The sequence below is a fragment of the Rhinatrema bivittatum genome, chromosome 8, assembly GCF_901001135.1.
Source record: "Rhinatrema bivittatum chromosome 8, aRhiBiv1.1, whole genome shotgun sequence".
In the NCBI taxonomy this organism is placed as follows: domain Eukaryota; kingdom Metazoa; phylum Chordata; class Amphibia; order Gymnophiona; family Rhinatrematidae; genus Rhinatrema; species Rhinatrema bivittatum.
Genome location: NC_042622.1, coordinates 179,385,565 through 179,455,639, shown reverse-complemented (window position 1 = coordinate 179,455,639; position 70,075 = coordinate 179,385,565). Strand labels below are relative to the sequence as shown.

Below are 70,075 nucleotides of genomic sequence, written 5' to 3'. Positions count from 1 at the left end.
CTGTCCCCAGAGGGTTCACAATCTAAGTTTGTACCTGAGGCAATGGAGGGTAAAGTGACTTGCCCAAGGTCACAAGGAGTGACAGCGGGACTCGAACCCTGGTCTCCTGGTTCATAGCCCACTGGTCGCTCCGGCCACGTGAACTTCAGAGGTCCAGATTCTATCCCAGTGCTTGCCCATTTGTTCGCTACATTACAAGAAAAGAAGAAAAGTGAATGGTGGAACCCGTGCACCTTCTGGCCTTTAAGTCATTCTCCAGCCTCCCCTCGTTTTATGTGGCACGTGCTCTAAAGTGGTCCCTTCTGCCTGACGGCGCTGTGCGTTTATGAAAGATATAGGGAGGGGAGGAGGCTGGAGTAAATGCAGTCTTGGAGCCAACCTCTAAGAGAAGGAGATTTGTAAAAGTAATTACAGTATGTCTACGCATAGAGAGAGAGAGAGAAACACACACACACATATACAGGCAGGGGAGAAAGTTCGTGTGGTCTCAGAAATGTGTATATGGTGTTTAATGGGGAAATGCATGGCTACCACGGTGCCTGCTCCATCACACGGTGTCTACCTTACCCTTCGACACCATTCTTGCTGCACGAGAAACAAACACACTCACTTTTTTTTGCATCCTCTTCAAATAATAGTGGATGCTATGTCAGGAAGGAAGTCTTGCTCCCATTTTAAGTAACGACTCTCTTTACAAGGCATAGAAGCGTGTGCTGTATTTTCCGAGACGGTTCTTTCCTTTTTTTTTTTTTTTTCCAAATTTCCCCTCTATGTTTGTATCCTACTTTCTTTAATTTTCATATCAAAAGTTGATGTGGATAAAAGCCTTGGGTGAGCGGCGCATGGGCTGATCTGGGACCACACTGCCACAGGTGCACCAACAAGCAGAAGCCCTGATATTCAAAATGGTAGGTCAGCACCATGCCCTGGCAGCACTTTAAAAGAGGAAACAAGTATTTATCTATTTAATTGAGCTTTTAAACTGCCCTTTCGGTAAATAAAATATCGCCCAAGGCAGTTTACGGGCAAATTTCAACAGGCAGAGATCAGAATGGTGCAGTCATGGCTTTATGGAAATCAGCGCAGTGTTCCTTGGAAGGGACTGGGGACGAGTTGTGTGGAGGTGGTGTGTGTGCATGGAGAGAGAGAGAGAGAGAGAGAGAGATGGCAGCCGCCTAACAGATTTCTCCGTGCATATTATTGCCTCATACAACGCCAATGGTGGCTGTTGACCTTGTGCAGTATTTTGAAGAAAAAGGCATGTCACAAAGGCTTCCCTGTTATCTTTTCTTATTATTATTATTATTTTTTTACAAAGGCAGAAGAAAATATGTGCATATTAGATCCCATTATTAAAAGGGGGTTTTTTTTCTGTTCTGTGCCTATGGTATGACCTTTTTAAGTGAATCATAACCTGCTGGATTCAAACATCTACATGCGGGACCTACAACTAAACTAGCAGTTGGGTCTATTTGGCAGGCTACAAGTACAGAAATAATTAGAAGTCCTAGCAGAAATGCAGGAGCTCACATAGCCTGATCTGTCTGGCAGGCCACAGCAGGAGACATAGAAGACTGGACATTTGGGCAAAAGCTTTCCAGTTAGATGTAGGAAAGGAGCTGGGTGCAAATTTAAAAGGAGATTGTTTATGCTCATGTAGCCATGATGGTAAAGTACTAAGGAGCAAGACAACAAAAAAAGTCCTATCGATCTATCTATATACAGTGTATGCTAGGGGCTGCATCCCTGCTTGCTTCGCTCTCCAACCCTGTGTAAGGATAGAGGACCCTTGCGCTGCTGCGTGGTTGATGCGGCCTAGTAGACAAAGCTACTAGGCCCAAGCTGACAGCTGGTGAACACTCCCTGGACAGGGACAAGACTGGAGCTTCATCTATACCAGCCCCGTTCCCTGCAGGTTGGGTCTTTGGGTTCCAGGGGCCGGCAGATCAGAGTTCCACAGGGCATATATAGAGAAGGAGTCCGGGTCAAGGCCTAGGTCTGGCCAGGCTGCAGTGAGACAATTACCAGGATCTAGCCAGGGGGGGTATAGGCAGGCAGCCAACGGGGCGAAGACAGAGTTTGTAGCTGAGATCAGGGCAGGCGGCAAACAAGAGAGAGATCCGAGTCCAAGGCTGAGGTCAGTGGCAAATAGACCAAAGAAGGACTAGGATGAAGGGAAGCCAGGGACAGAGCAGACTGGGACTGAGCAAGGCAGGCTGGGCAAGGCAGACAGGAACCGAAGCAGGATCGGGAAGCAAGGCAGGAGGAACATGCACCGCATGCGAGCAGGGAGGCCTGCTGCTGAGGCGATCCTGTGGTGCGCGGCTGGGGCCTCGTGTGGCGTCATCGCTGAGCGCCGGTGGCTGGGGTTCCTGCTGCGGGGACTTCACACAGCGCTGTGCCCTGCGCACCTAGGGGAGCCCAGGCAGCAGTGTGGCAGAGAGCGGGAGAATCCTGCGAGCGCCCTGCCTGTGGGCTCTCTGCTCTAACTTCCAGGCTCCTGCCTAGGTGGAAATGCAAGCTGGGGATGGCCAGCGCCTCTAAGGAAAGGCGGAAAGGGAGCTATAGCATTCTCCACCCCACCTCTCCTTTTATTTTTTTTTTTTGCTCCCTTGGCTGAGAGTGCGTGGAAATTAAGGGAACCCCCATAAAAGAGAAAGTCATAATTGTGTGGCAGTTTCAAAAAGCTGGATGCGTACATTACTGGGGTCATGTACTTGCTCTGTTGGGGATGGAGGAATGGGGGTAAGTTTCTGAGTGTGTGTGTGTGTGGGGGGGGGGTCAGAAGGCTTGCAGAGGGCGTGTGAAGGGGAGGGGTTGCAGGTGGGGGTGGGGTGCAGATGGTATGTTTTGCTGGGTTGGTGTGAGAGTGTGAGGCACATGGGCATTTCTCTCCCTTATTTATTTATTTATTTATTTTGCATTTTTATATACCGACATTCTTGTATCAGATACAAATCATACCGGTTTACATTAAAAACAGAGTATGCAGGAAAATAGGTTTCCTAAGTCAAATATATTGAACATATTTAATAAACAAAGGATTACTAAACACTATGAAAAAGGTTAATTAACAAAGGAAAACTTAAGGAAATTAACATAAGCGTAGCACAAAGGATTGCATGAAGGGGTGCACAAAGGGGAGTGCCCCTTTGGCGCACCCCTTTGGCACGCGACGCACGGCGAGTGACGCCTGGTGGAACGTGGCCGTTTACCGGCTCGCCGCTGAGCGTGATGACATCAGGGGGGCGGGTCTCTTCATCCCTGAGTTCACAGCATTCTCAGTTTCAGCGCAAAGTGTTTTTACAATTTTTTTGGTCTTTTTGGTCTCTTTTTCTCTCAGCGATTGCCCCTTGCACCTCTCCATGTTCCTCCTCTAGTCCTCTCTTCCCCACTTGCCTGAGAATGGTATGGTTGTGTGTGGTGGATGTGTAAGTGGTATGGGGAGGTGAGCGGAGAGTCTGCGTTTGGGAGTTGGGGGGGGTGGAATCCACCTGCTCACCCTCCCTCTCCTCCCCTGTGCGAGCGTGTGGGTGAATGTGCACTTTCTTCCTCTCCCCCCAGTGTGTGTGTGTGTGTGTGTGATGTGGGAAGGTGAGAATGAGGGTGTGTGTGTGTTGGTGGATGGACCTGTTCTCCCTTGCAATTTCCACAGACTCCCCCGCCACCATATGTGAGTGTGTGGGAGGGGTAAGAGCATGTGTATGTGTGTTTGTTATGAATTGGGGGGGGTGTGCATGTCTGTGAGTGAGTGAGCTGGTTGGGTGTGTGCACAATCTCCCTCTCACAACTTTACCCCCCAGCCCCTCTCCTCCGTGCGGGGATGTAGGGGGTGGGTTATATATGTGTTATGGGGTTAATGTGAGTGACTGGTGTGTGTTTGGGAATAACTGAAGCTTTGTATGCATGTTGGGGAGTGGCTGGGCATGTGGGATGTGCATGTCAAGGAGCGATTGGGTATGAGGGGTGTGTATGGATGGAGAAGTTGGGGGTGATTGGGAGGGAGGTAGGGGTGGAGATGAGAGTGCGTATGTGAGCAGAAGTTGAGTTGTGAGGGAAGTTGGGTGTGTGTGTGTTGGGGTGGAAGCGCAGGTGTGTACATGTGTGGGTATGAGGGTGCATGCATTTGTATATGGGGTGTAGGGGTATGTGTGAGGCGGGGATATACATGTGTTTGTGGGGTGGTGAGGTGAGGTGTGTATGTGTGTGATGGGGAGGGATATGCATGTGGGTGGCGTGGGGTGAATGTGTGGGCTGGGGGTACATGTGTGCAGTATGTAGGTGCACATCTGTGGGAGTGGGATGGAGCACATAGATGTGGAGTAGGGTGAATGTGTGTGGATGTGTTGGGGGTATGGGTGTTTGTGTGGGGTGAACATAAGAACATGGCATACTGGGTCAGACTAAGGGTCCATCAAACCCAGCATCCTGTTTCCAACAGTGGCCAATCCAGGCCATAAGAACTTGGCAAGTACCCAAACACTAAGAAGATCCCATGCTACTATTGCTTATTAATTACTGTCAATAGCCGTTTATGGATTTAACCTCTAGGAACTTATCCAAACCTTTTTTAAACTCAGTGACACTAACTGCTGTAACCACATCCTCTGGCAACAAATTCCAGAGTTTAACTATGCACTGAGTGAAAAAGAATTTTGTTCGATTTGTTTTACATGAGCTACTTGCTAACTTCATGGAGTGTCCTCTGGTCCTTATATTATCTGAGAGAGTAAATAACTGATTTACATTAACTTGTTCAAATCCTTTCATGATTTTGTAGACTTCTATCATATCTCATCTCAGTCGTCTCTTCTCCAAACTGAACAGCCCTAACCTCTTCAGCCTTTCCTCATAGGGCAGCCATTCTATGCCACTTATCATTTTGGTCGCCCTTCTCTGCACTTCTCCAGTGCAGCTATATCCTTTTTGAGAAGAGGTGACCAGAACTGAACACAGTATTCAAGGTGCGGTCTCACCATGGAGCGGTACAGAGGCATTATGACATCCATCATTTTATTTTCCATTCCCTTCCTAATAATTCCTAACATTCAGTTTGCTTTTTTGATTGCCACAGCACACTGGGCCGATGATTTCAATGTATTATCCACTATGACGCCCAGATCTCTTTTCTGGGTGGTAATTCCTAAGATAGTACCTAACATCGTGTAACTACAGCAAGGGTTATTTTTCCCTATATGCATCGCTTTTTACTTGTCCACGTTAAATTTCATCTGCCATTTGGATGCCCAATCTTCCAGTCTCGCAAGATCCTCCTGCAATTAATCACAATCCGCTTGAGATTTAACTACTCTGCATAATTTTGTGTCATTCTGCAACTTTGGTCACCTCATTCACTGTACCCCTTTCCAGATCATTTATAAATATATTAAAAAGCACCGGTCCAAGTGCAGATGTATGGGGCTTGTGTGTGGGAGTGTGTGTGTAGGGTGGGGGTACATGCGTGTGTGGATTGGTGACAGAATGGAGAGTGTATGCATGTGGGATAGTGGAGGTGTTGTGGGGAGGATGTGCACTCTTCTCCTTCCTCCCATGTGCCCCTCCTCTTCCTCCCCAAATCCCACTGCCCCTGTCCCTCTCTCTGCTCCCCAGCTCGCTCCCCTTTTCCTCTCCTCTCTCCGCAGTCCCCTCCCCTTTAACTCTCCCCTCTCCTCTCCCTCTGCTCCCATCCCTTTCCCATTGCCTCTCCCCCTCCATCCCCCTTCATCAACTCTGGTCCTCCCCTTTCCTAGAACCTTCCCACCCGGGCCCCAACATCATCAGTAGTTGCTGGGCCTGGGAACACCCAGCAGCCCTTCTGATGCCTGCAGTGTTTCTCTTTATGTGCTGCACTGTTATAGGTTGGGAAACCTCACCGGCTCTTCTTCTGCGGGTATCTTTTTCTTTTTTTCCTGTTGTTTCATTTTGCTGGTGGGGCCAGGAAATCCCCACCAGCTGTTCTGCTGCCTGTGTGGCTGCCACCCTTTCACTGGTGGATGCCAGGAGACTCCCACCAGCCTCTCCCTTGCCTGCGCTACCATTACTCTCACTGGCCCCATGTTTTGGATGTCGGCACTCCTCCCTCACTACCTGCAGCCCCTCCCTCTGCTCTGGGTGAGATCATTGTATCTCACGTGCCAGACACATTCAGGCCGTCGGAGTACCATGCGCTGGCCGCAGCGCACGGCTCAACACGCGATTAGACGCGCGTTTCGGATGTGCGTCCATATCCCCCCGACGCAAAATGAGGGTCAGCACATCCAAAACACGCATCGAACAGGGCGCGTAGCTAACTGCGGATCAGGCGTTAATTCTTGAGGAGCCCAAAAAGTTTACAGAAAAGCAGAAAATACTGCTTTTCTGTAGTTCCTCCGACTTAATATTGTGGCGGTATTAAATCGGAGGAACCTAAAAACGGACAACAGAAAAAAAAAAAAGTGTGCCGGCGGTCAGGTTAGTAAAAGGGACGTTCAATTTTACAAGCATCTATTTCCCTAACCCGTCGACAGCCACCTCTCTCCTGGGCGCTCAATGCCGAGGAGGCGCTAGGGACGCAACATTCTCCCTAGCTGCCTCCTTTTTTCCTGCAGCAGCCGATTTAAATATTCAATCAGGTGCTCAGGAGAGGTGGAGCGGCACGCGTTAAGAGAGCAGACACTCAATCATGAGCGTCCGTTTAACATGTGCCGATATTGCATCGGCCTGAATGCAATGATTACCCGCAGCCTTAGTAATCGTAGTAGCCACTGCCACTCCAAGCAGGCTCCTCCCCCCCCCCCCCCAAGCCTTCTGTTTAGGGTAATATCTTACATACAGTCACACTGTATGGCTGGCAGCTGGGATCCATCCTTGGCAATGTGGACATCATAATCTAATCTGTTAACTAACCCCCACCCACATGAATCCAGGCATGTTTTCCTTGTAGCAGTAATCATTCAGAATCCAGAATAAAATGAAAAACTGTAAAGCTAAAGCAATGCCACTGTATCTACTAATAATTCCTTTCCACCTATATCCCATGATTTTTTCATCGTTCCCTGATCTTCAAAGTGTTGTGGGTTATCGAACCATAATGCAAGGAACTCAATCTGTAATTTGGTTGTCTATGTGACCATGCAAAGTGTGGCCCAAGGAAAGTTTGTAGTCTGTTTGTAGTCTTACCTCTTCCCATCACAATGATCTCACATGCCAGGAGAAACAGCGGGAGTCCCCTGTAGCAGCTTGCCTTGAGGAAGCCTGAATGCCGCTGTCCATGGTGATGAAATATATGCCTCACACTGTAGTGTATAAAGTAGCGTGCTTGCCGTGTTAGTCCACTTGAATGCACTAGTAGTATAGAGGGCATTTATCTGCACAAAATGGTACATGGTTTCTATAAAGATTAGAATTAAAGTCCCAAATCCAAGTACAACGAGCCTAATTTGAAATTTCACACACCAAAGCCTTTATTTTGCCCTTTAAAATAAGAATGGTAAAGTAATAAGTAATTTATAGGTACATTTTAGGAAAAAGTCATCGTGCTTGAATGTCAACAAGGCAGAACCCATTTAGACCTGACCACAAGGACAGTTATAGTCTTCTTATGCTTATTATTATTATTAGTATGGTATAAAGGCAGGATATAACTATATCTACCTATATACTATTCCAGAGCACATACTGCTGTATTGTTTTACTGCTACTGTAAAATAAATGTACTATGAAAAGTATTCTTAAACAATTATATTTATATGAATTGCATCAAAGCTAGATTTTTCATAACTTAAGGCTCTTGAGAATAACTAGTCTGTTAAACACTAAATACCCAGGAATCTAATCCAGACAGTGTCAGGTCATGAAAGGTTCCTTCCAAGCATGCAAGCTGCAAAGCGTCCGGTGGGCCAATTTAGGACCTCCACACCCTGTCCCATGTCATATTTCTGCACGACTTATCCACACTTGAGCTTCAAGATTTGTGCATTTGAACTAGACAGGGAATCCAGCAGGGAACTTGGTAAAATCTTGATCGGCATCCAGAACCGCTTTGGGGGCGTCCTCCCTGTAACATAATGGTTGTCTCCAGATAAGGTGAGGCATAAATAGTTTCATAATGTCCATATAGTTCAATTAACAAAAAGTTTTATCATATTTAGGAAAGAAAAATATTTAGTAGGTCAGCATCAAGCCAGAATGTTCGTATCAAGAAATCAACGGTCGTCGTCGTCCACCCCCCCACCCGGACACGGGCCGTGTATCTTGAAAACTATGTTGGGAGGGAGCCCAGAGGTTGTGAGAAACTCTAATTAACTTAAAGAGTTACAATGAAACAGCATTAAATCCCCAAATTGCACGGTTCATCCAGGATTGTTAACAATCTCATAGAAACCAAGATTCAAAATGTGGCACATGGGATGACGTGCGATGCTAATACACTAGCAGGTGGATTTAAAAAACCCGGCGTGGGTAAATCCCGGGGTTTATGCACGTGGCTGGGCCTTAAGTGCGCCGGGCGAATTTTCAAATGGACCCAGCCACGCGCGTAAACCCCGATACACAAATAAGTGCCGGGCCATGAGAAAGGGGTGGTCCGGGGAAGCGGGGAGGGGCGGGGCTGCCGGTACAGCTGCCATACAGTGGCCGTAGCAAAGGTAAAACAAAACATCAGGGGTTAGATAGTATAGGGATAGGGGGCGGGGAGGGAGGTTAGGTAGGGGGGGGGAGGGATCTGAGGAAGGCTGGGATGCGTCGCCGCACAAAAATTGCATAAGTCCCCCGCGCATGCGCACGCGGATTATAAAATCCTGCGCGCATGTACGCGTGGGCCCCTGGATTTTATGGCATGTGCATGCCGGCGCGCGCATGTTATAAAATCGGTGCGTCCACGTATGCGCGCCGGGGAGTGCGCGCACAGGGACGCACGCACATAAATCTGAAACCTGCATGTGGGCGTCCATGCGCACGCGGTTGCCGGCGCGCACACAAGGATACGGAGATTTTATGAAACGCGCATGTCAATGTGCACGTTATAAAACCTGCTACCCGCTTGCACGATTTTATATCGGCACGCACATGTGCACGCGATTGCCGAATCACGCATGCAAGTGGGGGGTATTTTACAACCTGTGTGCGCCGACGCAATCGGCCCTATTCCCTGATCCCTCCCAGTCCGCTCCAGTAAAGTAGCACACTGGGAAGGAGCTTCCTAAACCCCCTACCTAACCTGCCTCCCCTTTTACCCAACTATCTCCAACCCCTAAAACCCCACTAACTATCCTAAATTTCTTTTCTTTTAACACTTACTTGATCTCCGAGGCAGCAGCAGGATGAGGGGGCCGGTCGGCTTCAGCGGGACAGTGCCTAATGGTGCCGTCCCAGCCCACCCATGCCCCCCCCAGACCCCGCCCCAATCCTTTTCCCCAAACCCATTCTTCTGCGCGTCCTGGCAGGTGCACGCGTGGCTGCGGGCGTTTGAAAATCCGCACGGTGCGCGAGCATCCTGGCCGACGCGTATCTCCCGGTATAGGGCATGCGTAGGCCTTTGAAATTTTGGCCTTAAATATGTTGCTTACTCGAATATAATAAAACTTTGTTAATTGAACTAGATGGACATTATGAAACTTTTTATGCCCTTCCTCCTTTTACTGGTAATTATTCGTCTTTGATGGCTGGGCTTTCACCTGTTATTGTTGTTTGTCACCAGATAAGGAGAAGGTATACAGTTTGCTGTCCACAATTTTATGCTTTTCACAAGAAGCGTTATTAACTAGTAGCAATAAGAAACGGGTTTGAATGCAGCAAAAGATCCCTCGACAAGGGCGCTGCGTTTTGAGAACTGCATCAGGAGGGACCAAGTCACATCTAAAATTTAGAAAAATACAGAATTATAAAGGTGGACAAATAAAGGCAAAACAGCAGATAACCAGCTAAAACAATAAAGGGCGGAAAACATAAACGTCACCACAATTTAAGAGGGAAAACTTCATAGTGCAGTTATCTGAAAAAAAACAATAAACACAAACAAAGCAAAGTTATATATAAAGGGTCACAAAATGTAACAATAATTAAAAAGTAATCACTTTGAGTATGGGGGAACAAAAGGGTTAGGAAGGAAGAAGAGAGGTAATGCAAAAGGCTCACCACAGTTCAAAGTAGGAAAACCACGGAGCACGTGTCTGAAAAAAAGGGGAAGTAAACAAAGATATAAGTAACAGAGAAAAAATTACAGGAATGACAAAACTGCCGACACAATAATATCGCATCAAAGGTATAAAGAAGTAATAATGATGAACGGCAAGCAAGAAAGAAGTGGAACGGGAAGGATTTAAATGCTAAAAAAAAAAGGCACCAAAAGGAGACTACGTCTGTCAAAAAAGGTTTTTATGTCATAGAGACATAGAGGGGGCGTGAATCAAAAATGTAAACGATGGGAATAGATTGCTCTAGATTCCAGGCATTAAACGTGTTTTTTGTTTTCCGGAGCAAGGCTTGGGTGCATCTTGCAGCATAGATCAATTGCTCCGTCAGCTTCCATCAAGAAGGCCGCCCGATGACCTGCAATAGGAGGGATCTCCAGCTCGAACAACTCCCAGAAGAGATAAGCAAATTCAACAAACCACCCGCTATGTACGTGGAAGACAATTACTCCAAGGGAGAGGACCACGCATAGGGCTGAATTTGGGAAAAAAAAAATAATCAAGGGTATCTGTAAAATCTATGTAGCAAATGAATAACCAGCCCCATCCTTTTTTATACCATTATTTCACATTAACCACCAGTCCTGAGTACTGAAAGAGAAAGCACATTTTGCATTAAGCCTTTCTATGGAGGGCTGGCATTACTATTTTGGTAGCCCGCCTCTGCACTGCCTTCCAAAGCTGTGGCCTCTAGACCCCCACAGGACACTCCGGATGTCTCCTGTCAGAACAGACTTAGACCTTGCGTACCAGGGATACTTCAGGCTTCGGGGGCGGCCTTCACTTCAATGACAGGAGACTTTTGTAGCATATAAGAATTGTTTCATAGATGAAATCCTAAAAGGAGAAAAAACTATGTTTAATGTTAACTATTTTTTTATTTATTTATTTATTTTTTTTATGATTCACCCTGCTCTGGGCCTCCAGCTGGCAGATGTTAAGGTGGTGCTCAGGAGCCAATCAGATGGAAGAACAATTGCATGTATTACGATCATGTGACTCTGCTTTAGTACAGTGATGTCTGCTCAGAGATCATGATCCCAAGTAGTTCCAAACCATGCCTTTTCACAGCTTTGCTATATTACTCATTTACTTCACCCTTTATACGCTACCTGCTCAGCCTCTATAAGGTTTTCTGAAGCGATGTACAAAACATTAAAACAAAGAAAGACAACACTATCATAAAAATGCAATAGACAAGCTAGCAAGAAACAGGAATAAACTGTCTTAGCACAACCAGATAAAAAAAAATGTTCAGGGTGCAAAATAATGCATACATTTCTTTATGGCTCACAATAAGAGGAGAAGAGATGCTGGTAAATGATATAAGAGCTCTTAATAATAATAATTATGAGATTGATATTCAAAGGATTTGACAAGATAACTTTTTGAGTTACCCAGACAAAACCTAGGATTTACATATTTCCACTTGCTGTCTGACAAATTTTTGTCCAGATAGCATTATCTGCACTAAATTTAGCCAGATAAAAAGAGGGGGTGATGGACGTGTTTAAATTTTAGCCAGTGAATGCCGTTATTCTGCAGTCCCCAACTGAAGATTGCTGCAAATCCCATGGGTTAAAATTACTCAGTGGGTTTGCAGCAAGCCGCAGAAGCTGATTTGTCATTGTTGTCCTCAAAGTGACTTGCTCAAGGTCATCATGAATGTCAAAGGGAGAGGAGGGATTTGAACCTTGCTGTCCTTGTTCTTAGTCTGTCGATCCAACTACTAGGCCACTCCATTAAACACTCATAATTTAGTTTTGAAAAAGCAATGCCAGAAAAAATATGGAGAGAAAATAATTCATCTCTTTTATGGTTTTTAATTTAATTCTATTTTAAGCTGTTAATGTTTACAGCTTTTTAAAAGCTCCTCCTACATAATTGACTCCACTATTATGAATCTCTGAGAAATGAAGCCCCATGTGGGTATCACAATGATACAGGTACAGCAGATATACGCAGGGATAGATGTATATTGGATCTTTACCAGAACCCGGTGCAGGGGTCACACTCATTCACACAAGCATGAGTACAGCACAGAAAGCTGAAGAGTAGATTGCCCTCAGAGTCCTATCCAGGCATCACAATGATATATGTAAAGCAATACAGACAGATGAAGAGTGGATTGTCATCAGAGCCCCATGCAAGCATCACAATGATATATGCAAAGCATATATGCAGCACGTACAGATGAAGATTAGATTTTTACTAGAACCTAGTGCAGAGGTCACACTCATACACCTAAGCATGAATACAGCACAGACAGCTGAAGAACACCATGCAGGCATCAGGCTGATGTATATAAAGTATAAATACACCATGAGCAACTTGAAGCTTGAATTCAATGAACACAATTTTTCAACTTGGGGTGTGTAAATATATATATATATATATAAAATTTATTTTTTTTTTTTAACAAAATTTGTATTAACACAAAAGAGAAAAGTGACCTAGGAATAAGACCAAAAGTAGAACTAACAGAGTCAAGAAATAGATAAGCTCATGCTTTGGGGAATGTGCCTAGAACCGTTGCCACAAATCAGATCCACCCCATAATACAATCTTCCCAGTGCTACCATGCTATGGGATGGGACTTAATCCCTATCGCCTTGCAATTAACCAGTGACCCGTTTTATACGAAAAGTGTGTGTATATATATATATATAAACCTCTTCCATGTTTGGTCTGCCCAAGTTCCAGGGTAAATTACAGAAAGACCCTGACTAATTTAAAAAATATTTAAGGAGCTTGGAGATCGCTGCCTCTCTCTGTTATCCTCTGCTCCATAATTACACTGCCGTTGTGTGATGTTTTCACGGAACATTAACTGGAGTCAGGTGACTGCCCTTTCCAGCCTACACCTATCCGTTACCCGAAAGACCCCCATGGACCTTGACATTATTAATAGCCCTGTTCATTAAGTATTACTCTTGTAGAATGAGTAGCATAATATTGGCCTGGAGATAGGAACAGGCAGAAGGAATAAGTCAAATTAATTTTCCGGAGCAAACGCCCCGATTCTGTAAATGACATTCCATACTGTTAGCATTTTAAATGTGACACAAATGGCAGGAGATACAATTTGAAAGCAAAATAGTAGGCGACAAGGCTCAGGGTATAATGTGCTGTATAAAAATCCAATAACAGCAGCTACATGAATAGCAGGAGGAGTGAATGGATATGATTTTTTTTTTTATTTGAATTTTTTGTTCTTTTTTTTTTTTAAAGATTGGTACAAGGCTATAATTTTTTAAGGTGCAATGTTATTATCTGTTTTATTTTTATTTAAGAAGCACCAGAGTTTGAATTTAAAAAATATATATATCAATTTTTTTCAGATGAACAACGTAATCCTGTCCATAATTTTTTGTTTGCTGTAATTTCAGTTTATTCTGATGTGATTTCAAAGAGCAAGTCCAGACATCAAAAACTGCTTTTTTTTTTAAACAAATAATACCCCGATATATACTATTCATGGAGCGCTATCTATCAGTGTACATCGTGCCATGGAAGGCAAACCATGCTGGGCTCAAATCTACAAAATTCAGAATGCAAACCGGTGAACGAATATCTGGAGGTATTCTCAGTCTGGGAATACTTTGTCATGTAGCCAGAAATTATAGTTCTGCTTGATGTTTACAAAACCTGTCTAGCTCCAAGCAAACATATCTGGGCCATGTAAGCTAGCGTGGTTACCATAAGCAGTTCACATGTGCACCCCCCATCTCCTTCCCTGATCAGGATTTAAACAGTTATTCTGCCAGATTCCCAGGAGCCTCCTGCACACCGGGCATGAGCTCACTCCATCCACTGAATAAATTCACCCCGTCTCATTTACAAGCCTAGTTCTAATCTCCTTGCTCTGCCTGAAATACCTTCAAACTAATAAACATGCGTTACTTCTAGGCAAATCATGCATCCTGTGCCCCCTTACACTTAAATACACAGGGGTGAATTTTCAAAGGCGTTATGTGCATAAAAATAGCAATTTTCAAAACTCCATTTACCTGTGTGAAGTCCATCTATATGCGAAAACCCTTTTGAAAACTACCTCCATAGAGAAGAATATGTGCAATTACACTTAAAGGTGAATTTTCAAAATATTACGCATGTAAAATATGGCATATGTTTGCATAAGTAGCCTCTATTCATGTATTCCATAGTTTATAAAAGTGAAAAATAGTTCATAGGTTCACTTTTATTTATTTTATTTAACGAGTTTTACATACCGTCATTCAGAATCGTCAAAATAACGCCTTCATAACGGTTTACAAAATATAAGGTTATAGGGATAAGGGGGGTTAAACAAGGGTTTCAAGGTACAAACTGTTATTAAGCAAAGGGGATAACGTATAAGGTTATAGTTCAGTTTTATGTATCACTTCTTATTTATAAAAACCTAGTTGTGATGAATTTCATTTATTCTTGCGGTTGGATTGGAGGGCGATGTTGTTGTGTTGTTCATTGGGTGAGTTGGTATGCTTTTTTGAACCACCATGTTTTTAGATCCTTTTTGAAGGTTTTTAGGTTTTCTTGAGTTCTGAGCTCAGTCGATAGGGAGTTCCAAAGTTTTGGGCTACCAAGGGAGATTGCTCTTTTTTGGGTTGAGGTGAGTTGATTTGAGTGCGTTGGTGGTGTTTTTAGGAGTTCCTTATTTGCTGATCTAAGGTTTCTGCTTGGGGTATGTAGTTGTATGTAGGGGCTTAGCCAATTTTCTTGTTCTTCATACATAATTTTATGTAAGATGGATAGGACTTTGTATTCAATCCTGTATCTTATTGGTAGCCAGTGAAGTGAAATAAGTGTTGGCGTGATGTGGTCATGCTTTTTTGTTCCTGCGAGGATTCTTGCAGCTGCGTTCTGCAGGATCTGGAGTGGGCGAATGGTGTTTAGAGGTAAGTTGAGAAGAAGAGAGTTGCAGTAGTCTATGTTGGAGAAAATTAGTAATTGAGGATTGATCTGAAGTCATTGTTGGAAAGAAAAGGTTTTAGATGACGGAGTGTAAGTAGTTATGATAACTGTCTTTGATTTTTGTTGATATATGGTTTTTGAAAGAAAGTTCTCTGTCAATAATTACTGAGAGGTTGCGGGCATGGTTGATTGGGGATATGATCGTATTTTTGTTCATGAGGTTGAGCGGTGGTATTTGAGGAGAGTTGTTCTTTCTGTCTAATAATATTAATTCAGTCTTGTCGAAGTTGAGGATGAGTTTTAGGTTGGCTAGTATTTCCTTTATATTGTTTAGGTAATTGGTTGTTAATTTATATGTTTCTTCTAGTGATTTTTTAATTGGGATTAATATTTGAATATCATCAGCATAGATGAAGTGGGTCATTTTCAAACATATGTATTTTTACACCTAATTATCTGGTATAAGTGATATTAAACGTGTTTATTGTGCAGTACTGACAGGGTGGGAGGTCTGGGTAGACCTATGGGAGTTGAGATTAGGGTCTTGATGACCTGGTAAAGGACTGGATGAGCTGGTGAACTAATTGGTAAACTGGTTAATTTCCTCGATGAACGCATGTTTTAAAATTGGCTGACTTGTGCATGTAAATCGGGACTTATGCAAGCATGTCCTAGTTTATTTTCATGTATAAAATATAATAAGGTGGGTCAAGTACATGCATTCGATCCACTGATTTATGTGGTTTCAATGTGTTGCATATATTCATGCGTAAGCCTACATATGCACATTTGCTGCATGATAGAAGTACGCATATTTTCTAAAATGTGCAAATATCACATGCGTGTATTATAAAATACAATAGCAAATATGTGCGCAACCACATACATGTGTATATTCCCCACACGCAGTTTGCTTGAAAGTTATGGTCCATGAGGACAATTCTCAAACAAATGCACGCAGCAGCACACACGTGCGTATATGATCACAAGCAGATCTACACTAGCATTTTATAATCCACTCATATGATATCTGCGTGAATTATAAAATATGACTATCTCTACCCTGCAACATATGTGCGAATACTTGCAATGCATTGAATGCACCTACTTTTCCTATTTTAGAAATAAGCCCTGCAAGAATCAAGTGTATTTTAAAATGTGCACATCAAGGAAATTACCAGTTTTACCAATTAGTCCACCAATTCAACTAAGGTCATCGAGATCCTCCTGGTTCTTCATCCTGAAGAACCCCCAGTTTACCCAGATCTCCACTGAGTCAGTACTACACAATGCACATGTTTAGTTTCACTTAAGCCAGATAATTAGCAGTAAACTGGCAAACCTCTGCATTGGAGTGTCTTTTAAAATAGCAACTTACCGTATTTTTTGCTCCATAAGACGCAGTTTTTTTCCCCCAAAAGTGGGGGGAAAATGTATGTGCGTCTTATGGAGCGAATATAAAAAAAACAAACAAAAATCTAACAACCCCCCCCCCGCCCGACTCCCCCAAGACCTGCCGACTTAGTTTACCGCAACCCCCCACCCTTCTGACCCCCCCAAGACCTGCCAAACGTCCCTGGTGGTCCAGCGGGGGTCCAGGAGCGGTTCGCTCCTGGACCCCCGCTGGACCACCAGGGACGTTTGGCAGGTCTTGGGGGGGTCAGGAGGGTGGGGGGTTGTGGTAAATTAAGTCGGCAGGTCTTGGGGGGGGTCAGGAGGGTGGGGGGTTGCGGTAAATTAAGTCGGCAGGTCTTGGGGGGGTCAGGAGGGTGGGGGGGTGCAGGAAATTAAGTCGGCAGGTCTTGGGGGGGTCAGGAGGGTGGGGGGTTGTGGTAAATTAAGTCGGCAGGTCTTGGGGGAGTCAGGAGGGTGGGGGTTGTTAATTTAAAGGGTTGGGATGGGGGTTTTTTTTGGGGGGGAGGGGTTCCCAGAGAAAAAGGTTTTCTGATCTGGGGAGTGGACCGAAATGGCCCTCCCCAGACCCGAAAACAAAATGGGGAGAAAAAAAAAAGCTATGCACTCCCCTAATTTGCTCCATAAGACGCCCAGACGCAGAGCCGGTTTAGCACAATTTTTTTTTTTTTTTTTAATTTTCCCCCTCTGAATCCTAGGTGCGTCTTATGGTCAGGTGCGTCTTATGGAGCGAAAAATACGGTATGCGCAAAAATGTTGGCCTCACCTGGAATGGCCCCAGACCACCCTTTTTTTTTTTTTTTTTACACACGTTCATGTACATGCAAAAGTGAACATAAGTGCACATTTGAGACTTTTATAAAATACGGATTACATGAGAAGAAGCTTCTGACATGCATATATGCTCATTTTTACACTCGTAACGATTTGAAAATTCACCCCTTAGACATGTTCTGCTTGTGTACCAAAGATACAGACCAAAGGACACAGGCCCCTTGTTAGGAAAGACCATCATTTTGTTGTGAGAGTCTCCAGACGTGTGCTCGTAGTCATGCTGAACAAAAGCCCGCACAGAACTAGCCAAGCTTGGAACTTTATATAGGAAGAGAATGGGGAACGGGGCCGAATTTGGGGGTTGGTTTGTTTTCAGCATCTCTCCCCCCAAGTCAGCTTCCTCCCTTTAAAAATTAAAAGTGTGCTTGCCCCTCCAAGCTCCCCTTCCCCCTCCTCCATGCCATCATTTCTTCCCGCAGCTCTCCCTTCCCTATTGATATTCACATTTCCATGTGCAAACCTCAAAATCCCAGAACCACCATTGCCCAAAGCAAGCAGCAGGCAAATGAAGAAAAGGGTTATTTTTATTTTTGCGTTTTCAAATGATTATGACAAATGCATCAATGGACGGTAGGTAGGGCGGAGGTCCTGAAGATTGGTTTCAGCCTTGTGCTAATTCACCCTTTCCTTGGCTGTATTAAAAACACATATTAAAAGGTGCACATAGACTGCCTTTTTTTTCTTTAAATTGTGCTGGAAAATTGCCTTTTCTTGGTTTATGAACATGATCTGCATGAACGTAGTTATCATCTCCCCTCTCAGAAGTTTCGCCATTTTTGTTTGTAATATTTGTATCTCCACCTTCTGCTGAGAGCAGAAGATCAGAGCATGCTTTTCATTTAAAAAAGGGGCAAAGAAAAAAAATTTCCATTCAAACCCCATTGGCAAAACTATAAATAAATGTGAAGAACTGAAAGATTGCCACACAAAACAATGCTTTACCTTGGTCTCGCTCGTCCTCTGGCTCATAACATTTTGGCCCCTATCCACAGGTCTAAAGGGCAGGAATGACTCCCAGTCACTCTTGCCCTAATGGGCCTCTGTCTCAGGCCGGCGCCATTTTGTCACCTGGGGATTGGGAGGTATAGAAACATCGCGAGCCTCAGGGACAAGCGGTGTCGTTTGGAGATTGCGGCCTAGTGGCGCAGGAGCGACTCGAGATTGCTTTGACTCCTTAATGCATGGATGGGGTTAAGTGGTTGGGGGGGGATCCAGGAGAGTCCAGGGGGTGCACTGGGATGCTCTGGTGGTAGCGGCAGTGGCAGAGGAGAAGGGGCAAGACAGACCCCCTCCAAAGTTTTATTTTTTTGTTTTCGTTTTTTTTCGAGGGCAGGATGCGGCTGTTTCATTTTGAACAGACGAAATAAATGAAACTAAAAGAAATTAATGAATAACAAAATATAAAAATGTTCAGTGCACACCCCCACTCTCTGAAAGTTATTTGGTGATCCTTGTGAAATATGTTGGCTGTCTCAGTCCCCTTCCCAGAGTACACGTGTCCATATCCCATCCACTACTCACCCCTTCCCCCCCCCACTAAAAAAAAAAAAAATCACAGTTGACACTAATTGGAACTCTTCATCATATCCTTAATAAGTTCATCAGATTTATCCTAATTCATTTCCCATTATCTTTGTATCACTGTAATTTATATGCAGCTCCCTGGCTTGGGTTGCCATTTACAGATAAAATAAATATTGTGCACGAAGAGAAGGGAGCTTCCTGGACTCCAACCTTCACAAGCACAAATCTTCACTCAAAAATGCTTATTTTTCTGCAGTTTTATTGCCTGCATGGTTTCATAGGCTGTCACCCCGAAGCCAGCTCAAGGACTAACCTCCCATAAACAGGATAATTTAAGGCATCTCACATGGGTGTATTGCTGACCTTTAAAAGTCCACAAACCATGAAAGTCAGAAACAGTCAGAAGTGGCATCTTTAGCACCAGGGAACGAGCAATAAAAAAAAAAAAAAAAAAAGAAATTCTGATTCGATATCATTATGGAAATGTATTGTGATAGCTGATTTTTTTTTTCAGGTGATTCAAAAACGAGATTCAAAGCATCTTGAAATCTGAAGAACATGCTTTATTTTCCTTTAGGCAAGGTGGACCATGAATAACTGAAGGGATTTGTTAAATATCTTGCTTGCTAGGAAGAAGGGGGGAGGCCTCGGAAGTGATGAGGGCTGGCGAGGCCCAGGCAGAGAGAAAAGAGGAGGGCAGGAGAGAGGTGGGAGGATCAGCTGCGGACAATGCAGGCAGACTTGGCATGCCTGACAGAAGGGCCGAAGGGTTTGACTTCCCACAGAGAGAAGGAATGAGATGATGGCAATAAGGGATAAAGATGTCGCTCCTGTAGCAACAATAAAAAACCATTCTGGTTATTTGCTTTGCGTTTTCATTTGTTCCTTATCCCTACAGCCTCTTCCCCTTGTCTTACTCAACTGGATCCTAATTGAGTCTCTATAAATCTCCTCCGTCTCCACAGAAATAATTCTCTTTGGCTTGCCCACCTGCTGCCTTAATAATTGTTTACTAGTCAACATGTAATACTGTCCGTGGCCGACCCAACGCAGCACGACATCTGAAAGAGATCTTGTCCCTGTTTTCTGATTTGAAATGCTCCCTTGAACCACATTCATGCATTTCACATTCAGAGCTAGGGATTTAAAGGCGCACTACACTACACTACGCTAATCTTAAAACTGTGATTCATCACAATGGCTTCACAAGTGATGCCCCTGCACCAAGAACGCACGCCCCAGGTTCTCCTTGGCTTATTTTCCATCATATGAGCGAAATGCTCAGTGATGGCGTTGTCGCAGTCTCTAGCTATAGGCCTTTTTTTTTTTTTTTTTACCTTTGTTGGTAAAACGGATAGCGGTGATTCCTTCTAGGGGCCGAACCATGCACTGAAGAAATGGATCAAGCACAGGCTTTGTGCTATTTGGACCCCCATAGAGCGTCAAACACTCCAGAGCAAGTGAGATGAATATACAGTATCTCTTGGTATCTCTGCTTCCATACACACACTGAGACAGCAAAACAATGCATCACAGAGCCTTCAAGGGGACGAGACCTAGCTGTAATGGTAGCAAACAGCACACAAAGCCAAAATAAAAAAAAAAGGCAGCATACCACTTTAGAAAAATATCAACCCTACAGAAATCTATATAGTGCGCTGAAAACGGCATAAGAAGCCCTGTTTCTTTCCGAGTCGCCCTACATTTCTGTGTGCTGCATTTTAGCTTCACTGTGAATCTAAATTTCAGGTTTGAATTCACGCCTGACAAGACATCGCTTGCCTCAACGACAGGGCGAGCCTTAGGGGGTAGGCAAATGGGGGCAATCGCCCTGAGTCCCTGGCTGTGCCATTAGCCCTGCCCCCACTTGCCCACGTGGAAGCGAAGCCATTGCACATCTGCATTGCATGCCTCCAGCCCTTGCCGCTGATTCATCCTGGGCCGCACTCCCCCTGCTCAACAAAGGCGCTTTATTCTTGAGAACAATTAAGAGAGGAGGTTTACGATCATGCACAGGACATGTATGTAAAAAACGTGACTGCCTCTTCTTTTTTTTTAGACAGTTTTCAATGATACCTAAAGCACATAGGAATGAATTTTCAAAGGAGTTGCATGTGTAAAAGTAGCACACATCGAAGGAATTCTCAAAAGCCCATTTACGTGCCTAAATCCTTTTGAAAATTACCTGCACAGTCTACAAAGCATAAAGATATAGAAGCAATTTGAAACGTGTACCTTGTACTCCTTGCTTAGAAAATGGCAAAGCATTGCAGAATAAGGTAACACAAATTAAAAATTTCAAAGATGAAGAAAAAGAAAAAAAAACAATCAGAAATTTATTGGGAAAAAAAAATCAGATTTCCTTCTCCTTCCCTTCCTCCTTCCCCCCCCCCCCCCCAACTTTCATATGAGATTAAATCTGTGTCCACCGCAAAATATATTGCAAGTCCTACATTAGAAAGTTAATTTCTTCTGTTCCATTAATTTGGACTCCCTGTCTGGTGCTCATCTACTCTAGCTGCTTCTGTACTATAAAGCAGAAAATTGTTCTTGAAAGCAGACAGTGCTGAAAGAGCAAATTGGTCAAGGAAAACTCATTGACTGTGAGTTTTAAGCAAAGGGGCTAAAAGACAGAGACGAGGGGATAACCACCTGAAGCAGCACAGCTGACAGAAGTCATTAAACCTGGAAAAGACCTGGCTTCTGCGGATACACCATTATTTAGTGTAAAGTTCTCGTGGCCAAGTTCATCCTGCAGAAAACTGCACTCTTCATGGGTTGTGACTGGGCCAATGTAAAAAAAAAATAAAATGTCCCAAGAGGCTATGAACATGAATTTCTGATACTGCATCGGTCCCTTTTTCAGATGACCTGACATCTCAAGAACAGCCCTCTGGGATCTTGTAAACTCGTTTGCTACAATACATGGTTCTGGATCATTCTTACTTGGTATGGTACAAGGTACCAGAACCTGCAAAGAGTCAATTATGTTCCACAGGTATCAAAGACACAGTGAGCTCTGTTCTTTGGCAAAAGGGGTGCTAAGTTTTACCTTATCTCTCATCCTAGCCTACTCTTTGCTTGTTGCAAGATCCAGAGGGCAACAAAGACATCCATTTATAAGACAAGAAAAATGCCTGCCTTCTCAAGGTCAAAACTAAAATGATCGCAACCGGGTGGAATAAAGAGAAATAAAATGAGAAGACTAGGAAACAAGATTACTTGACTGTATGCTATTACAGATACAAAAAAAATCTATCGTCATTTTTCACACAGGAATGTCATAAAAAAGTTATCCTCCAAAAGCAAATAAATTGAACATAAGTTGACCCTCACAAAATTTGGCTTAAAAAATAAAACGAAAGTCACCAGCTCTCCTCATTGCATAAAACAACAAATTTGCACAAGAGTAGATAAGTTAATCCATCTTTCTAATCAGCATTGCTGCAAGTGAGTTACTATAATTGGGTTCCGTAGCTAGTTAAGCTGGTTGTGTCATCATGGGTTCCGTGGAAGCTACAAATCTTTCCATTGGTCCGACATAAGGATTATCTCATGCATGTTCTGGATCCTACAAGGCAGAGAACGTTGTATGGAAAGCAATACAATAATGCAAAGGAAAGAGCAATTAGTAAGGGGAAAACATTATGGTGGACACGGCAGGGCCTAAAGCTTAGCTAAGGTAGAAAGGCACATAAAAGAAAGAATTGTTTTCAAGCATGATATTTCATTATATACATTCATTTTTTTTTCTCTATTTTTGTATCGATTTTTAAGGGGACTTGTGTCCTCCAGTACATCACAGCCTGGCTACCCCTCATAACCAATCAAGCACAAAATTACTCAATGGCACCAGCCCCTCCACCCAGATCAATCTTTAAATTATAATTCTGCCACATCTGATCCATCATCAGTGTTTGCATTTCACCATATCATCCCACAACATGAGGCAAGCCTGGAATGGGGGGGGGGGATGATGAGAGAGGAAATTATAATACTATCGGGAATGAAACTGAACGAGTAACAACATTTTCCAAGAACAGAATAAATACAGTTAGTGGCCCCTTTTCTTTTTCCAATTTAGCATTGTTTAATATGCATTTAATCAACCCATTCTGTATTATAGAGTCTATGTACCGTGACACCCTCCTATGTCACAGAGGGAGCAGTCATAGGCTATTAGGCTAAAGTAATATGTATGAGGAACCACTTTTCCCCAGGGCGTCGTAACTATTGTTGCTCCCCAGTCGTCCCCATTAAATCATTAAACCTCATGACTATGCGTTCTGAACTCTACCCTGATCTTTAAAAAGCAGACCATTAAAGGGCACCCGCCACACTCGGTCGCACAGGCCTTGTGCTTTATATATTCAAAGTATTAAGCCTTTTTGTCAGTCTATACATCATCAGCATTGGAAGACTGTATATGCAGAAACAAGAAATGCTTGCACTAATGTCCTTTTTTTGGGGGGATGGGCGAATCGGTTGGGTTGGAAATGGAGCGATGGAACTAACATGAACTTCCCATCTGCTTACGGCCCTAAGCCCTCTTCCTTGCTGACTTTGGTCTGGAAGGAAAAAGTGAGGGAGGAGGAGATATCGTGGGGGGGGGGGGGGGGGCGTTCTCTGGCACTGTCACTGCTTCTTTCTATAAGAGAGAGTTCTTTTTGAGGTTTCCACTTAAATCAGAATTGCATTGGAAACAACACCCTCTCTTCCAGGAATTTTTTTGTATTTCTTCCCATAGCACTCGCTGAAGCAAACTTTTCAAAGTTTCTCCGAGTCCCTAACATGCGGTTATTTTGTTGCACATCTCTGGGGGGCATCACCTTTTCAGCATCCAGATGTTCTTTGCCTGCCTTGCTTCGCATGGAGTATGGGTTTAACTGGAACAGCAGTGCAGCCAAAGCGGAACTGAACACATTTCCTTGCAATGGGACACACTGGTAACAGAGAAAGAATAAAGCAGCCCCAATCAAAGACTGCCATGCCTTTATTAGCTCAGTACTTCGGTGGCTAACGAACAGGCCTCCTGCAAAACGGCCATTCTCTTGCAGTTAGAAAACTGGTTTCCAAATTTTGGATCAGTGAAGCTGTAATCAGGGATAAGGACTTTTGAAGGGGTGATCTGTTGGCTGTTTAGTTTTGATTTATTCATATTTTGTTTATTGGGGTTACGTCGTGGAGGATAGGACTTACAGATATTGGGGGTAGTTGGGGTGCGGTGGGGCGGAGGGGTGGTTATGGGTGAGGGGATTCAGGTTCATTTTCTATTTGAATTTTTATTGTAACCACATTGAGTGCTTCTCAAAGTGGATAATGAAATTGAAATAGATATATATGGCCTGAGCTTTAAAGCCATTTACATGAATAACGCTCAGTTTTATGCATATATATGGCTGCTGAAAAGTGACCTGGGCTCAGTGCGTGTAACATTTCATGCAGAACTCAGTTATCTGCACTAATTTCGGAAAACTGGAACAGCACATTCTGGGGGATGAGAGGAGTGGAGCTATAGGCTCTGTGCATACTTTTTTATTTTATAAAAGTATGCATGAAAGTTCACCTGCACAAGGTACGCCCTTGATAGAGCAAATCTTACTTTGTGCCAGGAGTCTGGGCGTGTACCTAAACACCTATGCTCAAATTTTCAACCTGAACTCTGGGGCGCATAAGTTTGCTTTACAAATCTGGAGTTCACTGTGCACATGAAAGGTACACCCAGACTTTATCCTATTGCACGCAGTTATAAAATTAGCTTCCCTATGTCTTGAAGACTCATTAATTAATGCATCTTGAAAAAGAATGGATAAATGGCATTGCTCATTAGAAACCCATAGACCTTGAGAATCCTGTCCAAGAGCGGCTTTAGGGCAGGGCGAGCAAGGCGTTTGCCCAAGCTGCCAAGCAATGAGGGGCACCACCAGCCAGGTTCAGGTTTCCGGTGGTGCATGCAGCTGCAGCCGAGGAGGGTTCCTTAAGCAGCTGCACTTCAAGTCACGCAGAACCAGAAAGGTCCAGACTAGACGATTAGGAGGAGCTCATGCTGCTGCTACCCAACTCCTTCCCATCACTACTAGTCCTATGAGCATGCTCAGAACTCAGGGACTAGCACCTTTTGTAGGCTGATCTCACGATGCACAAGCTGAGCGTGCAAGAAGGGCTGGCAGTGATGGAGAACATGGCTGGCACTAACTCTGCCACTAAACAGGTATTTTGCCTGAGAAGAAGGCAAGGGGAACATGGGGGGATGAGCAATGCTGGGGGGAAGGGCAGGGGAAGACCGGCGGTAGATGCTGGGGATGGGCAGGGCCGGTGCTTAAGCTTTTTTGCTGCCCTGTGTGAAAAATTACTGTGCGCTTCCCTCCCCCCCCCCCAATTCATTCAGTGTCTGTCCCAGGCCCATCAAATAAAGCCCAGCTCCGTCCTGCAAACTATGGCCTAGATTTATCAAAATGCGGTAAGTATCACATGCGATAGCAAAAGGGGTGTGGTTCATGCAAATAGTCAGTTTATTGCAATAATTACCTATGTGAAGAACTGTGAGTGAGTGAGAGTGTGAGTGTGAGTGTGTGAGAGAGAGAGAGACTTGCCATAATGTCATCTCCCTAGATAGGTATTTGTATTCCTATGGTAGGCCCACCTAATAACTCGAGGTGAGGTTTAGGTATTAGTGTAAGGGGTTAGGGGCCACTTTGACATTCAACGTGAGACGTACGAACAGAACAGTGGTCTCTTGTAATGATTTGATGTCCTTCGGAGTGAGGAAACTCACCCAAAAATGAGATTTGTACAATGTTCTCTCCACCTAGCTTGATGTTACCCAGGTAGAGAGTCCATCAAGCTAGGTGGAGAGAACATTGCCCAAATCTCATCTTGGAGTGAGTTTCCTCATTCCGAAGGTCATCAAATCTTCACAAGAGACCACTGTTCTGTTTGTACGTCTCACGTTGAATGTCAAAGTGGCCCCTAACCCCCTACACTAATACCTAAACCTCACCTCGAGTTACTAGGTGGGCCTACCATAGGAATACAAATACCTATCTAGGGAGATGACATTATGGCCAGTCTCTCTCTCTCTCTCTCTCTCTCCCTCTCCCTCCCTCCCTCTCTCTCTCCCTCCCTCCCTCCCCCCCCCCCCCCCCCCAGGCTGATGCTGTGGGAGTGTCAATTCACCCAAAATAGGTCTTGCAGGAGACATCATGAAAGGCAATAAAACCCATCACACAGCTTAACACTATTCAAAATGTAGTTAAGTCTGTGCAATAGCTCTTCACAGACAGGCAAACCCTGCCCCTAACTCCAAATTTGCATCACACCATATGATATGGTGCTATCACATACATTACACACATTTTCACATGTGGTAAGGGCCTAACGCATGTGAAAATATCTTAGCACATTTTGATAAATGACCCCCTACATTTTTAAAAAGTGACATATTCCCCCCACCCCAGAACCCATGGATAAGGAAGGGTATTAGGTACCCTAGGCAAATCTTACAGCCTTGCACACTCACACCCACACCCTTTACAGACACACACAATTAAATTATGCATTTATAATAAATTTTACATGAAAAAGAACATTCAAAAGAACAGTCTACTGAAGCAAAAATAACACTTACAACATGCATATTATATTTACATGCACTCCTGTGGTGCCTACCAGAATACTGCAAAAAAGACACTTCCAACTCCTATAGAATTAAACTTTTTGTAATGCGTGTTGAGTGTGGACTTGGCCCTCAGAAAGCCATGAACAAACAAAATTACCAATACAATATAGTAAACCTCCCATACCAAAACAACCCTAACAATCTTATCTATGAAAAGACAACACTGCACACATTACACCAGGACTAGAACACCAATAAAATCTCTTATTAGGAGAGGTGGAGGAGAGGACCATTGCCTGCTGATTTTTCTTGCTTGAACTTTCATTATTGTGAACACCGGGGGTAAGGTTATTTCCTCGCCCCGAATGCACAGAGACTTGCTTCCGCCCCCTGATGTCATCAGGGAGGGTCCCAAGCGAGGGCCTTTAAAAATGGAGCTGCAGCGGTGCGCAGCCGACGCCGGAACGCCACCCAAGCCACGCACGCCTAAGGGGCATGCAGCTTTGTTTGAATTCTTGAAAATTTGAAATTTGGTCCCGAGCACTCCTCCACCGGAAAAGTGAGTAATATTGGTTTTATAAGTATAATAAGGTGGTTTCCCTCTCTATCCCTCCATCGTATATAGGATTCCTTAATTTGATTTCAAAGAAAGCAGTGCAAGAAACTCTATTAACTGTTGCTTAAACACATGCCTCATACGAAACGAAAAGGTAGGGTGAGGTTAGCCACTTCTGCAACTACCATGCCCAAACCTTCTCAATCAACTATCGATGGGTTTTTTGCACCAACCAATGTATCTATCCCAGGTGCATCTGCTGGGAGGATGGAGGAGGAGCACATCCAAACTCCCCTAGACACTCAAATATCTCTTAGCCCTGGGGCTCCTGGACTCCCTCACCACCTATGAGCTCCTATATCCAGGCACAGAGCTGGAGGGTGGACCCAATTAATTTGGAGTCCACACCAGTTGCAGAAGCTGTTACTGAGTCTTCAACAGAGGGAGCTAAAGTTGGGGAAAAAGAAGGAAGGATGTTAGCCCCAACTAATAACATAAAGAGTGGTGAGGATCTGGCAAATGAATCTGCAAAGGTTACTATCATTTGCCAGGATGGAGGAATGAGAGAGCTTCCAACCCTGAGAATGATAAGACCACAGGAAGTTACCTTGGGAACTGTATGGGAAGCCTTAATGACTATACAGAACTCTATAGCCTCCCTTACGCAGACTATAAATAAATCTCAGAATAAAATACAAGAGATTGAGCCAAAGTTGGATATCTATGAGGTTAAAATCAAAGAATTAGAAGCTAAATCTTCTTCTATTCAAGAAATACAAATAAAGATGATACATGAAGAAAATGTTATTACGAAGAAGATAGAGAATTTAGAAAATTCTGCCAGATATCATAACCTATGGGTTTTAAACTTTCCTAAAGTTAAATTGATCTCTCCTCGAGAGCAATTTAAGAAATATCTGGTTGAAAATCTGCAATTCTCTAAAGAATCATTGCCATCTATTTCTAATATTTACTTTGTAACAACTACGAAGAAAGAACAGAGGATTATGGCTGAACCGTCATTGGGAACAGATATTAACTTAACCTCCTTTTTAGAAAAAGCAGAAGAAGACCAGATTGAATACCGAGGAACCCTTTTGGTGACCTTTGTGTTATCAATGGATAAAGACTCTGTATTAAATCTGTTCTTTCATAATAGGAATAAATTATACTTGAGTCATAAAATCTGGGTTTTCCCAGACTTAACTAGATCTACTCAAGTCCGAAGGAGGAAATTTCTTGACATGGGTCAAGAAGTTAAGTGTTTGGGGGCTACAATGTCTGTTAGATATCCTTGTAAATGTCTGATTTATTTGAATAACTCACGTTATCTTTTTTTTGAGCCATCTCAATTAAGGTTTTTCTTAGATAATCAGGGATCTGGCAGCACTCCAATTCAACCAACTCAGGATTAGTTGAAATAAGGTTACTTTCTTTTTTCTTTTTCCATAATTTGATGTAATGTTCCAATTTTGAACATATACCTACCTGTTTAAAGATTAATAATAAGAATTGGGTATAGACAAGGATTGTAATAAATATTGAGAATGCAATTATTACTTCTATTATGTTAAACTTGGAATACCTTTTCTGTATTATTTTGTGGAAAATGCATAAATATAAAATAAAAAAAAAAACCAAAAACCTCTTATTAGGAAACCAGGCTGCTATTAGATCCTTACACAGAAATTACATGCTGGCAAAATACCTCATCTTGGTCACATATGCAAAACACAGGGAGACCATGCCCAAATACAGAATAAAGAGATCAGAAAGTATAAACAGAAATGTGCTGAGAACTACTGAACTGGAACCCACAACAAGCCAGCCTCTACATGCAGAGCAACAATGGAAAAACAGAAACATTACCATTCTTCATAAAACATTAAATACGATCAAGATATATAAAACATTAATCACAATAGTAGAATCATATTCGTAACCAGAATAGTTCAAACAGTTAATGAACAGAATATACAAAATTTCCCAAACACCAAGAAAATATTTCAAAATATTCGATGAATAAAAAATCCAATAATTAAAAATGTTCGGAGGTGGAGGAGAGAGGAAGTGCTGGATTTCAATTACCTGCTAAAGCTGAAAGCGTGCAGGGGTGAAAAGGGTTCTCCTGGCCCCCGACGAAGCTACAGCGACTGATTGCCTGATGCCGACGTATCAGGGTGGGACCAACAGGACCATCAAAAGCCAGCCCCCTGCTGCACTTTGACGCCGCCGGCTCATCGCTTAAGCCGCGCGCGCCAAAGAGTTGCGCAGCTTTGTCTGGATTTTGCCAATACCTAGGAATTTGGAAAAGGACTTTATTCCTTCTGAAATGTGAGTAACAATTTCTTTGTTTTTATTGCTGTTTCTCTCAACCGAGACCTCCATCCAAGAAGGCAGTAGTTTGTTGTGAGAGAAGGAGGTGAGAAGAGTGATCTAAAGCTGTTAAATAAATTTAGTGAATACGATGCCTCATACAAAAAGGAAGGCGAAAATAAGGGAGATGGGTAGATCATCTCCCTTATCAGAGCCTTCCCAGCCTTGGATCCATGCTTTTTTCACACCTACATCTGGCATAAAACCGAAGGAGATGGCCATTGAAGGATCTGGTAAGAACATAAGAAAACATAAGAAAATGCCATACTGGGTCAGACCAAGGGTCCATCAAGCCCAGCATCCTGTTTCCAACAGTGGCCAATCCAGGCCATAAGAACCTGGCAAGTAACCAAAAACTAAGTCTATTCCATGTAACCATTGCTAATGGCAGTGGCTATTCTCTAAGTGAACTTAATAGCAGGTAATGGACTTCTCCTCCAAGAACTTATCCAATCCTTTTTTAAACACAGCTGTACTAACTGCACGAACCACATTCTCTGGCAACAAATTCCAGAGTTTAATTGTGCGTTGAGTACAGAGCGGGTATCGTCCTACAGGCCAAAATATCATTAAGCCCCGGTGCCCCGAGTACTCCTTCCCCACCTCAATTAATTCCTATAGACTTTCTGAATTTACAAGTTGACATAGAGGAGAAGAGAGGAAGAGCTCAGGCTACAGTGGGAGAATTGGAATTGGGATCTGTACGCAGCAGTGTTTTGCATCTTGACAAGCCAGCAGAGATTACACTAGATTCTCTGTGGTCAGCTGTTAAATCTTTAGAGACGGCGATTAACTTAACAAAAGTTACAATGGATTCAAATCAATGCTTCATTAACAATGAGGCTTCCCTTTTAAAATCTGATAAAGAAATGGAGCAGTTGAAAAAGAGAATGATTAATATGGAAAGTTGCCAACAAAGATTCACAAGAGCTGAGATATTATATGATAAAAAGCTTGAAGCTATAGAGAATTTGTTAAAGTATTTGAATCTTAGAATATTAAACTTTCCTAAACATGATTTAATAACGCCGCATGACATGTTTAAGGAATATTTAAGTCAAATTTTAAAAATGCTACAAGCAGCAATGCCAGCCATCTCAAAGATTTATTATGTACCTGCAAGAGGTACTATTCCATCAGGCAGCAAACCAGGGGAAAACTCACTAAATATGACAGGAATAATTGAAGCCACCCTGGATTCTATCATATCAATTAGATCTACATTACATGTTTCCTTCGCTTTTGCCTTGGATCATGATGCAGTGTTTCGTCTTTACATGCGGAATCGAGTGGCTTTATTTCATGGTGATAAAATATAGATTTACCCCGATTTTTCAAGAATGACACAAGAAAGGAGAAGGAAATTCCTTGAATTAAGATCGGAAGTGGAAACAAAGGGGGGTAAAATGGTATTAAAATTTCCTTGCAAATGTGAAATATTTTGTCAAAATCAGAAATATGTATTTTTCGAGTTATCACAGCTGTGAACTTTTCTGGATTCTTTTACCCGAGAAACTCTGGGGTAGATCTTAAAAAAATACACGATCACGTACTTTTGATTGCGCACCAGGCGCGAACAAAAGTACACTGGATTTTATAAGATACACACGTAGCCACGCGTATCTTATAAAATCCGGGGTCGGCGCGCGCAAGGGGATGCACATTTGTGCAACCTGCGTGCGCCGAGCCCAGCGCGCGCAAGGGGATGCACATTTGTGCAACCTGCGCGCGCCGAGCCCAGCGCGCACTGCCTGTTCCCTCCGAGGCCGCTCCGATTTCGGAGCGGCCTCGGAGGGAACTTTCCTTCGCCCTCCCTTCCCCTACCTAACCCACCCTCCCGGCCCTATTTAAACCCCCCCTAACTTTGCGCTCGCCGGCCGGCAGCCCCGCTCCGTGTTCCAGTCCCGGGGGCTGGTCCAGAGGCCTCAACCACGCCCCCGGGCCCGCCCCGAAACGCCGCGGTACGCCCCCGAAACGCCGCATCGTTTCGGGAACGCCCCCGACACACCCCCTCCCCGCCCCTTTTCCAAAGCCCCGGGACTTACGTGCGTCCTGGGGCTTTACGCGCGCCAGCGGCCTATGCAAGATAGGCCGCTGGCGCGCGCAGGCCTTTTAAAATCCACCCCTTTAGTTTTAGGATCTGAGGCAATGTAGTTATAAACCAGGTGTAAAATCTCTTTTTCAATTGTTTGTATGGGGGGGAGGAATTTGTCCTCCTTATTTGCCTTTGAAACCGCTTTGTTGCATCTCTCTTCCTGGGATATTATTACTTGGAATATTGGATAAAAATAATTTCTTGTTTGATTTATACCTTAGGTTCAGAATTACAAATATCTGTATTCATTAAAAATTACTCTTTGTATTTGAAAATGCATAAAAAAAAATTTTTTTTTTAAAGTTCTATTCTCCCCCAAAAAATGAAATACTCAGAAAGAGCAGAATTGTCAAATTATACCCAATAATTAGAACCATTAAGAATTAAAAAATCTTCTGCTCTCCCTACCCGTGAGTTTCTGATTTCCAGTCACCCCGAGATTGTCATGGATTAGGGGGGGTAGGGTCGCACAAATTTTATCTTCTCTCTCACACACACACCAATAACACATTCATTCACTCACACACTCCCTCTCTCTAACATACACAGGCTCCCTCTCCCTCACAGATACATTATGTGTGAGTGTGTATGTGTGCGCGTGCCTGTGAGAGCCTATGGGGTACATTTAAAAAAACAGCGCATACGCGTACTTTTGTTCGCGCACCAGGCGTGAACAAAAGTATGCCAGATTTTATAAGATACACGCATAGCCGCGTGTATCTTATAAAATCCAGGGTCAGCGTACGCAAGGGGGTGCACATTTGTGCAACTTGCGCATGCCGAGCCCTGCGCGCGCTGCCCGTTCCCTCCGAGGCTGCTCCAATTTCGGAGCGGCCTCGGAGGGAACTTTCCTTCCACCCCCCTGCACCTTCCCCTCCCTAACCCACCCCCCCGGCCCTATCTAAATCCCCCCTACCTTTATCGCACAAGTTACGCCTGCTTGAAGCAGGCGTAACTTGCACGCGCCGATGGCCCGCTGTCGTGCCATCACCCGACCCGGGGGCTGGTCTGGAGGCCTCGGTCATGCCCCCCGGAACGCCCCCGGGCCGGCACTACCACCCCCAGAACGCCCCTCGGAACGCCCCGAACGTCGCACCACCCCCCCTAGCAAAGCCCCGGGACTTACACGCATCCCGGGGCTTGCACGCGCCACCGAGCCTATGCAAAATAGGCTTGGCGCGCACAGGGGTTTTAAGGGTTACGCGCCTAACTTAAGCGCGTAACCCTTTTAAAATCCGGCCCTATATGTGACACATGGGCTCTCACAGGCACACAAACATACACAGACACAAAAGCACATAGGCTCTCATACAGACACACACACACACACACACATGCACACAAACACAGGCTCTCAGATACACACTAGCCCTGATTCGCTCACACACGCATACAAGCTCATGCACGTACACACATGGCCTCCTGCTGTCTTTGGACCTTGGCGGGATGAGCTCCACCACAGCCCCGCGGACCTTCTGTTGTCTTTGGGCCATGATGGGATGAGCTCCACCACAGCCCCGCGGGCCTCTTGTTGCTTCGAGCCATGGTGAGATGAGCTCTACCACAACCCCCCGGACCTTCTGTTGTCTTTGGACCTTGGCGGGATGAGCTCCACCACAGCCCCCCCCCCCCCCCCCCCCGACCTTCTGTTGTCTTTGGACCTTGGCGGGATGAGCTCCACCACAGCCCCCCCCCCCCCCCCCGGACCTTCTGTTGTCTTTGGACCTTGGCGGGATGAGCTCCACCACAGCCCCCCCCCCCCCCCCCCGGACCTTCTGTTGTCTTTGGACCTTGGCGGGATGAGCTCCACCACAGCCCCCCCCCCCGGACCTTCTGTTGTCTTTGGACCTTGGCGGGATGAGCTCCACCACAGCCCCCCCCCCCGGACCTTCTGTTGTCTTTGGACCTTGGTGGGATAAGCTCTACCACGCCCTACTGATCTTCCTACTTCGGGGGGGAAGGGGGAAGCAGGCAGCCCCCACAGCCTCTCTTGCTGCTGTCAGCCTGCTGACCTTCCCCCCCCCCCCCCCCCCGGGTATGCCGCCCTGTGCAACTGCATGACGTGCACACCCAGTCGCCCTAGGCCTGGGGATGGGCAGGAGAAAGAATGCTGGAGGAGGGCTTAAGAGGCAGGGGAGAAGATGCTGGAGAAGGGGTGGATCTCTGTCTCTATCACTTATTTGAAGAGAGAACTTTCATTCACCTCTTCCCCCTAATCTAGAAACTTCATGGCAGAAAAAGACCATATGGCCCATCCAGTCTGCCCATCCATCCAGTTAATTTAGCTTTATAATTCTCATCACTTCCTTAGAGATCCCCTTATTTATCCCCTGCTTTCTTGAATTCAGAGACTGTTTTTGTCTCCATCACGTCCACTGGGAGGCCGTTCCACACATGCATCACCCTTTCTGTAAAGAAATATTTCCTAACATTACTCCTTCAACCTCCTCATGATCCCTCGTTCTAGAGTCTCCTCACCTGCTATGAATGGAAACCTTTGAGATATTTGAATGTCTCTGTCATATCTCCCCATGTGCTTCAGAACAAAGACCACTGACCATTTTAGTAGCCACCCTCTGGTCCAACTCCATCCTACACAGGGGCAATATCTATGCAAAAGACTAGGGGGTGGGCATCAGCTGGGGAGGGGGACCATCAACAATTTTTGCCCAGAGCACAATTTGCCCTGATTAGATGCCCCAATGGCACAGCGAGCTTGCCACTTTGAAATAGACACTTCTGAGCCATTTTAACAGCCTTGCTAATGAAACTAAAATAAATAAATAAAAATTGCTGCTTCCGGTCAGCTTGGAGGCTCAGGGCTGCCAGGCAGGAGAAGTAAAGTGCAAGTTCTGGGCCAGACCGCATTCACAGCCCCAGGTGAAGCCTTACCCAAGCATCATGCAATGAAGACGGCGCTGGGGCAGGTTCTGAAAGGAAGGCAGAGTCCGTACCTCTCAGCCACAGGGATTCTCCTAGTGATGCCCGGCGAGAGGAGGTGGAGGAGCTTGTAGGGTGAGGAAGGGAGGGAGAAACTCTGCTCCTGTGCAATGCGGCCAGTGGCGCCTCTGCTTCTGCTGATGTGCAGGGGGTTCCGACTGGGATGAAGATCCCAAACATCAGAGGAAGTTACCACCTACCAGGGAATTCTGCATATACTTTACATGTTTTGTTTCATTCCTGGGAAAAAGAAGTGCAGTCAGACAGTGTGGGCCACAGAGAGGATCTCTCGGGGAAGTTCCTGCATGCACCCACAACAGGAGGCAATTTTACAGCTGCCTGTATCGGGACAAGGGCCGCGCAAACTTTCACCCACGGGCTTTGCACCAAATTTCAGAGTGAAAGCGTGCGCAGACTTTCACTTTTCAGACTCACCTGGCTTTCCTCTCCCTCCCTTAGTAACACAGGTCAGAGAGTCGAATAACTGGCGCAAATCGCTATAAAAATTGTCCTGCAAGGGATTCAAGGCTGAAGCCAGTCTCTGATCACCTCAACTGGGTGATCAGCAGGAAACCAAACAGCCACACAACCTTTTCTTCTGGAGAATGTGCACGTTCTGGGCCTGTGGAGTCCCAACTATACCTTTATGTAGATTTTGTTATACTATGTATGTAAATTTTGTTTTATTATGTATGTAAACTTGTAAACCGCTTAGACGGACACGTAAGTGATCCCATGTGCGGTATATAAAAAAACCGTTTAAATAAATAAATAAATAAACAGCAGGCCATCTCTTCTGCCAGGCCCGTGCACAGCTATGCCAGACGGAAACAGGCAAAATGCTGTCCATGTTTCGGGATCTAGTCAATAGTAACACGGCAGATGATGGGCAGGGAAGGAGCCATAGGCCCGGCCAGACTCCCTGAGATCATGATATAACCCAGCCTGCGGCTGAGGAGCCACGAACTTCTCCAGAGGCGACAGAAAGAGCCACAGCTGCTGAACATCAGGGAGAGACAACGACAGGGCCTCAGGTCCCTGGGCTTTCAGCCTGCGTTGGAGAGCAGCGGCAGCAGCAGGGATGTGCAGAAGAGCAGCGTTATTGCATCCTGGCCCAGGGCAAAGTCAGCTTTGTGACTGCTAGCCATGATTATCATCCGAGCCTTTCGGCAGGCAGGGGCTGAGTGATTCAAGCCGAAATCACAGGGTAAGTAGCTCTCTGACACCCTGAGTCACAACAACAATCAAAGCCTCCGCTCTCTGCTGGGCTGATGAAGTGGAGCCAGCGTAAGTGATTCAGGGAGAGACTGGCGCTCAAGGGCCGCTGCTTGGAAGCAGAAGCCCAGACTCCTTCTTCAGGAAGGACATGAGAGCGCAGCCTCATTGACCGGCCCCCAAGCAAGTCAGAGCACGATCCTGCATCTCGTTGTGAAGAGGGCAGCTGAGGATCCCAGGGCTCCTCACCCGGCTCCTGCTGTCATCCCAGCCAGTCATTATGGCCTCTAGGATATGACAAAAACCTGCAGTTTGCAAAACTTTCTCTCTCTTTTTTTTTTTTTTTTTACCTCAAGAATGATCATCAGCCTGGAACAAAAAAAAAAAAAAAAAAGACCCTTACTCTGCAATCAGAAGGGGAAAAAATTTGCTTTTCTTCAGGTTTTCCAGTAACAATAGCCTGCATCCATGCAATCATGATTATCATAAGAGGGGAGTCAATACCTAGAGTGAAATTAAACTATTTTAATGCAAATAAATTCATCATCGTTATTGATGCCCTTCTTAATAAAGAATCAACTGCATGCACAAAAGGCAAGGATTGCTGATCAAACGGCTCTAAATTTCAAATGTTTTTACTTGGCATGGAAGTTTCTTCCGATAGCCTGCAGTCCACCGCTCTTGAAAAGCACAGAGGCACAGACGTGCAAGGACGTAACTGTTCCAACCAAACAGATACTTACTCTGTCCACTCCATAACTCTGGCTCATCCTCAGGGCAAACAATAGGGTCCCCATCGAATAACAGTTAGAATCCACCGACGGCCCTGGGGGAGCCTTTTCTCACAGCACTGTTACTGAAATTAGAAAAAAACAAACAAACAAAAACAATAATTTATTACAAAGCACCTAACAATGCGCTTTAATGATATGATAATGCACATCTTGTTATTTAACAGCGTCGATGCCCTAGGTAGGACTTCCCAGAACCACTGGCCTTGCTTGGCTCCTCCTTCCTGCCCTCTCGCGAAACCTCCGGGAGTTACTCTCCTTGACACATGGGGCACGCCCAGCTTCACACATGGGACTTATCCTGATTACAACTCACCAGAACTTGAAACTCTTGTCACCCGTCTTTGTGCACCCATTTCGCAACGGAGTCAATATTCAGCTGCCATCCGGCTGAGCAAGTTAGCTGGGATAAACAACATCTGGCAGCACAGCCGCACCACTAAACGTACCCAGCTGTCTAATAGTTAACGGGATACATTTATCCAGCTGACTTAACTGCAGAAGGCTGAATATCCACACGTGTCCGGCTAAGATAGCCAGAGAAGTAGCTCCACCCCCCCAAAACAAGCCTGCCCCGCCCCTCCCTTAGCCAGATAAATAGTTATCCGGCTTAGCGGTGGCTGCTACATGCAGCCAAATATTGAAACAGTGCCATTTAGCCGGATAAGTGGGTGCATTTCTGGAAGGAGTTCGGTTAGTTAGATAAGTTATCCAGCTAACTCCGATATTCAGAGGACAGTTGCCCCCCCCCCACCGCCCCTATCCCTCCCTCTACTCTCCAGCTCCACCCCTCTTTTTTCATGTACTGTTCAGCTCCGCCCTCCTCTCTCTCTCTCTCTCTTTATTGTCCAATCCACTTTCTTCTACCACATATGGAATTTGAGCTCTGCCCCTCTCTCTGGCTGTGCTCTCCAGTTCTGCCCTCCCCCCCCCCAATCTCTGAATAGTCAATCCCCTCTCTACTATCACACAGTACACTGCAGCTCAGTGTGCACGCTCTACTACCGCACATCTCAATTATACAGTTCCTGCACTTCCCCGTCCTTGGATGGGCTTTTACTACTAATATTCAATTGTGCGGGTGCCTCCAAAGTTAGCTGGATACGTTTATTCAGCTATTTTTGCGGTCTGGCCAGTGACTGAATATAGGCCTCAACGTATCCCGGTTTCACAGCGGTTAATTGTCAAGAAATAGGAATGCAGAGGACTCTTTGAGGTGTCTCTGAGGCAGCACATTCAGCTGTGGGGCTTGTATCGAATTCAGAGATATCTCAAAAGCCTCCTGAAGCAATTACACCAAGACCTTCAGGAAGGTTCGTGAGAAGCAGACGTGGGGTTGTTGCTGACCGTGCTTTCTCAGTCACTGCTGGTGGAGGAAGAGTGCTGGGGCAGAGCAGCTCTTTGCTGAAGGAGGGATGAACCAGCATGGGCAGACTGGGATGCAGCATGCCCTGCTGAACCTTCCTCCTGAAGGAAAGGAGCTCTCCACAAGTTAAAACGTTTCAGGTGGTGGGGGAAGGACTTTGCATGTAGTCTGAAAGGTGTGGGTCAAAGCTGTGATTCTGGCACGTCTAGTGCCTAACTCCCTTCACTGTACCTGGTCACGGGGAGAAATAGTTAATATGCAGTCCGGCTATATCCTAGATTCCAGATTTCTGTTGAGTCAAAGTTGCAACATTTTATCAGCCATTTTTATAACAGGAGTTAACACTGGAACAGTCAGGCAGATAAAGCAAAGTGATAGTTTTGTCTCAATGTAATAACCAGAAACGCAATCTGATGGCATAAGGCCCATCCAGTCTCTCCAATTTTGTTCCTGGCGCAATGCCACAGACCCTAGGTGATCTCTGGCTCTCCCTTCACTTGTTTGTAACTAAGGATCCTCTGTGCCTACCCCAGGCTTCTTTCAGCATAGCTTAAGTGCTCAAATAAAGCATAAAACCGAAGCAGCACATTATTTTCTGTTTGTTTTTTTCTTGTCAGAATGTTCTTGCAGGATCTAGCAAGAAGGGGTTAAGCTGATTTAAGTCTCAAGAACAAAAGCAAGGTCCTTTTCCAGGCTGCCTGGAACAATGCAGCTCTCGGTCTATATTTGACCTTTGCCCTCCAATCATATATGACTTATTCTCTTTAGCAGTGATGACCACAGTGGCAAGCTCTCAATCTCAGTTTTACTCTCTTTCTAGCCTGGAGCAAAGCTCTCCTTCATTCTCTCTCTCTCTCACACACACACACTCTCTCTCTCTCTCTCACACTCTCTCTCTCTCTTTTCTAAGTATCACACAATTTGCAATTAAAAGCAGGCAGAAGCCTTTGATCAAGCCTTTGCTTGCCCTCTTCTGCTCCTGACAGACAGATCACCTCCCAAAGACCCGAACCTAGGCTGGAAGCAGGATAGAACTGCTGCGTCCAAAGAGATCCTTCCACGCCAGGGTCCTGACTGGCCATTCAAGAGATTGTTAAAGGTGTGGCGTCCACGTCTACAGCAGCCTCCCGTGGAACATCATGTTTCAACTTTCCATCCCATTTTGTGGCACAGTAGTTGATTCAATTTAAATAATTTTGGATTGAGTATACGTTGACTTCTGGGCCTGTGTCATGCATTTGTCCCTCTCTTGTTACAGGCCCTGATCAAGAGTTGGTTACATCAGGGGTGTATGACTCCAGTCTTGGCTCTGGTTTTCAGGGTGACTCAGCAAGGCAAATGACCCTCTTTAAGCCAGAATGCATGCAAATATCTCATGGCTTGGCTGTTCGTCAGTGGGTAGCCTGGAGTCCAGAACAGTTTGTGGCCCTCCAGGGCTACAGTTCTGCACCCCTGGAGGGTCACAAACTGCATCCGCATCTCTTCAGACTCACAAAATAGCAGCGAGTACAGTGTGCCCATTCTGTAGGGCCTTAATCAAAGAGAACTTTTTCTCATTCTGTGCTTATGAAAAAATCTTTCTTGAGTAAGTGTCTTAGGGTTTACTGAGATTTTCTCCCATTCTGTGTCTACAGAGAAAAAAAAAAGTTTAGTGAATCAGGATCTAGTCTCTTTTGAAGCTTACACAGAGTGGTTCTCAAGGTTGTCCTTGGGACCTGTCCAGCCTCTCTGGTTTTCAGAGTCTCCACAATGAATATGCAAAAGACACATGTGCATTGCCTCTATTATATGCAAATATGTCTCATGCATATTGATTGTGGAGACCCTGAAAACTTGGCTGGCCAGGAGTCAAGGGGGTCCTCGAGAAGCGGGATAAGAACTACTGTCATAAACCAGTTTTCACTACTAACAAGTGTCACTATTTTTAAGCAGAAAATTCAGCATTTCTAGGCTCTGCCAGCTTCTGTCTGTAACTTTCCTTAACTCTACTGAGGTTCATTCTTAAAATGGGAGGGAGGAGAATGAGGGAGGTCCTGAACTGGAAACAGGCACACACCGGGCATATGCATCTCCCTTGTGTTAGTCAGAAAGCCTCAAACTTGCTTGTAAAATCACCATTTGCAGCCTGTGCATCTGTAAATCTTTCAGGATTTGCAGGTTTGCTCCAATGTGATATATTTTCCAGTTTGTGTTTCCTTTTCTCCAAGTGTAATATTTTGCATCCTGTGCCACAGAGTAACAGAACATCAAAATGACTGTGTTTGACGGTTTAAAAAAAAAAGTAAGAAAAGATCTGTAAAACAATGTGTACAAGAGCATTTTTTCTTGGTTTAATGGGAGAGCATTTTTTCCCAATTTTGGGACAGAGCATAAGTGTGTGTCCAGCTCTCCTGAAAATGTGATTGCCATAGGCTAAATCATTCAGGAGATCATGGGTACACAGACAGACAAAGCAAATAAGCAATATGTTTTATAGAAAAGGAAAAAGCATGAACAGGGAAAAAAACTGCCACTAACCACATTCTTTTCAAATTTCCGACACCGAATTAAGATTTCATCTCCAACTCGAAACAATCATTTCAAATACTGCCCCATCCCCCGCCTCTCTTTTCACTTCACAGCGTGTACTGACACGCCATGCAATTTTGCAAACGAAGGGGGAACAAATCCCTTTTCTATGAAATAGCACAAATGCTGTCTGGCAGAAGCCCGGTTGCTGCAAACGCAAGCAGTGTGTATTATACTGGTGCTTTTTTTTTTTTGCAAGAATAGCCCTTGTATAATTACGCCTTTTTCACTAGCCCAAGACGATTCGCGTTGTATTAACCTTTTCCATAATATATTAGCAACGGAGCATCACGCCTCTGAGTGTCCCAAGTGCTTACAGACTTCTAAATGAACTTGCCACTTTCATTAACAAGAACGGAGAGTCAAGTTCTGGCAGGTCCGTCTTTATGAACAGAGCCGTACAATTGCCGAGACAGTTTTGCCTCCAAATATCAAAAGAATCTCTACATACAAGTGCAGTTGCTATTTCAGAATTGCTTCCTAAAATAATAACAACAATAATAATAGAACACAAATCACTTTTAAGGGAAACCTTGGCAGATAATTTGCTCGCCACCTGTCAAGGGTTCACGGAATCGCAAAAAGGGCTTCTCGGCATTCCTGCTGCATAAACTGTGCCAGGCTCGAATCCCTAAACAATTTTTTCTTTCCCTTTTGGTGGACACACGCAATCAGGAGAAGAGCAAGCTTCTCACCAGGCTAGCTCCAGAATCCACATGGAAAGCTCCAGTAGCCACCACGCTCCTGGGCCGGGCTTCCTGCCTCTGCCCTCTGATGCCTGCTGAGCAGTCAGACTTCACAGCGCTGGGTACCGACAGGGGTTCAGGGCTATTCAGCAGGAACTAGCCCCTAACCTTTCTGGAATGCCCAAAGGATGTGGGCAGCTCATGGAAGCAGGGAATCAGTCCACTGCTGTAGTTGCCGTGAGGTGCCTGTGACTTTGGCCCTTGAACTGGCATGGCTTCACCCAGATAAAATTATGCCCTGATGACTCAGTGTATTACTGTTGCTACAACTGTCTCAAAGCACGGACTCAAGAGCATTTACTGTGCATTGGACTTTGTAAATTTTCTCTCTTGCAAATAAAGACAGACTTCTTTGCAACCACAACTAATGAGGTTATTCTGATGCCTTGGCACATCAGCTGTGGTATAAGAGGTGGTTTCCCTGAATTAATTCTAAGTATGTGTTAACAAGGACATATTTGGTTAGTCTAGCCCAGTAATTGTTAGGGCAAGATCCTGAGGGGGGGGGGCAGGCACATGACGTGAGCAGGAGAGAAGTCTGGCTGAGAGAGCCCTGGAGGATAATACCCCTGGGCAACGGGGATTGGATGGGGCTCAGTTAACAGGGGTTGCTGGGAGACAGTAAAGCTGCTCGCAGCAACCCGAAGGCCGACCTGCCTCTTGCTACAGAACCTGCTTCTTTGCAACTTACTCTCCATTCCAGTTCCTGGCCCATAAGTCAAGCTTGTTTTCCCAAGCCTGCTCCGTTGTGCGCCTGCTACTGACTTCAGCTTCCAGCTTGTAAGTCTGTCTTTTAGTTCAAGCCTGCTTCATTGTGAATCTGTTTCTGACTCCAGCTTCTGGCCTGCAAAGCCAGCGTCCTGAGTTAAGCCTGCTTCTGTGTGATTCCAGTTCTCGGCCACCACTGCAGCTTGATGCTCAAGCTGCAGTGGTGGCCGAGAACTGTGTGCAGGCCACCAGGCTCCTGTCTCCAGCCTGTCCTAGGCCCAATCCGAACATCCCTCAGCCCTGCTCTGTGTTACGGCTGGGCTCCGGTCAGGAATCGTGAACACCACCCAGAAGGGTGGCTCCAGGTTGAGAGAGACAGGAATGGCTAAAACAGAGTCTGGGTTCAGGCTGGGTCAGGGCAGGCGGCAGATAGCAGTGTCTAGGTTCAGGCTGGGTCAGGGCACAGTAAGCAGGGCAAGGCAGGTCAGAAGGCCCGTAGGCCACACACACACACACACACACAGAAGGCCCGTAGGCCACACACCGTAGTCGGGGCAAGGCAGGTCAGAAGGCCCGTAGGCCACACACCGTAATCGGGGCAAGGCAGGTCAGAAGGCCTGTAGGCCACACACACACAGAAGGCCCGTAGGCCACACACCGTAAGGCAGGTCAGAAGGCCCGTAGGCCACACACACACAGAAGGCCCGAAGGCCACACACCGAAAGGCAGGTCAGAAGGCCCGTCGGCCAGGTATGGAAAGCAAGGAAGAAGGCCAGAAGGCCGCGCAAGGAAAGGCCCGAAGGCCGCGCAAGGAAAGGAAAGGCCCGAAGGCCGCGCAAGGAAAGGAAAGGCCCGAAGGCCGCGCAAGGCTAGAGCAGGGAGCCCAGGTGAGCTCGATGCCGAAGCACCGAGGCAACTGTCAGGCAGGGTTATAAGGGCACACCCAGAACATAGAGTGGACAGAGGAGATGGACTGGGCCTGTCAGGAAAGCCAGCACTAGAGGGACCCCTGGTGGTGAGGCGGTTGCACTGCAGCCAAAACTGTAACAGTACCCCCTCCTCAAGGCCTCCCCCTCCTCCTGGGTCCCATCTTAGCAGGGGGTACTCAAAAATGAAATCAGACCCCTCCGAGGGCAGCAACAGCTGGAGCAATTCAACAGGCTCAGATGGCTGAGTCAGAAAGTCTGTTAGTGGTACCGGTTTGAGCCCCTCCGGGGGTGGCAGCAGGACCGGTTTAAGCCCCTCCGGGGGCGACAGCAGGACCAGTTCAGCAGGCTCTTCTCGGGGTAGTGCAGCAGGCTCGGGCCCCTCTCGGGGTGAAACAGCAGGCTGGAACACCTCTCCGGGCGTTGTAGTAGGCTCAGACCCCTCTCGGGGCGTTGTAACAGGCTCGGACCCCTCTCGGGGCGATGAAGCAGGCTCGGACCCCTTTCGGGGCGATGAAGCAGGCTCGAACACCTCTCGGGGCGATGAAGCAGGCTCGGACCCCTCTCGGGGCGTTGTAGCAGGCTCGGCCCCCTCTCGGGGCGATGAAGCAGGCTCGGACCCCTCTCGGGGCGTAGTAACAGGTTCGGACCCCTTTCGGGGCGATGAAGCAGGCTCGGACCCCTCTCGGGGCGTAGTAACAGGCTCGGACCCCTCTCGGGGCGATGAAGCAGGCTCGGACCCCCCTCGGGGCGATGAAGCAGGCTCGGACCCCATTCGGGGCGATGAAGCAGGCTCGGACCCCTCTCCGGGCGTTGTAGCAGGCTCAAACACCTCTCCGGGCGTTGTAGCAGGTTCGGACCCCTCTCGGGGCGATGAAGCAGGCTCGGACCCCTCTCCGGGCGTTGTAGCAGGCTCGAACACCTCTCCGGGCGTTGTAGCAGGCTCGGACCCCTCTCGGGGCATTGTAACAGGCTCGGACCCCTCTCGGGGCATTGTAACAGGCTCGGACCCCGCTCGGGGCGTTGTAGCAGGCTCGGACCCCTCTCGGGGCGATGAAGCAAACTCAGATGGCAGAGCAGCGAGGTTAGAAGTAGTGTACATGGAAGACACAGATTGTACTGCCAAGGGCTTGATACCTCGAGCCAAAGTCTGAAGCTCCTGATTTTGTTTCTGGAGGAGCAGGTTAGAGAAGGCACAGGCCGTTCTAGGACGTCTAGGGAAGGAGCTCGTTACAGGCTGTTCAGCAGCTGTGGGAAGCAGAGCCCTGCTCGGGTTAATGAGTTCCATCTGTTTTTGTGCTTGATCTCCTAGAACGGAAGTCCTAGAAGTTCTCTTGGCCAGGTAAGTTTTTGGTTTTCCTGAAGTATAAGCTGCTTTTTGGTGAAAAGTTTTGTGACAAGTTATGCTACAATCTTCTGTTAGTAAACTGTCCAGGGTGAAAACATTCCTAGCTGAGCCAGAAGCAGGGCAGAGTGTGATAGCTCTGGCTGAATCTTTATGAGGAGACGGTGGCCCGTTAGCTGTGCAGCGGGGGCAGGGTTTGCCTGGAGGCAAAAGACAAGGAAGACAGAGACACTTCCACCAGCCTGGTTTGGGAGAATTGCAATTAAGGCATTCTTGGTATACAGACACATTTCTTTTGTGACAGTTGCTGCATATCCAGTGCTCCTGGTCCGAGAGCTGACAAGCTAAACAGTTCAGGTAAGTAGGATAATTCAGAGTTTGACAAATGGTACAGATAATAAACCGTGAGGACTCACCGTCTGAATACTGAGTCCTTTCTGTCTCTCCCAATGTGAATGGCTTCGGCATACTGTTACGGCTGGGCTCCGGTCAGGAGTCGTGAACACCCAGAAGGGTGGCTCCAGGTTGAGAGAGACAGGAATGGCTAAAACAGAGTCTGGGTCCAGGCTGGGTCAGGGCAGGCGGCAGAAAGCAGTGTCTAGGTTCAGGCTGGGTCAGGGCAGGCGGCAGATAGCAGTGTCTAGGTTCAGGCTGAGTCAGGGCAGGCGGCAGAAAGCAGTGTCTAGGTTCAGGCTGAGTCAGGGCAGGCGGCAGATAGCAGTGTCTAGGTTCAGGCTGAGTCAGGGCAGGCGGCAGAAAGCAGTGTCTAGGTTCAGGCTGGGTCAGGGCACAGTAAGCAGGGCAAGGCAGGTCAGAAGGCCCGTAGGCCACACACACACACAGAAGGCCCGTAGGCCACACACCGTAGTCGGGGCAAGGCAGGTCAGAAGGCCCGTAGGCCACACACACACAGAAGGCCCGTAGGCCACACACCGAAAGGCAGGTCAGAAGGCCCGTCGGCCAGGTATGGAAAGCAAGGAAGAAGGCCAGAAGGCCGCACAAGGCTAGAGCAGGGAGCCCAGGTGAGCTCGATGCCGAAGCACCAAGGCAACTGTCAGGCAGGGTTATAAGGGCACACCCAGAACATAGAGTGAACAGAGGAGATGGACTGGGCCTGTCAGGAAAGCCAGCACTAGAGGGACCCCTGGTGGTGAGGCGGTTGCACTGCAGCCAAAACTGTAACACTCTGTATCCGTGTCTATCCAGAGAGTGGGACCTTGAATTGGTGAGACACTTCTATCAGATATTTTCCCAAAATCCAGGACCAGGAATGATTCCAAAAAGGAGGTGGAAGGGGGCAAATACTGTCAGAATAACCCTGGAATTGGAGCCAGCAGAAACAGATTGGAGGTAGGATATGGAGCAGTAGAGCCACATATTGTACAGTTTCTCCTGGAGAGCTGTAGCACACATGCCCAGGGATCAGTGACTGGATCAAAAGAGGGTGGAGCCCTAACCATGAGCAGGATATAAGGCCAGAAGAAGCAGACAATCCTTGCTGGTGCAACGGCACAATAGCCTGACTCCTGGATCACCTTGCCTGATTCCGAGCCCCTGGACTGCTGTGTGCCTGGGTCCCTGACTCCACTCCCATTACTTCTGGCCTGTTGGTGGCTGTGCCGTTCCACTCCATCATCCCCAACCACTAATTCCTGTCTGACTCGAGACCTGAGGCCCCTTCTGGAAACCAACTTTGCCCCATGACCACCTATGGCTCGATCACATCTTGACCCAGGGAAATAATCAAGGGGAACCTGACAGCCTTTAAACATGCCTGAGAACGCTCCGGATCTGACCCACAGACTTTGGAATTTCCAGAATTCCAACACCAGAAAACTCCAGGTGCTAGCCTGGTAAGCCTGCTGACGAATGAGCCCACGCAAGTCCTGGAAGAGGGATTCACCTGGACCTGCATGAGCAAGCAGAAGAAATGTGGGCATGTGAGAGAGACGAGGAGGAGTCTCGTCAGCCACATGGCCAGAAGCAGAGGCAGCTGGGAGAAAGAGGAGGTCTCCCACTGGCTGCGGGGGCTGCCTCTGCTGCTAGGCTTGGGGGGGGGGGGGGTAGGGAGAGAGCGAGAGAGAATGAGTGAGCACGTGTGAGAGGGGAGAGGGAGAAAAGAGAGAGTGAGCATATGTGGAAGAGAGTATGCGTATGTGGGAGAATGAGGGGAGGGAGCGTGCGTGTGACTGTGACGAGAGGAGAAAGCTTGTGAGCATATTTCTGCTCTTCCTCCCACCCACCCTCGCAAATCCACAACAACCTCAAGGTTACTGGAAAGCAAAACCTCCCAGGTATGCCTTTAAATCCTTGAAGCCAGGCAAGAGATGTCTTAAGCCAATGGTGCTCTGAAATACTTTCACCCATGGAAATGGTAAACACTGCATTTAGTGCCATGAAGCATTTTTCTGTAAACAGCACAAAAGAGCTTCTTGTGAAATTTTTGCCTGCCTTCATGTTTAAGGTCCAGTCAGGTTTCTCCTGACCTTGGCTGCTGTTGTAAATACAGGTTTCCAGATTGAGCATGATAACATTTTGCCAGCAACAACTCTACCTCTTTTTATCATGGTAATGGTACCCCCATAACTTTATTCTGTCGGTGCAAATTAACCTTTGTGCTTTGGCATCACTTTATTTTATCCACCAAGACTTACAGTTCTCTGAGCAAACTCAGCTAAAATAATTAGGTGTGACCTGGCATCAAAAAAACCTTATGGGCCGCTTTAGATTTTATGCCGCCCGGATAAGGTTCAGGCTTCAATCTGATTCAAAACAAAGTTTAAGCTGAAAACATTTGCTCTGAGTTTAATTCATTCTTGCCTCCAGTTTTTGTCCATGTTATACCCTGCAAGAACATTTCAGCCAGAGAGAGAAAAGCGTCTCTTGAAACCACAGTTCGAACTCTGAACCGTTCTTTCCCTATAATTTCATAGGTAAAATAAATATACGGCAGGGTAACTGCAGAGAGACCCAGTGTTTCACCTATAGGCCTTGCTTTATACACAGCGATGAGATTCTGCAAAGATATTTGTAACATTCTTTTTGGAAAGTAGGCCAAAAAATAGTGCCTTTTTCCAACTGCTATTCAGGGGGAGGGAATCATTTGCAATAGAGCCCGCATTTAAATATGTCTCCCTTACTGCTTTCTCCATCATGTGCCCTCTGCAAAACTCTGCTCCAGGGACTTTTATCTATGGAGGAACATTGTGAGTGTAACCCAGACTCATTCGACCCTTTACATCTGCATCCGGCCATCTTTAAGTATCTTCAGGAAAGTTTTAAGCCCACAAAGAATCCAACGAGGCCTTTTTATGCCTTTCACATGAACGATCCTAGATATGGCAGATGAGAACCTGGTAACCTTCTACTCTGTCTTTAATACAAGTTTTGTAAAGTCTGCCTTGGGTGGATTTTAATCTTTACTTGAGCTCTGTAACAAGGAGGAATAGGTTTTTAAAGCTGGGCAAAACGTTTCCATCCAAGTTGCTGAAGCCGAGCTTTCTACTCTAGTTGGCTTTGACTCTGCTGATCTAAGGCTTCTTTGTCAGAGGCACTGTCTTCCAGGGTATTGTCTGCAGCAAGGCATCCTTCAACAAGAGTATCCTCGGTGCATCCTTTCTTAATCAGTGTGTGAGAACAACTGATGCATGCTGCACTCTATAAGGACAATTTACTTCATATGTAAGACCTAAACTTCAACTTTCATCAACAGGGCAATGAGCCCTTATTTAAACTAAACTCCCAGCCTAATTAATATAGTGAACAGAATATGTGCAATCAGCTTATTGAAAAGTATATATACTATAAAAGACGATTAAATAGTATTGTTCAGCAGGCACCATTTCCAGGCTGTTTCTTCTAGACTGATGATATAACGAAGCATCAAGTACAAATAAAATCTTTGCTTAAAAAATTAATGTTCTTATTGGGCAGCCTGGATGGGCAAGTCTGGTCCTTATCTGCCATCATTTACTGTGTTACTAGGTTGGGAGAGTGGAAAATAACCTACATCTTATCCAAAAGGTTGATCTTATCAGTTATTCATGATTGAGGTGAACCCAAATCATGCTGAAGCAACATGGGAAACAAGCAAGCAAAATCAAAAGAGGAAGCATGAATCAGATGTTATTATTAATATATTTTATTAACATCATATATTCCATCTTGGTCATATATTTATTGTGTAGAGGGCAAGCAGTCCAATATTTTGGAGTCTTAGCTACCCTCTCTCAGACTTGAAGTAGCGGTAGACATTACACCCCTTGCCAGTCCCAGGAGACACCAAGGAGCTCATTAACAAATCTGGCTGCCAAAGTGGCCAGGCACAGTGCTATTCAGTGCCGCTGTGCACCCCAGGCACCAACTTTAGCAGCCCAACCAATTCACTGCAGAGGCTGTAACAAGCAATATGCACTACTGAAGAGCTAGGTCTAATGCTGGATGCCTCAGTGCTGCAGATTAAGATGGATGGGGAAAATGGGTGGATGAGGCCTTCTCCACTGATCTTTAGGAAGATAGGAAATTGACAAATACTGTCCCAAGCAAACAGTTTAGGGCAAATCTGAATGAGATGGCGTGGTTGTTCTGTTAATCCATGTGGATAAACCAAAATGGCCAACTAAGTTGTATGTGCTTTCTTTTTATTGGATTAATTTAATACTTTTGAGACTAACTTTTGAGAGCTACACTCCTCCCTTTCCAGGGCTAGATTTAAGATTTTGGCACCCAAAGGCAGGGTTGGAGTTACAACCTATTCCCAAATCTGGGCCTGATGTCCCCTTCATCAAGTCAACGCTTGTTCAGGAGATTTGATTTGAACACATTTTGAGGACAAAACCAATATAAGTCGTTAATTTGTAAGGTGGGAGGAAACAGAAAGGTTTGATCTCTGTTGAAATAAATGGCATTCTCTTCTCATTCAGGTAAACGGAGGAAACGAGTGTCAGAAGCATTCCAGGATCCCAGTGACCTACGGGATTTCTGAAACATTAAATGGCCCAAAAGAGCACCTTGAGTTAGGACAAGCCAAATCTAAGGGGTAGATTTTAAAAGAAGCGCGATCAGCCTACTTTTGCTTGCGCATCAGACTCAAGCAAAAGTACGCTGGATTTTAGTAGATACGCGCGGAGCCGCGCGTATCCACTAAAATCCTGGATCGGCGCGCGCAAGGCTATCGATTTTGTATAGCCTGTGCGCGCCGAGCCGCGCTGCCTCCCCCCGTTCCCTCCAAGGCCGCTCCGAAATCGGAGCGGCCTCGGAGGGAACTTTCCTTTGCCCTCCCCTCACCTTACCCTCCCTTCCCCTACCTAACCCACCCGCCCGGCCCTGTCTAAACCCCCCCCCTTACCTTTGTCGGGGGATTTACGCCTCCCAGAGGGAGGCGTAAATCCCCGCGCGCCAGCGGGCCTCCTGCGCGCCGGGCCGCGACCTGGGGGCAGGTACGGAGGGCACGGCCATGCCCCCGGGCCGTAGCCACGCCCCCGTACCTGCCCCCAAAACGCTTCCGACACGCCCCCGAAACGCCGCGACGACCGGGCACGCCCCCGACACGCCCCCCTCCGAGAACCCCGGGACTTACGCGAGTCCCGGGGCTCTGCGCGCGCCGGGAGGCCTATGTAAAATAGGCTTCCCGGCGAGCAGGGCTCTGAAAATCCGCCCCTAAGTGCATAATGTGTCACCAAGCCACTTATCATAATGTGCCACCAAGCCACTTAACACTGGCACCTTCTCATGCTTGGTAGATGCTAGCCTCACGTTGGTTAATTTATAAAGTAATCCTACTGTTTCTAATTTGTATATTCCAAAGGAGAGCAGAACTAGATAGATCTCTGAGGGGGTGGAAAGAAACCCCTCCAAGGCCAGCCTGAAAAAAATTATTTTCCCAAAAGCTTAATAGATTTAACATAAAAGAACATAAGAAGTTGCCACATTGGGTCAGACCAAGGGTCCATCAAGCCCAGCATCCTGTTTCCAACAGTGGCCAATCCAGGCCATAAGAACCTGGCAAGTACCCAAACACCAAGAAGATCCCATAGCAGTGGCTATTCCCTAAGTCAACTTGATTAATAGAAGTTAATGGACTTCTCCTCCAAGAACTTATCCAATCCTTTTTTAAACCCAGCTGCACTAACTGCCCTAACCACATCCTCTGGCAACAGATTCCAGAGTTTAATTGTGTGAGGAGTGAAAAAGAACTTTCTCCAATTAGTTTTAAATGTGCCACATGCTAACTTCATGGAGTGCCCCCTAGTCTTTCTATTATCTGAAAGCGTAAATAACCGATTGTTAGTGATCACCCTGCCAGGGGGGCGGAGTTAGCAATCTGTTAGCGATCCGCCCGCCAGGAGAGCGGAGTTAGTGATCTGTTATCGATTTCCCCGCCAGGAGGGCGGAGTTAGCAATCTGTCGTAATCTGACTCCTGTGGAAGAGAGGGGTTAACAATCTGTTATGGCTTACCCCGCCAGGAGGCGGAATTATCAATCTGTTAGAGTGTCTGCTAGGAGTTAACAGTCTGTTATAGGTTAGGGCTGCTGCGTAGCAATCTGTAATAGAAGCTGCTATGGAGTTGCTCCCCTGAGAGGAGAGGTCAGCAACCATCTAAGATCTGTTCTTCCAGAGAGGAGGAAATAGTATCTGTTATGAATCTCCGCACAGAGTGGCAACCTGATATACGAGAGTCTCCCTGGAGGGAGATGTAGGACCTCTGTATGGTTCCTGCTAAGAAGTAGCAATTGGTTATGATACAGTTCCTGAGGAAGAAGATGTTAGCAACAGTTGAGGGTAGACTGCAAGGTAGCAGTTTGTTGTACTCAGCTCTTGAAGTGTGAGAGATGAGCACTCTAATGTAGAATGGTGAATCCTTGGGTCGATGGCAGATGACAGCACCCTCAAGAGGATATCAAGAGAAGGACCACCGACTAGGCTGGAGTATGGAGACAGACACAGATAGTTCTTTATTAGACAGGTAGTAGTGAGCTAATGTGCCCGGCAGGGCTGAAGTCCCTCAGATCCTGGAATTGCAATCTCCGGGTTAGGTGAGCTGTAGAAAGAGACTCATAGATAGTGAGTAGACAGGGTATGCTGGATACATAACCAGAAGTAGATGATACACTCACATAGATTTTAATAAAGCTCAGTAGCTGGAGAAAGTTAGGCCCTCGAGGAGCGAGTAACTGGTTCCAGGAACAGCTCTGAGAGAGCGATGGTAACTCACAGTTAATTATCTCTGTAATGGTTTCTAGGCAGACTGTAATAAGAACTCACAATATCTGTATATGAAACAGCTTCTGAAATAGAAGGGAGTCTTCATAAGGTTTTAGGAAAATAGGCCCTTGAGGAGCGAGTACTGGTTCCTATCTGCAATCTGTAATAACTCACGATCTCCGTACCTGCGATAGCGTCTTAGACAGAAGAGAGTCTTCAGAGTTCTAGGAACATGGGCCCTCGAGGAGCGAGTACCAGTTCCTATATGCAACTGGAAAGGAAACTCACAATGTTCACGTCTGCGATCGCTTCCAGGCAGTAGGGAGTCTTCTGAGCGTTCAGGGACGTAGGCCCTCAAGGAGCGAGTACCGGATCCCGTCTTAGCAATCTGAAAACAAGAGGAGAGAGCGGGGCCCCCAAGGAGCAGGTACCCCTGGTAAGTTCGAAGAGGCAGAGCAGCGGAGAATGAAGCGGGTCGGAATGATCCCCGCAAACAATCCCTTGCTAACTCGATTCGTAAGCGTAAGCAAAGACCTTTTATGTTGGAAATAGGTGACGTCACTACGGGGGAATGCCCTCGAGGTCGCGCCCTTGCTGGTACAAACTTCGGAGCGCGTGCACCCTACGTCATCAGGAACATGGCGGATCCGCAACATCAGGCCAGCCCAGGGACTCCGGGAAGAAACAGCGAAGAGAAGCCGCGGCAGCATCTGCCCATCAGACCCAAAGGGAGTCGCCTCAGAGGTAGAGAGGGTGGAGCGAGGGCAAGAACAGGCATGAATGCAACATCGATTCGCATTTACCCATTCTAGACCTCTCATGATTTTAAACACCTCTATCATATACCCCCTGAGCCGTCTCTTCTCCAAGCTGAAAAGTCCTAACCTCTTTAGTCTTTCCTCATAGGGGAGCTGTTCCATTCCCCTTATCATTTTGGTAGTCTTTCTCTGTACCTTCTCCATTGCAATTATATCTGTTTTGAGATGCGGCGACCAGAATTGTACACAGTACTCAAGGTGCGGTCTCACCATGGAGCGATACAGAGGCATTATGACATTTTCCGTTTTATTCACCATTCCCTTTCTAATAATTCCCAACATTCTGTTTGCTTTTTTGACTGCCGCAGCACACTGAACCGATGATTTCAATGTGTTATCCACTATGACGCCTAGATCTCTTTCTTGGGTGTAGCACCTAATACGGAACCTAACATTGTGTAATTATAGCATGGGTTATTTTTCCCTATATGCATCACCTTGCACTTATCCACATTAAATTTCATCTGCCATTTTGACGCCCAATTTTCTAGTCTCACAAGGTCTTCCTGCAATTTATCACAATCTGCTTGTGATTTAAATACTCTGAATAATTTTGTATCATCTGCAAATTTGATTACCTCACTTGTCTTATTTCTTTCCAGATCATTTATAAATATATTGAAAAGTAAGGGTCCCAATACAGATCCCTGAGGCACTCCATTGCCCACTCCTTTCTACTGAGAAAATTGTCCATTTAATCCTACTCTCTGTTTCCTGTCTTTTAGCCAGTTTGTCATCCACGAAAGGACATCGCCACCTATCCCATGACTTTTTACTTTTCCTAGAAGCCTCTCATGAGGAACTTTGTCAAATGCCTTCTGAAAATGCAAGTACACTACATCTACCGGTTCACCTTTATCCACATGTTTATTAACTCCTTCAAAAAAGTGAAGCAGATTTGTGACGCAAGACTTGACTTGGGTAAAGCCATGCTGACTTTGTTCCATTAAACCATGTCTTTCTATATGTTCTGTGATTTTGATGTTTAGAACACTTTCCACTATTTTTCCTGGCACTGAAGTCAGGCTAACCGGTCTATAGTTTCCCGGATCGCCCCTGGAGCCCTTTTTAAATATTGGGGTTACATTAGTATCCTCCAGTCTTCAGGTACAATGGATGATTTTAATGATAGGTTACAAATTTTTACTAGTAGGTCTGAAATTTCATTTTTTAGTTCCTTCAGAACTCTGGGGTGTATACCATCCGGTCCAGGTGATTTACTACTCTTCAGTTTGACAATCAGGTCTATCACATCTTCTAGGTTCACCGTGATTTGGTTCAGTCCATCTGAATCATTACCCATGAAAGCCTTCTCCACTACGGATACCTCCAAAACATCCTCTTCAGTAAACACTGAAGCAAAGAAATCATTTAATCTTTCCACAATGGCCTTATCTTCTCTAAGTGCCCCTTTAACTCCTCGACTAACGGTCCAACTGTCTCCCTCACAGGCTTTCTGCTTCGGATATATTTTTAAAAGTTTTTACTGTGAGTTTTTGCCTCTACAGTCAACTTCTTTTCAAATTCTCTCTTAGCCTGTCTTATCGATGTCTTACATTTAACTTGCCAACGTTTATGCATTATCCTATTTTCTTCTGCTGGATCCTTCTTCCAATTTTTGAATGAAGATCTTTTGGCTAAAATAGCTTCTTTCACCTCCCCTTTTAACCATGCCGGTAATTGTTTTGCCTTCTTTCCACCTTTCTCAATGAGTGGAATACATCTGGACTGTGCTTCTAGGATGGTATTTTTTAACAATGACAACGCCTCTTGCACACGTTTTACTTTTGTAGCTGCTCCTTTCAGTTTTTTTCTAACTTTTTTTCTCATTTTATCAAAGTTTCCCTTTTGAAAGTTTAGCAACAGAGCCGTGGATTTGCTTACTGTCCCCCTTCCAGTCATTAATTCAAATTTGATCATATTACGATCACTATTGCCAAGTGGCCCCACCACTGTTACTTCTGTCACCAAATCCTGTGCTCCACTAAGAATTAGATCTAAAATTGCTCCCTCTCTTGTTGGTTCCTGAACCAATTGCTCCATAAAGCTATCATTTATTCCATCCAGGAACTGTATTTCTCTAGCATGTCCCGATGATATATTTACCCAGTCAATATTGGGGTAATTGAAGTCTCCAAGAGCACTGGTGCAGGCAAAAACTTGTCACCACCAAAACTTGTCAGTGAATCTTATTTTAATGTTATAATGTTCCAAAACACTTTACACTTTCATTTAGAATGGCAACTCCGTAAAGCATCAAATTTCAGCAGTCCCCCGACACGGTCCCGTGTTTCGCTAGGCTGCATCGGGAGGGACCAGAGACAGCCTTCTCCCTATGGTGAAGGCGTATAATTTACCTTCTCAATCTACTTCTCCAGCAGAAAAAAACGCCTCTCTCAAGTGTTAGAGTGTTCTGTGGAATTAAGCGCTAAAATGCCACCATTTTTAGACCCCAATAAGAACTGAGTGGTGAGTCTTCTTTTTTTTTTTTTTTGGAATCTTGTTCAAGAATTTTGCAAGCATGAAAGTTTAGACTGTCCCCTGATGTTCCATGCTTAACACGGGTTAAACGTAAAGATATGTATGTGACTGCAGTGAGATATATGCAGGACAGATGCATCCCCTGCGCAACTGTATTATTGTTTACTGGGGCATCCAATATGTTTTTCGGTAACCGCAGCAACTTATCAACTTTCTTAAAAGGCTGATCCTCGATCTTTAAGCGAAATGAGTTATATTCCTGCAGACACGCCCTCAATAAGAGGAGCCTGGAGGGGAGGGTTAGGAGGCCGCTGGTTGTTGGTACATAGGTATTAACGCTGGGGGGGGGAATATTGCTTTCTTTTGGATTTGTTATTTTCTGAAGATTTGTATTCTATCTTGGTTTTGCACATCCTCCATCTTTTATTGAGGTTCACTGATCCCCTGAACTCCAACTAACGTTAGCTCACTGTAGTGAGGCATGCCAGGGGCTTACACCTCCATATTTATATCAGAAGGCAAAAAGTTAAGGAAAGAAAATTACAAGATAGTATATTATGAAATAACTCGGGGGTAGGAAGATCTTTTCATTTTTTTGGACTGGTGGTGTTCTCCTGCTGCTTTGGCTTCCAGTTCAACTGGCCCTGAGGCTGGGATCGGGCACCAGGACCCCCTTCATTCGCAAGCACCTGGGGATTGTTTTGTCACTGTTTCACATTCCTTCCTGATTTACCTTTGTGCAGGCCTCGTGGCAGGATTACAGGCACCATTTAGAGATGTTCTGAAAATCCCGGAGAACTCGAGTCCCAGAGCTCGTTATCTTGTTGGGAACCAAGTTGAGCTCCCATAGTTTTCTCTTGATTTTCTTGATGTTTTCTGCTACTCTGGAAAGGGAGGAACAAGGAAACGTTAATATGAGATCAATTCTTATTGCTAAGTTTGTCCTGGAGCCTGATAGGGATTGGGCTATGAAGCTTTTTTTTTTTTTTTTTTTTTAATCCACCACAGAAACTCCCCGTTTATTAAGCCTAACATTTTCACTTTCCATGATGTGGCTAATGCCAGGCAGCAGAAAGGAAGCAGTTACTTCTTACACCATGGAGCAATGTTCTGGCTAAATGACCCCCTAGAAATGGGTTGATGTGTGAGGCTCCCCAGGTTACTGCCTTTTGGAGTCTGAGGTGGAGTGAGAACCTTTCCTTAGCCTCTACTCTGCAGGGCTCTCCTTCCTGGATGGAGTGGCCGCCCCAGGATTGCTGGTAAGGTGCACACTGTCATGCTTCAATTTCCTCATACTTATTTTCACTATGTTGATCGTTGGGTTGCCTGCCTGTGCTCCCCTCTGTTGATAGACTCAGCTGTTGCACCTGTGAATTGTTTCCTTCTCTCAGTTGTAATTTCTCCCTTTTTTTAAGTGTTACATAATGGTTTTGATTTCTAAACAAGATCATCCTCGTAAAACTAATAAATATAACAATGGCAGCAATCATTCTCGTAAGAGCAGGAGACACAGCTATCCAGTCGGGTTTTCGGGATTACCGCAATGAATATGCATGAGGTAGATTTGCATACACGGAGTGCTGGGTGTATGCTAATCCTTCTCATGCGTGCTCATTAAGGATATCCTGAAAACCCGACTAGTTTGGTGTGCCTGCAGAGGAGGGTTGAGAAACGCTGTCAGAGACCACGGTTTTCAGAAGAATTTGCCTGGGTAAATTCACCGGGCTGGAAATTGCTCTTCCCCCCCCCCCCCCCAAGCGGCATAAGTGACACACATCGTTTTACCTCCCATCTATACTTTCCACCTGAGGAACAAGAAGCCCGACAGGCTGGGGGGGCTGGATTAGGGAGAGGAGGGGGACACAGTGGAAACGGGTATTTTCTTTTAAAGCCCCTGTGCATTATTTTGCCGCGCGTACTTTGCATCTGTTGTAACGGCAACTTCTTTCACAGGCAGTCCCTGCTGGCTTCAGATTCTCAAAAGGAAAAGTAACCAGCAGGTCTGTGAGCACTAAGTACCCACTGACCTGCAACCTGCTGGCGGAATTTCAAAACTGTCCCCATACGGTGTAAGATATACCCACAGCTCTGATCCCCCTGAGAAGAAATGTAAGACACAACACCTCATGAGATGATGGAAAAAGATAGGATTTTTCTTTTTTTTTTTTGCATGTGTACCACACACTTGGAGGATGCATCACAAAAACGTTAATTCACCAAAACGTAAATTTGCACGCCTTCCAGTCTACTAGCCTAGAGCAGATTGAGCAATCGATGGCTGGCATCTTCTGCTCACAAGTATGGTAACAATGGACAGGTGTTACACACCACAAATGCAAACCTGAAGAGATTTCCTAGCTGTAAATCATGACCATAATACAATGACATTCGTGGCCAAGCTGTCCATGATGACCCAAAGTCCATGCCTGGGTTATGCACACTTTTCTGATATTTTCAATGTTGCGTATGTTCTATACACGTCCATTTCTTATCGCCATCAAGGACCATCTTTGACACAAAGGTTGCCAACAGCGGTACATTTACACACACACACACATACTGTATATACATATATGGACAGATGTGTGCACACCTCTATGCTGTGGTTAAATTATGTTTATTCTTGATTTCTAGCGTGCTTCCAGGCACCATGCATTTATCCCACCTAATTTAACCAGCTTGCAGATTGCTCATGTGATGTGCAGCGTTTCTCCCGTTTGCAGCAGAGAGATATAAAATGGGGCGCGTACGCAGCCGTGGTATCATGGTGCCTGAACATCTTTAATTTTCATGTTCTTTGTTCTGCTGATTAGTCTGAACCTCGCTGTCACCTTTCCATCCATTTGCAACTCTTTGCATCCAGAAATAAACTGATCAGATATTCAACGAGCGATCAAGCAGTGTCACCCACAGGCAGGGAGAGATCTCCTGCCACATGTGTAGCTGCACGTTTTAAGTGTTCAGGCTCTTTCTCTCTCTCTCTGGCATTATGCAGCTCTGGGAAAATGGTGCACACAGCTTCCCTCCACCTCTGCATTATAATTTAACAAGTGGAGAATTCCGTTTAAAATGTATTACATTACCACTCTAAAGAACCTAATGGTAACGCAGTGTTCCATTTTGATGTTCATTAAAGGAACATCACCTCCCAATAATTAATTTTGCTTGGATAAAAAAAAAAAAAAAATTCCTGCTGTTGATTAATGTACCATGCAAGCTCCATTAATGCCTGCTCCAAACTTCTTTTCATCACCCCCCCTCCCTCCCCGCCCCCATAACAACAAAGGCAACTCAACTAATTTTCCACTTCCTTCAAAATGAAAAGAATAAACATTCTTTCTTGTAAATTCCAAGTGTTCTTCCTTTTTTTTTTTTCTTTTTCGGCTTTTGTGAGCCGTGGTGATAGGCGAGAATGCTGATAACTGTAATGGCTTTTTTGTTGCAAAGTTCAAAGGTTCGGTTTTTTTTGCACACATTTATACCGTTCAATCAAGAAAACAGGGTGCGATTCACCCAAATTATTTTGGGACTCTGAAAGGGGGATTAACAGTAGCTGTAAAAGCAGATAGTCATTAAAAAAACAAAAAAAAGATATTTGTGAAGGCCTGAAAAGTGATGTTCAGAGTTGCTCCACAGACATATCCACAATCACCTATTCGCCAAAATATATATTTATATTTACAAGTTCATAGTAAAGAGAGAGAACGAGCGATGCACTGGGATCTCCACTGGTGATTCTGGCCTAGTGTTAGGACCCAGGCGTGCAGGGCAGAGGAATGGGCCGTCCTGCCACGGCACTCCCATCGCAGATTGCTGCACTGGTATTCTCCTGCCTGCATATTAGCAGGTGTGACTGCTAGGTTTAGTGCGGCAACTTTTGGTTTGGGGCTGGACAAAAAGGATCTGATTTTTCCCAGTATTAGCTAAGCCCCTGTGCCGAGTAGGCCAGGAAGTGAGAAAAATCCCATCCACTGACCCCCAAGCCTAGCGGTTAAGAAGAGGATCATCTCGCTGTTCCGAGCGTTCTTGAGTAAATGCGGATTTTATCTGGAAGATTCTGACCGCCCTTCTTCCTGTCTGTGAGAGAGAGACGTGATGAAGAAGGATTTCCCCCCACCCCCCTTTTTTGCATTAAATTTAGGATTTTTCGGTCCGAAGAATCTCACGGACTAGTACATAGGAGGAGGCTGAAAGAGCGGAAGGATTCCATCCGTAGGAGAGGGGAGAAAGAGGAGGCTCCCCCAGGAATTTCTGCCTAGGAAAAACCGAAAGGGAGAGGTGTGGAGATTTCAGAGTCCAGCAGCGGGAGCACAAGGTATATTTAGAAGGGAAGATCCATCAAGGACAGGAGAGTCATTCCAGCAAGGCCTGGGCAGCCTTATATTCCATACGGGAAGAAAGGGCACCTCTGGGAAGAGATGCACATCAATTCAGATTATACTTATTTATGTAACTGTGGATGAGGCAAGAAGAAAACGTGCTTCGCGCAACTGAACAAGCCGGCCCAGTAAAGTTTTTATTTTGGAGCATCCTACTTGTGTCTCCAGCCGGGTTACTGGCATAGAGACTAAGCCCATATTAAAAAAAAGGAGAGATATTTTACACATCACCTTGGGCCCTGGAAGCCTATCCTCCACCCCCACCCTACCCCTCACCCCCAATTTGGGAAATCCATGACAGGGTTTAGTGAGATGTTGCCTAGACTAAACCCCTGCATTAAATGTGACCCTGCCTTCATAGCTACATTAGAAGAGGGGCTCTCTCTCTCTCTATATATATATATGCTTTTTTTCCCTTTATTTTGACCATTTTCCTCTTGCTCCTTAGTCCTTTACACTTCCACCTCAATTGGAACTAGGGCTGGGATGCAGTGCCATAAGCCTTCATTCGCAACCACCCAGGGATTTTCTTTTCCCCTGCATTATATCACTTCCCCCATACCTGTTCAGGTCTTTGCAGTGATGGACCTGGGTCCAGGGCTCCTTCCTTCATGGACCTTTCCTATGGCCACTAGATGTCACCCTTGAGCATCAACCACAACTTCCTTCCCCAGGGGCTGTGAACGCTGCCTCCACAGCTTCCCCGGCCGGCAAGGGGGAAATGAAACACCCAGCTCTGGCATTCAGCCAGGGCCCTTCCCACGTGGCAGTGCTTAGCACTTGCCACCGAGTGGGCCGCATTTGTCTTTTCTTCACCTCCCAGAGCCCACAGACGTGGACTCCTGCTCCAGGCTGGTGGAAGTCTGGGCCAGCGTACCGTCACGCTCCTGTAGCTCACATCACTCCACAGGACTGGTTTTTGACACTTTCAAAGATTTTTCACACTTACAGATAAATAGGAAAGCCAGGTGCAACAAAATCTTTTTTTTTTTTTTCCTATATGCATGCGCCTCAAACAAAACATTGAACAGAATTCCTTCTGTTTTTTTAAGCTAGAGTTTTCCATGCCAGCTTTATCTACTTGCCTTTATTAACCACTCTGGCAGCTAAAATCATATTTAAAATACATCTCTCTTATACTCTCAGCTGGTCCTGGAGTACCCCCTCACCAGTAAAGATGTGCGTTTGTTTGAAACAAAATGAAAACATTTAAAAATTCCCCATTCTTTTCAAATTGTTTTTAAAACAAAAGAAAAGCAAATAAAATTTTGTTCGTTTTTCTTCGTTTTGTTTTGTAAAAAAAAAAAAAAATGTGACCAACACCACTGACAACAAAACCCCTCCTGGGCCTTCCCTCTGATCCCCCTAGCCCCCTCCCCAAACCCTCCTGCCGTATTTTTTTCTTTCCTTGTGGGATAGGAGCGATTCCCGGTCACTCCTGCCTTACTGGTGGGATGCTTAGAAATGGCCAGCAGCATGGTTCATTTGAAAATGGCACCAGCCAGAGGTTGGTACCATTTGGTATGGAAGACATGAACCGTGGCACCGGCCTGGGTCTGCCAGGGTCATTTGTGAGCGTACCTGCAGCGGAGCAGCAGTGACCGGGGACTGTTCCTTCCCTTGTGAAGAAAAAAGAGAAAAATGGTAGAGGAGAGGCTCGAAAGTTATTTTTTTCTCCTACAGGGTTTGACTTTTTTTTTGTTTTGTTTTTCCCTTCGTTTTTTTAAATTGTATTTGTTGTTTGCTTTGCTTTATTTATTTATTTTTTTTAAATTTTAACTAAAATGTCTGTGCACACCTGGAGTAGCCCATCGGGTTTTCAGGTTATTCACAATAGAGTGTGAATATGGAAGAACCGCACGAGCTGCCTATCTCATGCCAATACCGGGTGGGTATCCTGGATACTTCAGGACCGGCGTGAAATACTCCTCCTGAGTTGCACCTTATACTTGCAGTGGTCACAGCAATAGTTGAACTGGCTGGGTTGTTTTGGTTTTTTTCCCCTTGCGCTGAGGATGTGTAATCAATAGGCCAGAGAAATTATCACCACGTTCTCTTCACTCGGCTCTCTTTTACCTACACCTGACAGCACTGTGCACCTTGCATACACAATAATCAAAGCTTCCACTGCAAATGCTGGGAGAAACCTTTTGCACTCCAGCAGTGCCACACTGTTCCTTGCTACTGCACTTTTAATTTCTCATTGCTCAGAAGAGAAATCACTTTTTTTCTTTTTTCGCGAACTACCAGCTAAGATTTTCTTTTTTCACAGCACCACCAAAGCAGTATTTCATATTGTTTCTTTTTGATGCCATGAAAGACAGGCCAGAACATCAAAAGATCACAGTGCTTACTCGGCAGGGACTGAAAAAAGACCATTTCTAAACCTGTGAAATATATTTTCAGATGTGAGGAAGAGGTATAAGCCAAGAAATATGTTTGAATTGCAAAGCTTCATTGAACATATATTTTGTGGGGAAAGCTGGTAACAAGGGTTAAAATAAATTAATTAATCCGACTATTGATTTTTAGCTTTGAATATGGTCTCAGTCTCTTCTTGAGCCTGAAGATTTACTGAACCATTGTGTCTTATAAATAATAATTATTATTATCACAATACATATAGATATTTCTGCTGTGCAGTAAGAGCTTGGAATCTAGCAGAGGACTCTGGCTGACTGACTCTTTTGTCTCTTGAAAGAGTGACCTTCCTGTTCCAGAGATTCCAGTCAATTCCTTGGGTTGCGGTGTACTGGGGACTCCAGGAGAACGCAAGCTGCCTGAGAAAGAAATCCTGGAGATTCCCAAAAACCTTGGAGGCACGTTTCGCAGGGAAAGGTTGGGCACGTCTCGATCTTAATGCCGCAATTTAGAAACACAGAAACAGAGATATGTGACAGCAGAAAAAGGCCACACGGCCTATCTCGTCTGCCCATCCACACAACTGTTCAGCTCTACAATCCCTACCTCTCTCTCAGAGATCCCCTGTGCTTGTCCCTTGCTTCCCTGAATTCAGATGCTGTCCTTGTCTCCACCAATTCCGGAGCAGCAGGTAAGAACGGGGCTTTTATTTGCTGACCTTGCATTGAAAGAAAGGGCGAGAAAGAACACGATAAGGTGACCACATAGCTCCCCGTCCAAAGAAAGCGGCTGGCTCATTCCTAGTTTTATCCACAGTGCCCAGTTTCCTGTACCAAGAGCTACAAGAAAATTCTGCAGCAAGGTTTCTTAAACTCAATGGCAATTCTACATCACATATGCATAAATCTCAATCATTTTACAATTAAGTAATTTAAATGTACTTCCAACAATAAAAATAAAATCGTTTTCCAACTTTCATTTGTATGATTATAATTTATTTTGTACTTTTGGTAGATTTATGGGTGGGGAATCTTAGGTATTGAGGAGAGAAAGAGGAGATCTGAGGGATGGGGAGAGGCGAGGGAGGGATAGGGATTGAAGGGTGGGAGAGAAGAGGAGGTTCTGGGATGTTGAGAGGTTCCAGGATCTTCAGGGTGGGAGGATGAGTCAGAGGGGATGGGAGGAATTGTCCCTCCCCAGTTTCAGCTGTGCGCCTCCTTGTACTCCTACTCCCAATCTCCCACCATCCTCATCCCCTCTCTCTCCCTCTCTTCACCCAGCCCTTTCTCTCCCTATCCCAGGTGTCCTCGCTTTCATCCCCCTATCCCGAGTGCCAATACACATACATAGATCCATTCTCCCCCAGCCCCTTTCACAAACACACAACCTTGATTATCCCAGTCATTCTTACATATAACAACCCCCTGCCCAGTCCCTTTACAGTACACTGATCCCCTTCCCTGGGACACATCCTCCTCCTCTGCTGCCTGCCAGGCCCAACTGCTGCTTTGAACAAGGCTGGACACCGTAGTGCCACGTGTTCAAAGCAGCAGTCAGGCCCTGCTCTGCAGAGGAGGAGGATGAGGCCAGACAGGTCGTTACTCCTCCTGATAAGCCCTGAGGCGGGGGACTGTACACAGGCTGCAGGACACCTGCCTTGGTTCTCAGTCTAGTCCTGTGGCGACTCCACGGGGACCGGAACATTCTGGACAAAGGGCCAGATTTTGCATCCCTGTGGAATCGCAGGACACTGCGGGGGGGGGGGGGGGGAGGGCTGGTTTTAGGGTTTATCCTGTCTCTTGCAGGGAGATGTCCTGTAGTGATTGTCTGCCAGGACGCTGACCTACAACCTTTTTCAGCTTGCTTCCTTTTACCCATTGGGAAAATGTGGAACGGGGAGACCGTTGCTGGCCCCAACCTGGTACCTTTCTAGTTACAAAAGTACCACTAGAGATGTCCTCCTACCTTTGGGCCCGATGCAATTATGTGCACTGAAAGCGAGCACTTGTGCGACCTTAGTGCCTCTTTCCTAACGCGACCTGCTGCGGCTGCCGGTTTTGAAGACCGACGCCGGTAAACTCGGCCTCGGTTTTCATAACCTGCCTGTCTGCCAGTAATGAAAACCAACGCAGTTTATCTGAGACGCACATTTATCTTTTCGCATTCGGGGTGAATGAGTAATAGGTTCATTCACATGCATTTGCATGCGATGAGCGCTATCTCATTCACTCCGCGTCGGATGCGTGTTAAATAGGCGCTAATCCCCCTATTGCATTAGGGGGTGGTTTAGTGCCTATTTATCCCACGTCCGACTGCAGGTTAACAGTGCGCTCGGCTGAGCACACAGTACTGCATCAGCCCCTTTGTTGGAAAAACCAGAACTACATCTCCCTGCATGCAATGGGGCAAAGGCAGGCATGGCCGAGTCCCTTTTGTCATCGAGCTGGAGTCCCCCTTAGGAGGTGGGCGAAAAAGCACGTGTCTGTAGAGATTTGTAAATGAACACTGCATGTCTTTAAAAATGCTGCAGAACTAAAGCGAGACTGCAGAGATCCCGGAGACGCTTCGAGGCTAGGCCCTTCCTCCTCTTCCTCCCCTCTGCCGGGGAGCGCCCTTTCTTCCGCTGTCAGCTGAGCCTCTTTTACCTCCGCCAGCTTATCCCCGAAAGCGTCTCTACACTAAAAGGCGACATGTAAATAGGTGGCGCAGTGTCCGGTAAAACAGCAAGATGGGCCTGTTGCAAAGTGCTTCCTGCCCCATTACCTCGCATCTGAAAAATCGTCCGAGGCCACCGAGCCCACGGGGTGGGGGTCACCGGAAATCGGGGATGCTAGAGGCTGGGGCGACTCCTCCCAGCAAAGCGCTCTGCACGTGGAGGGGCTCCAGGGGCCGCTTCTGTCTTTCCCCGCCGCTTTTCTGTTCTTTCACCTGTGCACGAGTAAAGCACACTTCTCACCTCTCTTTCTGCATAGGTGCATGATTATATTTATATATGCATGTACATACATTTGCACGCATCTTTTGCTTTGTATAAAACATAAGCACAATAAGATCTGCAACCGTTATCAGTCTCTTATTTCAAAATAAAACAGGTCGAGCAATGCTTTTTTTTTTTTTGGTCTAAATTACCAAGTCCAGCAATAATGTTCATTATTTATAGATCCCTTCCTGTACAGAGTGTTGCACAAATTAATGTGCTCCCACAGTGCTGACTGCCCAAGGTCACACAAGAAAAGCAACAAAAACCCGGGACTCCACATTGGGAGTGCTGTGTCCTCAAGCAGTGGTTCTCAACCCTGGCCTCCAGACACAGGCAGCTTTCAAGCTATGCCTAAATTGTAGATTTGCATACAATGGAGGTGCAAGTGCCTCATGCATATTCATTGTAGTTAGGGGGGGGGGGGGGAGGACACACAACTAGCTAGGTGAGTCCAGAGGATTGAGTTGATTTAAACTACTACATTGCCCTGCTAGCCTCGTTGCATATTATTTCAGATTTCAACAAAGAATCCTTGTCCAGAACTGTTCATCAAAAAGCAACCGACAACAGCTGTGCTTGAAGTATTCCACATTTCAAGTAAGACATATGTCAGGTAACTTGATTTTAGACTGCAGTGTTTACAGCATTCCCAGACACATCATGGACTATTACCTTTAATGCATATATAAGGGATATATTCTTTTACATCACGGTCCCCCAATCCTAGATTCACCTAACCAGTCTGGTTTTCAAATTAGTCACAATGTGTCTACATGTACAGGGTCTCCAGTGTATGCATCCCAAAGATATTCACTATGGATATCCTTAAATCCAGACTGCCTAGGGGAGTCCCGAGGGCCGGACTGAGAACCACTGGCCTAGGGGCTGTATTCAGTTTGTACAAGACTCAACAGGAAATGTCAATATTTATGCTAGGAGAAAAACACTTCCCATTGGCCATTTCCTATAGTGCATATGAGCAGAGAGGCATCAGTCTGGCTTTCCTGAGAGAGGTTATTTACCTTTTTTTCTGCACCAAGCATGGGACAGCCTTTTGCACCAAATATCGCAACTGTGGACATTTGCATGCACTATGCCAGAGAGTTGTTTTTCTGTGGCACAGCTTGCTCCTGATCTCTCAAACCCGGGCCCCTTCCCAGCTGTAAGTGGATACTGCTAAAGTCTTCACAAAAGGAACAGAGACAAAAGTCACTTGCTATTCCAACCCCTGGGTTCTGTGGGGGCAGAAGGGGTAGCTGGGTTATTTCCCACATCACAGGAAACAATGGGGGTGAAAGCAGTCAAAGATTCTAGGAATTCCACATTGTAATGTTCCGTTCACCGGATGCCACTGTCCCTTAACTGTGTGTCCATGTACAATGCATGCATCCTGGCACCCTATGGATACCTCGGTAGCTTCCTTTTCTTCCTTCTCCTAGAAGTCCAAAGCGTCTTAAAAGGTGACAGCAGAAACCTGAAGAAGAATTCCTACCTTTACATCACAGTGCAAAGGCTTGTTAAGCTATATCTTCACTGGCAGGGCACAGATTCATCTGGAAGGAATTATTGTTATTACATTTTGTTAAGGCAGCATACTCTTAATGAACATGTTGGTTAATGACTTTTGTGTTTTGGTTGATTTTACATGGAGCTCTGCGACCATGAAAAGACACTGTCATATTCTCCGATGACATTCATTTTCTAAATAGCCCTAACCCTGCTGCAGCTTCCCAACCTCCAAATCTCAACATTACAGACACAAAGCATTAGTATCCCTTGCAATAAACATGTTGAGGTTAAATGTAGTAGGAAGCCCTGTATGCTGTCCTGCTATCAGTTGACCATGCCTGAGCGTAGGCCAGGAGGCAGACTGATGTAATGCCACACAATCCATCTCAAACCTCTAGGCGACTTGCCTCAGTCAGCTCGAACAGCCAGGTGGCCCATTGGGCAAATGCCCCATTAAAGCAAGAATCCCTTACCATGTTGCTGCACTTTAAACTATAGGTAAGGAGTTAAGGAGCAATACATGCACTGTATATCAGACTGACAGAAAGAACTGCAATGGCCACATAAGGGTAGAGGACTTTACAATACGGAAAAGGGCTGGCATTACGGAATTAAACTTAATCCCTCCCTGTTTATGGCCTGGGGTTGCATTTCACACTCTTTCACAGGGCGATGCAATAAAGGACACCCAACCTAGCACACAAGCTTACACACGGTTGGATGCGTGTTTTGGACGCTCTAGACTAGCACCCAACGCAACAAGGAGATTAGCAAGTCCAAAACACGTGCCCAAACAAATGCGTAGCTGATAGCACCCATCACATGTAAATTCCATGTAGATGAGGCCCTTAGCTAATATCCCCCAATGCAGACAATCGGTGGGTGCACAATGCACGCTTTTTAATGCTGTAAATGTAACTCCAGCCCTGGAGGTGGTATAAAGTCAATTCACAAGTCAAGGGGTCATGAGAAATTAAGAAATATGGTCCTCTGTGCAGTGGCATAGCCAAAGCTGAATTTTTGCAGGGGGGGGGGGGGAGCAAGGTTAACATGGATGGGCAGTGGGCATACAGGTCTAGGCCCTACTAGTTGTAGTCTTATTGATAAATAATGCCTTAGAATGCACCTGACAAAAGATTTCTAAGTAGTCTGCAAAAGCCATCATGCATCACGAGTGACACTTTAAACTATTTTAATTCTATTATTTCAAGCACTTACCAACATTAAAAATGCCTTATTAATCTGTATTAATTTATTTTATATTTTCAGTTTATAAATACCCAATATCATGTAAAACTTAAACAAAGAACACTTAACAAAGACATCAGATTCAATCATGTAATAAAGCAAATATCAATGTATTCCTTTATGAATAAATACTCTTTCCAAAAAATGCAGAGAATAACATAACTACAATAAAACAGCAATAATTATAAGAATTTAAGATTTGCAAGGGCGCACAACAGAACTAGAACGATTCATATTACAACCCAACGTGCAAAACAAACATTCAGATTCTAGTGTCACCTCAGGAACAGTAAAATAAACTCCCTCCACTGTCAAACACTGTGAATAACACAAACCCTTACAAAAATATAATAAAGAGCCACCTAGAACCTTGCCATACCATACCATAACAGCGGTAACTCTCAGGATTCAAAACAGCAGCAACCTTATCTATGATACGGCAGCAAGGCAAACATTACACCAGGCCCTAGAACACTAATACACCACCTACTGGACAAACAACAAGCTGGACTGCTGTAAATCCCTACAAAAAAACAAACTACAGGCTAGCCAAAATACTGCACCTCTGTCACACATGCAGAGCACAGGCTGACCCTTACATAATAGAGAATAAGCGGCTACAAATTAGAAACAGAAACATGCAGATAAGATTGAAATAGAAAGCCCAATAAACCAGTCTCTGTGAACCCTGAAATACTGAAGAAAAAGCAAAATACAAATATATAAGAAATGTACATTCCCAAAGATGGCATTTTCCAATCAATGAAAGTCAAAATATTTTTTTTTTACCTTTGTTGTCTGATCCTATTTTTCTAATCAGTTGGTCCCGGTCTCTTTTTTTCCCCCCGTCTGTCTTTTTCTAATTCCTTTTTCAGGGGCTCTTTATTATTTCTATTTCTTCTCTCTCCTCCTGCCCTTTCCTTCCTCCCTGATACACACACACACACACACACACACAGGCTCTGTGTCACACACACATGCTTTCTCTCACACACAGGCTCTGATTCTCAAATGCTCTGTTTCACACACACACACACACACAGGCTCCCACTCACACACACACACAGGTTCTGTGTCACACACACATGCTTTCTCTCACACACAAGCTCTGATTCTCAAATGCTCTGTCTCACACACACACACAGGCTCCCACTCACACACACAGGCTCTGTCACACACACATGCTTTCTCTCACACACAGGCTCTGATTCTCAAATGCTGTTTCACACACACACACACACAGGCTCCCACTCTCACACACACACACAGGCTCTGTGTCACACACACATGCTTTCTCTCACACACAAGCTCTGATTCTCAAATGCTCTGTCTCACACACACACACAGGCTCCCACTCACACACACACACACAGGCTCTGTCACACACACATGCTTTCTCTCACACACAGGCTCTGATTCTCAAATGCTCTGTCTCACACACACACACAGGCTCCCACTCGCACACACAGGTTCCCACTCTCACAGGAAGGTTTCTACTCCCTCGCACACACAGGCTCTAACTCTTACATAAGAATGAAATGGCCTGATGTAAAAAAAAAAAAAATCTGGACGCACAATATACGCGCTCCAGGCCGATTTCACCCCTTGCTATTGCACGTGGAGATTGGGTGAAATTGACCTGAAGCGGGATAAAACAGACGCTCGTATTGAGCACCCATTGCAATTGTTGGTCCCTGATGCATTGGAGCTCTAGGGATTTACAATTCTTCCCTAGCTCGTTAGTTTTACCCCAGCAGCTCATTTACATATTGCATCAGGTGCCCAGGAGACATGGCTGCGTGCGTGTTAGGAAAGCGGGTGCTGGTTTCAGCATGCATCTTATTGTATCAGCCCATCAGTTTGTTCTTGAAACCATTGTGGCCAGTGGCAGCTACACATGTGTCTGATGACTAGGTGCTAGTCTAACAAGTTTCAGAGGTGTTTCCAGCCACCAGCGCTGTGGTCAATCAAGTGGTCGCTGAGGACCATAACACTGATTTGGGCCCACAGCTCTCTTAAACAGGTTAGCTGCCTAGTCGCCAACCTTCCCGCCGTCTCGGGTGAGCTGCTTTACAATACTGTAGTAATAGCTTTTATGCAAATGTCATTAACACTCAGCACCCCAAGGTTGCACTGCAGAATGAGAAAACGCATCTGGTAAGGAGTTGTAAAAATTATCAAACCACAGGCTGCAGAGTGCGGGCTCCCAAACAAGTCTTCCCTTGTTCAAACACGTCAAAAAATATTGGACTTTGCATTAAAATAACAGTTGACTTTGATGTGAAAATACGAAGGGAGGGTGGGGGGAAGGCAGAGGAATAGCAGCTGCCATGGTAAACAGCTGTTTGTGTAGCATATTGAGGGGATACAAGTTGTCCGAAGCGAATGATCTCTGTAAGGCTGTCTCTCTGCAGAGCCCGGACTTCAACCTGTTCCCTTTGTATGGAGAAGTTGATTCGTGGAGCCTCCCATGTTCAACCCCAGACAGCCCAGCGCATAGCTCCGAAATGCAAAACGCATCCCCTGGAGCACTGTGGAGGCGCAGATTCCTTGTGGGATCATTATTTTTCATATACCACTGGTGCACAACAAACTTCAAAACCTGTGTCTTGGAAATGCAAAGGCAAAAATACTATGACTCAGACGTTCCCTGGGATAGTGCAATATCCCTCTGAATTCAGCAGAACCTCATCCAGAAGGGTCTTGTAAGGTACAGCGTCGATGTACTTTACGATGCGACTTGCATGTCGAGGACAGTGAAAGAGCGGACCAAGTATAAAAGTTTCCTGAACAATTCATGCAAAGAATGGTATCCAAGCCAACAGTTGCGTTGTTAATAGAGAGGTGCCCATAGTATAAATAAATATTCATCATTAGATAAATTCCAGTGTATATCTTTAGGAGAATCCCATGGACACGTTAAGAATTTATCAATAGGATATTATGTTAATTCTTTTTTTATTAATAGTTGCAATGAGCAATCATAAAGAT

The 70,075-nt window shown here is 45.5% G+C and overlaps 1 long non-coding RNA gene across 1 annotated transcript; it reads right to left on the bottom strand.

The window, feature by feature from the left end:
• Positions 1-9,407: 9,407 nt before the first annotated feature.
• LOC115096489 lies at positions 9,408-36,512 on the bottom strand. Its single transcript, XR_003858087.1, has 4 exons — positions 36,398-36,512; positions 10,920-11,006; positions 10,114-10,148; positions 9,408-9,834 (listed from the first exon to the last, which is right to left on the bottom strand). It is a non-coding gene; the product is annotated as an uncharacterized LOC115096489 (long non-coding RNA).
• Positions 36,513-70,075: the final 33,563 nt, after the last annotated feature.